Below are 72,089 nucleotides of genomic sequence, written 5' to 3'. Positions count from 1 at the left end.
CTATGATCACGCTTTGAATTCATTATCAATTCTTCTTATACACTAGTAGATAGTTTTGATGGAACTTGGGAGGAGGGCGTGGGGGGATTGTTCCAAACATCTTGGAGAAATAACACAGATCTTCTATGTATATAGGCTTGCTCAAATCCTTCTGTGTCTTCATGTCATCAGACTGGATAACTGTCACTATTCTGCTTGTGGAGTCACTGTGTACATACACTCACCTAAAGAATTATTAGGAACACCTGTTCTATTTCTCATTAATGCGATTATCTAGTCAACCAATCACATGGCAGTTGCTTCGATGCATGTAGGGTTGTGGTCCTGGTCAAGACAATCTCCTGAACTCCAAACTGAATGTCAGAATGGGAAAGAAAGGTGGGCTACAACAGCAGAAGACCCCACCGGGTACCACTCATCTCCACTACAAATAGTAAAAGAGGCTACAATTTGCACGAGCTCACCAAAATTGGACTGTTGAAGACTGGAAAAATGTTGCCTGGTCTGATGAGTCTCGATTTCTGTTGAGACATTCAAATGGTAGAGTCCGAATTTGGCGTAAACAGAATGAGAACATGTATCCATCATGCCTTGTTACCACTGTGCAGGCTGGTGGTGGTGGTGTAATGGTGTGGGGGATGTTTTCTGGGCACACTTTAGGCCCCTTAGTGCCAATTGGCCATCGTTTAAATGCCACGGGCTACCTGAGCATTGTTTCTGACCATGTCCATCCCTTCATGACCACCATGTACCCATCCTCTGATGGCTACTTCCAGCAGGATAATGCACCATGTCACAAAGCTCAAATCATTTCAAATTGGTTTCTTGAACATGACAATGAGTTCACTGTACTAAAATGGCCCCACAGTCACCAGATCTCAACCCAATAGAGCATCTTTGGGATGTGGAGGAACGGAAGCTTCGTGCCCTGGATGTGCATCCCTCAAATCTCCATCAACTGCAAGATGCTATCCTATCAATATGGGCCAACATTTCTAAAGAATGCTACCAGCACCTTGTTGAATCAATGCCACGTAGAATTAAGGCAGTTCTGAAGGCAAAAGGGGGTCCAACACCGTATTAGTATGGTGTTCCTAATAATTCTTTAGGTGAGTGTACATTGAATAGTGAGTGCAGCTCTGAAGTATAATACAGGATGTAACTCGGGATCAGTACAGGATAATAATTGTAATGTATGTACACAGTGACTGCACCAGCAGAATAATGAGTGCAGCTCTGGAGTATAATACAGGATGTAACTCAGGATCAGTACAGGATAAGTAATTTAATGTATGTACACAGTGACTGCACCAGCAGAATAGTGATTGCAGCTCTGGAGTACAATACAGGATGTAACTCAGGATCAGTACAGGATAAGTAGAGTATGTACACAGTGACTCCACCAGCAGAATAGTGAGTGCAGCTCTGGAGCATAATACTGGATGTAACTCAGGATCAGTACAGGATAAGTAATGTATGTACACAGTGACTGCACCAGCAGAATAGTGAGTGCAGCTCTGGAGTATAATACAGGATGTAACTCAGGATCAGTACAGGATAAGTAATGTAATGTATGTACACAGTGACTGCACCAGCAGAATAGTGAGTGCAGCTCTGGAGTATAATACAGGATGTAACTTCGGATCAGTACAGGATAAGTAATGTATGTACACAGTGACTGCACCAGCAGAATAGTGAGTGCAGCTCTGGAGTATAATACAGGATGTAACTCCGGATCAATACAGGATAAGTAATGTATGTACACAGTGACTGCACCAGCAGAATAGTAAGTGCAGCTCTGGAGTATAATACAGGATGTAACTCAGGATCAGTACAGGATAAGTAATGTATGTACACAGTGACTGCACCAGCAGAATAGTGAGTGCAGCTCTGGAGTATAATACAGGATGTAACTCAGGATCGGTTCAGGATAAGTAATGTAATGTATGTACACAGTGACTGCACCAGCAGAATAGTAAGTGCAGCTCTGGAGCATAATTTAAACTGTACCGTGGTTATGTGTTGCTGTTGGTAGTGAAGGGGCTCTATTTTATTTTATCATATTCCTGGGCCCAATGGTTTTTGTTCTCAGAGCAGAGTAACTTTATAAAAGATCCCAACCATCGGCCGGTCCACACCCTCAGTGCTTGAGCATAACATACTGTAGGTAAAATAGGATAAGACTGGAGATGTGAAACAAGTTGTTTGGCCCTGAATTCTGGCATGTAGAGGGGTTCATATCTTTTTACACCAAAGGACATTTTTATAACAGTTTCCACCCATCCCAGAGAGATAGAAATTAATGCCTGAAACATTATGGGGAATTGTCATTCAACACCTCTAAAGGTCAAAAATGATGTTTGTGCATTTGATCCTAAAATAGGAGTGAAGTCACACAGTGTGATGATTTGCTCAATTGCTCTACAACATGGGGCCTTCAAATTGTGTTAATGGATTTGGCACAAGTAGATAATTGACATATCTCTCATAAATGTAATAATCACAGTCCAAAGAGTTATTAAATCATAGTGTAAAAAGAGGTATAGTTATATGATCTATATAATGCACTCTATAAAAGCATAATATGAAAGTAGATCAAAGGGGATTCTAAGAATGAATAATTTATAAGAAAATATGGGCGTGGGGGGGGGGTGGAAGCTGAAAAGAAAAGATGGCATTGACTGAGCTCTGCTAAGGATTATCTAATCCGACTCAATCCAAATGCCTAGAGGGCTCAACGTCAACGGACCCCAAAACTACCAATTAACAACGGGGGATACCCTAAGACACATTTAGAGCCAAATTTGGGGCTCCTCGGTGACCCAAGAGGGAAGTTACTGTTCGAGCCTGGTCGCCGTGGAAGACCACATGTTAAATTTACGACGCGACGTGGCAGATCCTGAGGTGGGTGAGGTATCTACCACATCCGACCGTCCCTTAAAGTCCTCCAGAGCAGAAACCCGCTCAACAGGCAAGTCTAGAACTGTTACAATTGCCATCTTGCCAGCTCCCGCGAGACATCCCTGGCAGTAGAGACCCGCTGAGACCCATCAAGACTTCACGCAAGATCTTGCCAAAAGACCCGGTGAGAACTTAGGTCGGAACTGGACTGACACTGGGTACCAGAGCTACAAAAGTCTCAGTGTTCTCTGAGTCCGCGGGCCACCGCGCATTTTCCGCCACCCCCTCCCCCACATGTATCTCGCTCCCATGCCACTTAACCTGGAGACTCTCCTTCCCAATATGCAGATTTGAACATCCACCGAGTCAAATAGGCAGTGCCTAAATTTTTCTTTGGATGTCTTTACAGAGATCTGCCTAAATTACCTTTTTAAAGGTCACTGACCCAATTTTCCCAGACTGTAAACTCCATCTCTTGGTTCTCATCAGTCTGTCTCAGGTCCTTCTCCCTTTCCCATTTGGCTGCAATTGGTACACCTTCTATACCTCAAAAGGTGAGGCAGTTGATTCCTCCTGAGCCCCCTAATTCCAGCACCCTCTGTGAAGAAGAAAACATGTTCTAACCTCTCCCTTCACTATCAATGATACGGGTGGTTTAAAGCTATATAGGGGCACCGATCATAAACACATATGGTTAAAGTGGGCAGATTAAGGGGCACCAGCCAAGAAACCCAGAGACCCACTAAGACTCCCACTTTGTCCCAATCGGACCTAGACAAATTTATAATGAAAAACACACAAGCATCAACAGGAGCCCACTCCAAAAAGCTCCTCCGCACGGCTACCACTTACTCAACAAGATGGAGACAGCGAAGAAGAAAATACAGAAAGTTCATTAGATCTACCCATATACAGATCCTTTATCTCTCAAGCTCTCTCAAAACCTCTCAGTCCAGAACTGGAGGAACTGTCTGAAATTAAAAGAGAGATGAAAAAGATTGGCAATAGAGTTGAGGCCCTAGTGTCTACCCAGACCGCCATTACCAACTATACAAAACAAGCCACAGACACTCTATCCATATATCAACAGCATATCAACCACTTATATGACTACATCAAGGACCAGGACAATAGAGGCAGAAGAAACAACATTCGCTTCAGAGGAATCCCTGAGTCTGTTGCTCCTGATGCAGTAGACAAAGCAGTGTCAGAAATTTGCCAATCTCTATTGGGTGAAGAATATACAGATCCCATCACAATTGAAAGAGCTCACAAGAGCTTTACGTCCCAAACCAAAAACTGGAGACCCTCCAAGTATATAAAATGCAAGCTTCTTAATTTTTGCACAGAAGGAACAAGTATTAAGGCTGAGGTCAGCCTGTATTTGTGGGCAGGGCGTCGGCACCCTATATATACCTGCCTCCCCTGTTCTCTAGTGGTGTGACTCACTTACCCCTCCCTCCCATCCCCTTTTCTCATACACTCCAACAGGGTATGCCCTATCCAGGCCTACCCACGCCCGTGGCTCCAGGCACAACCCAGCCATATAGTTCAGGTTCGGCATGCCTCACCCACGACCAAGACGCGTTCAGCCCTACCCATAAGTAATGAAGAAAGCCAGAGAAACAGCCCATATAGAGAATGAAGGTTCCTCCATACTACTATTTCAAGATCTGACCCCAGCCACTCTAAATGAAAGACGCATAGTCAAACCATTGACAGACTATCTGAGACACAAAAGAATCGCCTTCAGATGGCTAATCCTATTTGGAATGATGATTACATGGAAGGAGAAGAAATACATCATAAGATCTCCAAAGGACTTCCCAGAAATATTTGCAGCACTAGAAATTGAGGACATTGATATCCCAGACTGGTCAGCCACCAATGACGTCTGCATTCCTCCAGAGATCTTTTCCTCTACCTCCTGGGAAACAGTCACCTCCAGCAAAGCACAAAGAACAAAGAAGAAACAGGGAACAATGACACCAAGGCCATTTTTATGGAAGAAGACTGAAAGTCCTCTCGTGTTATGTTTCATTCCTGTTGGAAATCTGGCCCTAGTGTGACATCACTGAGCCAGAACCAATCTCGGTCATTTGACTGAGACGAGGCCCTCGCCACGCTTTAACCATCTTTCCTTTTTTTTTCTCGTTACACACTGATGGACTTAGCCGTATGGGCGTGGAGAGGCCTCACACACCTTAATTACTAAATTTTGTTCTACTTACCTTTGGTTTTTCATCCACTGAAAAACCTCTCTTGCTCGAATAGTCTTAATTGTTAGTTTAACAGTTGAACCACCCACTTCATACTTATTATGAACAGGCGGCTCTCTCACCTCTATACGAGCTGTCAACCTAAAGTTAGATCCAAAGGTTCTGACCTTAACAGTTCTTATGTAAGGTCCAGAAACCACCCCAAGATTTCTGAATTTATTACAATGTTGTCACTAATGTTCATCTTTGTTTTCTATTATACTTACCTTAGCTATCTCCTCCCCATATCTTCCACCTTTACCTTCACTGACCCGGGTATAAATCCCCATCTCTCATCTGAGCCTCTGCCTCTCCATGACTCCTCAACAGTGAGTATGATTGTTACACGACACTTACCACCAACACTTTACTTACGCTGAACATATAATGTCAGAGGCTTCAAATCCCCAATTAAGAGAAGTCAAATTACACACCAGCTTCACAAAGACAAAGCTGACATTATAGTTATACAAGAAACACAATTCAGGGACAATAAAATTCCCGATCTCTCACATACCAGATATAATCTCTGGTTCCACAGTTCTTCAGTCCATTCCAATAAAGTTGGAGCAAGCATAGGGATACATAATCACACTGACTTTGCTTTGGTAGATAGTTGGTCCGATAACAAAGGAAGATTCATAATGGTGAAAGGGAAAATTAATAGGCAGCTCTACACCCTCGTTAATATATATGCCCAATATATAGCACACAGACAATGGTTTGGGGAGTTCTGGTTGGAGTTGGAGGGATTCAGAGAAGGATTTGTCATAGTGGCAGGAGATTTTAACGTCACCCTTAACCCCCGAATAGATACCTCAACTGGAAAGTCAGCCATTCCCAAAAGAACTCTAAACAACATAAAAAGGTTGATTCACAAAAGCGCCCTAGATACATGCCGAATACTCAATCCCAAAATGAAGGAATACACTCATTATTCCTCACCTCATACTTTTTTATCAAAGATTAGATTACATACTATTCCCAGCAACTCAAGTTCACCTATGTACAGAAATTATAATTGGTCCAATGATCCACTCAGACCATGCACCAGTGATAGCCTCATTCAACCCTCCTACTCCCTACCCCAAGACCTTTACCTGGTGACTGAATGAAACTCTCTTAGACAGGCCAAAGTCTGTAATAAGAGGAGAATTCATCTCCATCGCCTCTAACCTAAACAAAGAAAAACTTAAAGATATAAAAGATCTACAAGATAAACTTTCTCAACAAGAATGCACACATAAATACTCCCAAAAAACGAAGATGCCTAGAAAAATTGTCAGCCTCAAGAGATGAACTGAAAAAGTTATTAAATGCGCAATCTGCTAAGCTTTACTTATCCCTAAAGCAGAAGTTCTTTGCACATGGAAACAAACCTACAAAATTCATGCTAGCACTTCTAAGGCAACGCAAATCAAGAATTCCTGCCATTAAAGTTGAAGGGACTCAAATAAAAAGAAAGGATGGTAGGATTGCTATGGCATTTCACGGTTTCTGTTCAGAGCTATATAACATTAATGACGCAGACACAGAAACTTGCAGAACCTTGGAGGCCAAGCTTACAACGGACTTTCTTCAAAAGTTACACCTACCATCCATCACCACCGACCAGGTAATAAATTTATGCACCCCCATTTCCACACGAAAAATAACCGAGACCATAAAATCCATAGCAAAAGGGAAATCCCCAGGCCCTGATGGCCTCCCGGTCTTGTATTACACAACCTTCATCGATACCCTCTCTCCATATATGATCCAAACCTTCAATTCAGCACTATCCGGTAATTCCTTTATACCCCAAACCCTAAATGCGCATATCACATTGATTCACAAGCCACGAAAAGATCCTACTTTATGCTCAAGCTATAGGCCGATATCCTTGCTAAATCTAGATCTCAAAATTTACTCAAGAATACTATGAGCCAGGATAAAACCTCTACTTGCAGACTTAATTCACCCTGACCAAACAGGTTTCATCCCTGGCCAAGAAGTCAAAGACAATACATATAAAATTATAAACGCTATTACTTTGGTGAAAAGGCGAAATAACTCTATAGTCCTGCTAGGGACTGACGCTGAAAAAGCCTTTGATAGAATGGCGTGTCCCTTTATTAAAACCACACTGACAAAGTTCAGATTTCCTAGCCCTTTCGTTAAAGCAATATTTGCAATGTACGAATCCCCTAGTGCTTACATTAGAGTAAATGACGCTCTGTCTCAGGCAGTCAATATAAGTAACGGTACCAGACAGGTGCCCACTATCCCCGATTCTATTTATTTTGACAGTGGAACCTTTACTGCAGCACATTAGACAATCCACAGAGATTAAAGGCCTAGCCTGCGGAGACTTCGAAATCAAACAAGCAGCCTACGCTGATGATCTCCTATTACTTGTTTCAAACCCCACACAAGCCTTCCCAACAATCATCGAAAGCTTCAACGCATTCGGTACTATCTCCAACTTCAAAATCAACATAACTAAATCCCAAGCCATGGGCATAAATATCCTACCCAAAGAACTGAAGAAACTACAGACAGACTCTCCCTTTGATTGGACAGACAAATTATTAAAATTCTTAGGAATCAATATTCCCCAGAACCTTAATAAACTATATGACCTAAACTATCTCCCTTTACTAAAATCCATCCCAGAGCTTCTGAGTCCTTGGTCACAAGGACACAAGAATATGTTTAATACTCTTATATTCCCCAAAATATTGTATCTATTACAAGTTCTCCCCATAACACTACCGCGCCTCTTTTATGTAACAATTTGCAAACTCTGCTCTAGATACATCTGGGACAAAGTGAGACCAAGAATGTCCAATAAAATATTACAGCTCCCATTTACTAAAGGTGGAATAGGCCTACCATCTGTGTCTCGATATTATAGAGCAGTTCACCCAAGTCGTGTGGTTGACTGGATCAGACAACCGATTCATAAACATTGGATCCAAATGGAAGAGAAGTTAGCAAACTACCCACTCAGATGTTTGATCTTCTCTAACCCACAAAACATCCCCACCATTCCAAGAGATACCATCCTTCTAAAAGCTACTCTATCCATGTGGAAAACACAAGAAATAAGGGAACTATGCTCCAAATATCCCTCACAGCTGATAACTGTAGGAGATAGTCTCATATCTGCCGGAGATGGCTACAATTCCATACAGACTAAATTGCGAAATTCAAAAGTTTCTCTAGGAGAACTATTGGACCAAGAAGGGGCATTCCTTGATATAAATGCTATTAAAATCAAGTTCCAGGTACTAAACAATTTACAATATGCTATTATACAGACTGCTCTGAAGGAAGGCCTGCCTTAAGTCAACCAACAGTCTGAGCTAACCTGGTTTGAAAAATTATTATCAAATTCACATCCCCCCAGAAAACACATACACACCATGAGCTAGAACTTACTTAAAATTTAAATCCCAACCTCACTTTACTTCCAGAAGGCCTGCCCCAACTCTCGGAAGAGAGTATCTGTTCATCAGAGGCTATTCACAATGTTCTACACCCTTCAATAATGTACCAAACCCCCGCTCTCCCACCTTTCTTTTTTTTCCTCTCATTTCCCCCTTTGTTAGTACTCGCACCTATGTGGAGTTGAGTTCTCACGCTCATCAACACGTGTAGTTACTGTAATTAAGCTGATGTTGAACACGGTCTAAGTTGCAGTGGGGTCTCCTTTCTGTCTAAGGCTCCTTTCACACGGGCAAGTTTTCCGCGCGGCTGCAATGCGTGAGGTGAACGCGTTGCAGCCGCACTGAATCCAGACCCATTGATTTCTATGGGGCTGTGAACATGAGCGGTGATTTTCAGGCATCACATGCTCTATATTGTGCGTTTATCACGTTGATAGAAGTGAATGGGGCTGCGTGAAAATCGCAATCATACGCAAGCAAGTGCGGATTCGGTGCGATTTTCACGCATGGTTGCTAAGATGACAGTCTATTCACTGTATTATTTTCCCTTATAACGTGGTTATAAGGGAAAATAATAGCATTCTTGAATACAGAATGCTTAGTAGAAAGTCAATTGAGGGTTAAAAAATAAAAAAAATTAACTCACCTCCTACTTTTGATCGCGTAGTTGCCGATCACTTCTTAACTTCTTTAGCTGTCAGCTAAAGGACTTGTGGTGACGTCACATCACATGGTCCAATCACATGGTCCATCACTGTGGTGATGGACCATGTGATTGGACCATGTGATGAGCTCAGTGACGTCACCACAGGTCCTTTGACAGGTCTTGAAGAAAGAACAGGAGACCGGCAGCTACACGATCAATTGGAGGAGGTGTTAATTTTTTTTTTTTTTTAACCCTCAATTGACCTTCTACTAAGCATTATGTATTAAAGAATGCTATTATTTTCCCTTATAACCATGTTTTAAGGGAAAATGATTACATCTACACAACACCGAACCCAAACCCGAACTTCAGTGAAGAAGTTCTGGTCTGATTATCACATTCAGTTTTTTATCACACGCGTGCAAAATGCATTGCACCCGCGAGATAAAAACTGAACAAAGTAACGCAATCGCAATTAAAACTGACTGAAATTGCTTACCTACTCGCTCGGGTTTGCCGCAATGCACACGGGACTCATCCGGACCTAATCCGGACGCACTCGTCTGCAAGGGGCCTAAGTCCCTCGCTTTCTCGAGTAATCTTGTTTATTGTCATAATACTATAATACTGCCTCCTATGTGCAAGAATATAACTACTATAATACTGCCTCCTGTGTACAAGAATATAACTACTATAATACTGCTCCTATGTACAAGAATATAACTACTATAATACTGCCTCCTGTGTACAAGAATATAACTACTATAATACTGCTCCTATGTACAAGAATATAACTACTATAATACTGCTCCGATATACAAGAATATAACTACTATAATACTGCTCCTATGTACAAGAATATAACTACTATAATACTGCTCCTATGTGCAAGAATATAACTACTATAATACTGCCTCCTATGTACAAGAATATAACTACTCTAATACTGCTCCTATGTACAAGAATATAACTGCTATAATACTGCTCCTATGTACAAGAATATAACTACTATAATACTGCTCCGATATACAAGAATATAACTACTATAATACTGCTCCTATGTACAAGAATATAACTACTATAATACTGCTCCTATGTACAAGACTATAACTACTATAATACTGCTCCTATGTACAAGAATATAACTACTATAATACTGCTCATATGTACAAGAATATAACTACTATAATACTGCTCCTATGTACAAGAATATAACTACTATAATACTGCTCCTATGTACAAGAATATAACTACTATAGTACTGCTCCTATGTACAAGAATATAACTGCTATAATACTGCTCCTATGTACAAGAATATAACTACTATAATACTGCCTCCTATGTACAAGAATATAACTACTATAATACTGCTCCTATGTACAAGAATATAACTACTATAATACTGCTCCTATGTACAAGAATATAACTACTATAATACTGCTCCTATGTGCAAGAATATAACTACTATAATACTGCTCCTATGTACAAGAATATAACTACTTTAATACTGCTCCGATGTACAAGAATATAACTACTATAATACTGCCTCCTATGTACAAGAATATAACTACTATAATACTGCCTCCTATGTACAAGAATATAACTACTATAATACTGCCTCCTATGTACAAGAATATAACTGCTATAATACTGCCTCCTATGTACAAGAATATAACTACTATAATACTGCCTCCTATGTACAAGAATATAACTACTATAATACTGCTCGTATGTACAAGAATATAACTACTATAATACTGCTCCTATGTACAAGAATATAACTACTATAATACTGCCTCCTATGTACAAGAATATAACTACTATAATACTGCTCCTATGTACAAGAATATAACTACTATAATACTGCCTCCTATGCACAAGAATATAACTACTATAATTCTGCTCCTATGTACAAGAATATAACTACTAAAATACTATACATCCCGTTTATAAGAAGGAAGTAAAAGCGTGCATGCTGGGAGTTGTAGTTTCACAGCAGCTGGAGTGCCAAAGGTGGCTGATCCCTGTTCTAGACTTTTTCCTGATATCTCTTGAATATAAATCCATAGCTGTAGTTTACATAGTAACATGAGTGGTATTAGAATTAACAGTTGTATAACTTTGCAGGGTGATTGGGGCTCTGGATCGGTGTATTTCGCTGGGTTCAGACCTGAGCGTTCTGAAAGGAGCGCTCTGTATGCGCGATTGTACCGGCGTTTGCAATCGCGCATACAGAGACAAGCGAACGCCCATTGTCGCGCGTTCCCGAAAGTCTATGTACGGGAACGCGCGACAAGACGCCCCAAAGAAGCTCATGTACTTCTTGGGGCATCGGGCGTTTTACAGCGCGATCGTACGCGCTGTAAAACGCCCAGGTGAGAACCATGCCGATAGGGAAGCATTGGTTTCTCCTTGTTGAGCGTTTTACAGCGCGTAGGAATGCGCTGTAAAACGCTCAGGTGTGAACCCAACCTTTCTGTATCGTCACAATATATTACTATAATAATGTTATTGATTGGTCTTTTGGTTAGATTTTTGGCTTTGGTTACTGGTTGTCATCTACCATGTATGAGATAAATCAGACATCTGCATATCTTGAGTAGATGACTCGGGCTACTGGAGACTTTCAGATTTGACTTATAGGTGACGGCGTCACGGAGCAGCCATGCTGTGGTCAAGAACCGCGCAGCCAATTAGCACGCAGTTTCCTTTCATTTAACCAATGAAGACTGCATTGCATGGGGGGTCTTCATTGTTATTGGCCCCGTGGCACCCTCAATACCACGCGGAAATTAACAATGAAGACTATCCGGCTAAGGCTATGCAGTGCAGTCTTCATTAGTTAAATGGAAGGAAGCTGCGGGCTAATTGGCTGCTCGGTTCTTGACTGCAGCACGGCCGCAACCTGGCTGGATCATGACTGCTCCGCGTGGCCCTATCCTTAGATGTGCATGTTTGACTGCTTGCCTTCCCCGTCCAGGGTGCAATGTCCTTCTATCCTTTGTAGTGGATTTCTCCGCAGGTCACTTAATGTAGTCACACTATACCCAGCGATCTCTGTGGTCGGGGTCATCTCTGTAATGAGTGCTCTGCACAGGATGATTTCTGGATGATGTCACTCACTAGACCGAAGCATTGTTAAAACGGAGAGTAATAATTGATGAGTCATTTTTGCCTAATGTTTTAATTTCACCCCTCAGTGTGAGGGTGATAATGAACGGTTTATTTTCTGGCTGCCGCTACAAGGTTGCTATGCGGAATTAATTACCTTTCTAGGAATTTCAAACAACCTGCTCAAGGCGGTTTTCCACAATATAAAAGTCTATGGGTGCAAAATAAAAAAATAATAAAATAAAAATTCGGCCTTGGCTTTCTATTCTGCATTGCTCGTCAGTTGCTCACTGTCACTGGTCATTGGTTTGCGTGACCATGTGATGATGACAAGTTACCTGAGTACTATGACCTCAGCGCTGATGTCATCATGTCACTGAGGTCTAATAGGAAGACTGGTAAATTGGAGGAACGTGAAGGAGCTGAAATTAGCACACTGGGGCAGATTTATTATGAATGTCTAATAGATTTGGCGCAGTTTTCGAGCAGTTTGTGCACCAGAAATGGAAGTTTATGACAGCTTTCGGCTGGGGTAGTCTTGATGAATGTGTTGGGCTTTGGTGACTCCGTCTTCTTCCCCCTATCCATGGTGAAGTCAGCAAATGGGGGGCAAAAAATCTTGACAGGGTTTGGTAAATGACCCCCCCCCCCCCCCATTGCACAATAAATTTAACATTTCTCGAAATGCTGCTAGAATTCTCAAGAGGATAGGTCATATACGGTACATCTGGTCCATGGAGGTCCAACTTCTGGCACCCCAACCAACCAGCTATTTGAAAAGGTTGTGACACTTGGGTGAGCGCTGTGGCCTCTGCCTGTGACTGGATGTCCAGCGGTCATATGGCCTTTGTGCAGCGCAGCCACATTCAGGATTAAGCTGTAATACCAAGCACGACCACTATACACTAGATGGCGCTGTCCTTGATACAGTGTGAAGAGGCAATAGGGCTCTTTTGAATGATCTTGCCTCTTTAAACGGCTGATCAGCGGGTGTGTCGGGAGTAAAACCCACACCCATCTGATACTGATGACCGATCCTGAGGATAGTTCACCATCAATATATAATCTCTGATAATCTCTTTAATAAAAGATTATTCTAAGTGAATGTTGTTAAATTTTTCAAAATGTACAATCGGGCGTACATAAAAATCATTGGGCCCCATAGCAAGAATCAGAATTGGGCCCCGATGTCCAGATGCGCCAGATCCGACACTATAGTGATTTTCGTTGTTGTGTTCTATGACAGAGCAGAACAGCGAACGTCACTAGTGAACAAAGCCTAATAAGCTGCAGAACATCATAATATTGAAAAGAGAACTACAAGTCTCATCATGACCAGTTTAGTCCTGTTTCACACTGCCGACAACAGTTCCAGCAAGCTGTTCTGGCAAAGTACAGCCTGCCGGAGCTCTATAGGTACAATGGGGCCGGCGGGCTATTCGATAACCTCCAGCAATCCTAGAACCAGAGAGCTGACATTACATCACAGGTCCTTCAGCTGTAAAACTACTTACTCTGCATGGCTTCCCTGATCACATGCTGATGACATCTTCGCAGGTCCTTCTGCACACCTAGCTAGGTTTTCACAGCTGCATGGTCTTAGAGGTACACCACAGTGTACAGTACTAGTAAGTACCCTGTGCACCCGTGCCTACCGCTGCATGATGCATATAGTGTATACAGCACTGATGTCAATGAGGTGAGAGCCGGACTGACCGCTGTGCACAATGTAAAGCATCGTCACTGTATAGGACAATATCTAAGTATGAAGAAGAGCGTAGACATAAAGGTGATTTTATCTGTACAGTCGCAACGTTGCCCTGCCGGGTGAATAAAATCACCTTTATTCCTTTATTTCACAAAGACATGGGGTGAGATAGTTGTGAAACCAACCAATCCGACTCCACCTTTTATTTTTCAGAGCTCCTTTGGAAAATGAAAGGCTAAATCTGACTTGTTGCTATGGTTAACCATTCCGGTTTTCCTTTACACCAGTTTTGGTAAATCCATCCCCAGAGTGCTGCGCTCTTCTTCACAGATCTCCATCCTGGGGGTGAGGAAATTGAGCCTGACACCGCGAGCGCCGCCTGTAAGGGGTTTTAATTCTTGCACGGCTATGGACGGCTGGAGAACTGCTGACCTGTCTTCCTTCTACAATAATCACATAGCGCAACATAATGCAACACTGTATACACCACTGGACGTTCTGTATATACCACCGGACGTTCCATATATACCACCGGACATTCCTTATATACCACCGGACATTCCTTATATACCACCGGACGTTCCATATATACCACCGGACGTTCCATATATACCACCAGACATTCTGTATACACCACGACATTCTGTATATACCACCAGACGTTCAATATATGTCACCAGACATTGCTTATATACCACCGGACGTTCCGTATATACCACTGGACATTCCGTATATACCACTGGACATTCCGTATATACCACTGGACATTCCGTTCATACCACTGGATGTTCCATATATACCACCGTACGTTCCGTATATTTACCACCGGACGTTCGATATATACCACCGGACGTTCCGTATATACCACCGGACGTTCCGTATATACCACCGGACATTCCTTATATACCACCGGACATTCCTTATATACCACCGGATGTTCGATATATACCACCGGACTTTCCGTATATACCACTGGATGTTCCATATATACCACCGGACATTCCTTATATACCACCGGACGTTCAATATATGTCACCAGACATTCCTTATATCCCACCGGACATTCCGTATATACCATCCAACATTCTGTATATACCACCAGACATTTGTTATACACCACCAGACATTCCTTATACAGTATACCACCGGACATTCAGTATATACCCCCGGACATTCCATATATACCACCGGACATTCAGTATATACCACCGGACATTCCTTATATATCACTGGACATTCAGTATATACCCCCGGACATTCCATATATACCACCGGACATTCAGTATATACCACCGGACATTCCGTATATACCATCCAACATTCTGTATATACCACCAGACATTTGTTATACACCACCAGACATTCCTTATACAGTATACCACCGGACATTCAGTATATACCCCCGGACATTCCATATATACCACCGGACATTCAGTATATACCACCGGACATTCCTTATATACCACTGGACATTCAGTATATACCCCCGGACATTCCATATATACCACCGGACATTCAGTATATACCACCGGACATTCCTTATATACCACCGGACATTCAGTATATACCACTTGACATTCCGTATATACGACTGGACATTCCATATATTCCACTGGACATTACTGGATATTCTGTATATACTACTGGACATTCAGCTCAATGTCCATCCGGTATAACATGACATTTTACATTTTTTTCTTTATTTAATAACAGAATAGTGACAGTGACTGCATTTATTATTTTGTGTCCTGTCCTTATCAGATGTAACCTGCTGAATATTATGATCGATTCTCTGCCTGGAGAATTATCATCCATAGGTTACCGTATAATGAGAATAGCAGATATCAGACAAATCCAGAATTGGCCTTGAATCAAGTGATTTTTTTTTTCTTTGGTAATTTTTCAGCTTAATAGCCTGTTGTCATCCATTGATGTTTTTCTGAGGTTCACATACTTGTAAAAATTGGACAGAGCTGACTTCTCCTGCCTTCCTGGTCATCCATCCTGGCTTAGCTCCTGACCTGTGTCACAGTCCTAGTCCAAGGACTGTGACCTGAGAATTCCCTGAAGCTAAGACCAGATGCCTGCACAGGGGTTAAAGGATGAATACCAGAAACGCCCAGACTCCATGGCTCAGTGTTAATCAGATTGTAAGTTTGAGGGTCCTCTGACACTACTCTGCAGTACGGGAGCTACACCATGAGCTAGGCGCCACATCTCCCACCAAACTTTGCTGCAGTGCAGAAGATAGCATCACTCAGTGCCACTCCAGTACAGATTATAGGCTTACTAGGCTGGAAGAATCTAGTGGAACTGGGCAGAGTCTACTTTATGCCATGCCATCCTTGCAATCAGTTGATCGTGGTCCGCCCTAAGGATCATACAATACATGGTGAGGAGTCCACCAGAGAGACAAGTGTTCATTGCAGTGACTAATACAGGGGGCTCCTAACTTTCCTAATGTGGTATATGGACAGAGGGACAACCCCCTTAAAGCCCTAAAAACTGTGTGACAACCCTGGTGGAAACTGATATTGGTTGTCACACAGCTTGCTCTGTGCTGGGGCCTTAGACCCAAGGATGTAAAATTTGCATTTGCGTCAAAAACGGAAAAAGAATTAGTAAACCATCACAACAGCAATTTTCTAAATTTGTTTCCACATCAAAAGCTGATCTTCATCAAGCTGCAGTAACAACAATAGGCGTTCTGTCCGTGTAACTCGAGCTGTCCCTGAGAGCATGGCAGTCCTCCCGACTCTGCCCGGCCCTCCTATCTCCAGAGAATATTACTGGGCTGCAATTATCATCATAGTCATGGAAATCGACTGCTGCAGAAATCCTCCCGCCTCTATAAGCGTCTCCATCGCTGAAGATTTTACCTTCCGTGTTAAAATGACAGAAAACTTCTCTTTTCAGCTGTCAGGGTTCAATTCTCAGACATTCCTGAAGCATATGAATGATGTTACTTTTCAAAGAGCGACTCGCAGATGTTTCTCATATTGCCTTACTGTTTCCTTGTGTGCCGCGGCGCTGAGAGGGATCGGGGTGATTAGCCCTAAGAGCCCGACAATGCTGCAATTTGCTTTTCGGTGTCACCCTGTTTGTCTAGTCACTGACATTGCAGTGTAGAGAAGTGATCCATAACCTAAGACTTCCCAGCTGTTGTAAGACTACAACTCCCAGCATCCTCTGTCAGCCTATAGAATGACTTTTTGAGATGCTTATTTATGACTCCCGTCTAACAGGTTATCGCTGAATGATATTAAATGCAAAGCAAACCTTAGAGATTGCAAGGTCAATTCCAAGTGGGGTTATCTTCTACTGGATTTGTGGTTCCATTATCGCACCATTGGTGTCACGGCTGTTTAAGGGTAACAAGAGCATACACAGTAAAAAGAGCTACTGACCGGACCCAAACTAGGGAAGAGAAAGGGTGACCCCTGTCAGACCCTCAACACTCTCCCTATGCTGCTAAAGCACATGCCTGGATCCATGTGGTGGAACGAGGCATGCCCGCGTGCCTAAGACTGATGAGCCCTGTAACCCCTACAATAGTGGAAGGGGCACGGCCACCGATGCCCTGCTCAGAATATGGAGGGAACCGTGGCCACCTCAGATCCAGTCAGAAAATCACCAGGTACACAACAATGTCTGCACACTTAGCTGATGGAGCTGCAGCCGCAGAGAAGACGGATCCAAGGGCCGCTGGCAATATCCGGAGTGCTTGCAGCAACAGAACACAGGTCCAGAGAACTAATAGCTTAACAAGTGAAGATACTCAAGGCAGAGCTACAACTGAAAAGAGAAATATAATCCACGCCCTGCAATAGGAGGAGGGGTGATTTAAAGGCAGGGAAATCAAACGCAGGAGGAACAGCTGGGAGTAAAGACCTCATCACAGGGGCGGAGAAACAGAACAGTGAGAACACCTCCAAACTCTAAGTGACATCATCACAGGGGTGGAGACACAGAGCTGTGAGAACGTCTCAAAGCTCTGGTAGTGACAGTACCCCCCCCCTCTACGGGTGGACTCCGGACACCCAGGACCCACCTTCCCAGGATGAGCCCTATGAAATGCCCTGATAAGGCGAGTGGCTTTAATGTCCGACATCGGAACCCACATCCTCTCCTCAGGACCATAACCCTTCCAATGAACGAGGTACTGAAGAGAACCGCGGACAATGCGAGAGTCCACAATTCTGGAAACCTCAAACTCCAGATTGCCATCAACCAAAATCGGAGGAGGAGGCAAAGAGGAGGGTACCGTGGGCTGGACATATGGTTTTAAGAGAGATCTGTGAAATACATTATGTATCTTCCAAACCCGTGGAAGATCAAGGCGGAAGGCAACAGGATTGATGACTGACAAAATTTTATAAGGCCCAATAAACTTGGGACCCAATTTCCAGGAGGGAACCTTCAGTTTAATATTTCTTGTAGACAACCACACCAGATCACCCACATTCAGGTCCGGACCAGGCACACGTCTCTTATCAGCCACACGCTTATACTTCTCACTCATCTTTCTGAGATTACTCTGAATCTTTTGCCAAATGGTAGACAAAGACGAGGAAAATCTCTCCTCCTCAGGTAAACCAGAAAGAGCCCCTCCCGAGAATGTCCCAAACTGCGGATGGAACCCATATGCACCAAAAAATGGTGACTTATCAGAAGATTCCTGACGACGGTTGTTCAAAGCAAACTCAGCAAGAGGGAGAAATGAACACCAATCCTCCTGGTTCTCTGCCACAAAACAGCGCAAATATGTCTCCAGATTCTGATTGAGGCGCTCAGTCTGACCATTCGACTGCGGGTGAAAAGCAGAAGAGAAGGACAGCCGAACCCCCAGGCGAGAACAGAAAGCCTTCCAGAACCTGGACACAAACTGCGTGCCTCTATCGGAAACAATATCAGAGGGAATGCCGTGCAATTTAACAATATGGTCGACAAAAGCTTGCGCCAACGTTTTAGCATTGGGTAAACCAGGGAAAGGAACGAAATGAGCCATCTTGCTAAAACGGTCCACGACCACCAGGATCACCGACTTCCCCGAGGAACGAGGAAGATCCGTGATAAAGTCCATGGACAGGTGTGTCCAAGGACGGGAAGGTATGGGTAACGGGAGAAGGGAACCTGAAGGTCGTGAACGAGGGACCTTAGCGCGAGCGCACGTCTCACAAGCCGCCACAAAACCCTCCACAGACTTACGAAGAGCCGGCCACCAAAATCTCCGAGCAATGAGATCTACCGTGGCTCTACTCCCGGGGTGACCAGCAAGAACCGTATCATGATGTTCCTTAAAGAGTTTGTGACGTAGCTCAGGAGGCACGAACAACTTCCCGGAGGGACAACGGGCAGGTGCCTCAGTCTGGGCAGCCTGGACCTCGGCCTCCAAATCGGAATATAGAGCAGAAACAACTACCCCCTCCGCCAAAATGGGACCCGGGTCCTCGGAGTTTCCTCCTCCCGGAAAACAGCGAGAGAGAGCATCAGCCTTCACATTCTTGATCCCAGGGCGGAAAGTAACAACAAAATTGAATCTGGAGAAGAACAGAGACCATCTGGCCTGTCTCGGATTCATACGCCTGGCCGACTCCAAGTACGCCAGATTCTTATGGTCGGTAAAAACGGTGATAGGGTGCCTGGCCCCCTCCAACCAATGGCGCCATTCCTCGAAAGCCAACTTGATGGCCAACAACTCCCTATCTCCCACATCATAGTTTCTCTCTGCCGGGGAGAGTTTTCTAGAGAAAAAGGCACAAGGTCGCCATTTGGCAGGAGAGGGGCCCTGGGACAAAACTGCACCCACACCCACCTCGGAAGCATCCACCTCAACAATAAAAGGTAAGGAAACATCGGGATGCACCAAGATGGGAGCAGACGCAAAACTCTCTTTAATCTTAGAAAAGGCTGCAAGCGCCTCCTCCGACCAAGAGGAAAAATCCGTCCCCTTTTTTGTCATGTCAGTAAGGGGTTTGACAATAGAGGAATAATTCAAAATGAACTTTCTGTAGTAGTTAGCAAAACCCAGAAAGCGCATCAATGCCTTCTGATTTTCAGGAAGCTCCCACTCCAGCACAGCACGGACCTTCTCCGGATCCATGCGAAAACCAGAAGCAGAGAGGAGAAAACCCAGAAATTGAATCTCCGATACCATAAAAAGACATTTCTCCAGCTTGGCATACAGTTTATTTTCCCGCAGTATCTGCAGGACCTGAAAAAGATGATCCTGATGGGTCTGAACATCAGGGGAAAAAATCAAAATATCATCAAGATACACCAATACAAATTTCCCCATTAAATGATAGAAAATACTATTAACAAAATGCTGAAAGACGGCCGGAGCATTCATCAGGCCGAAAGGCATAACGAGATTCTCGAAATGCCCGTTAGGGGTATTAAAGGCCGTTTTCCATTCATCCCCCTCTCTGACCCTGACCAGGTTGTACGCGCCTCTCAGATCCAATTTGGAAAACACCTTGGCCCCAACAATTTGGTTGAAGAGGTCCGGGATCAGAGGAAGGGGATAGGGATCGCGAATCGTGATACGGTTCAGCTCCCTAAAATCTAAGCAAGGTCTCAGAGAGCCATCTTTTTTTTTAACAAAAAAAAAACCCGCGGCAACAGGTGACTTTGAGGGACGAATATGCCCCTTCTCGAGACTCTCGGAGATATAGGTTCGCATTGCGAGTCTTTCCGGTTGTGAGAGATTGTAGAGGCGTGCTTTTGGCAGCTTGGCGCCGGGAATGAGGTTAATGGGACAGTCAAACTCCCGGTGAGGAGGTAGCTCCTGAACACCGCTCTCGGAAAACACATCCGAGAAATCAGAGAGAAATGATGGCACAGTTTTAGTAGACACCTCTGCAAAAGTCGCTGTGAGACAATTCTCTCTACAAAAGTCACTCCACTCATTTATTTGCCTTCCTTGCCAATCAATAGTGGGGTTATGTCTAGTGAGCCAGGGTAGCCCCAAAACTAGAGGAGAAGGCAATCCGTTAAGGACAAAACAAGATATCTCCTCCACATGAGTGTCACCTACAGCTAGCCGGATATTGTGAACAATGCCTTTCAGAGATCTCTGCGAGAGTGGGGCAGAGTCAATAGCAAAAACAGGTATATCCTTTTCTAATGTACAAACCTGAAAACCATGCAAGGCTACAAATTGAGTGTCAATAAGATTGACGGCCGCTCCACTATCGACAAAAATCTCACAAGGAATGACTTTGCTCTCTAGCGCCACCCTGGCAGACAGGAGAAAACGGGAACTGCAGGTCAGAGGAATAGCATCAATTCCCACATCAACTTTGCCCAAAGTAGCAGATGAAGCAGAACTTGATGATCTACCTCTTGAGGTTTTTCTCTTATTATCGCTCTTAGTACAGTTCAGGAATCTCCTAGACGGACAAACATTTGCCAAATGACCTATGCCCCCACAACAAAAACACACCATATTCTGAGGACTAAATCCTCTTTTATCAGGGGCAAGTCGGCCTAGCTGCATGGGCTCCTCCTCAGAGGGGAGCGAGACAGGATGAGACCCCTGCATACTGAATGAGTCCGCACCATTGCCCCTAGACTGACAATGGCTGGACGGAGAGGTCTTGTTTCTTTCCCTTAGACGCCTGTCAAGGCGTACCGCCAATGACATGGCAGACTCTAAGGACGTTGGTCTCTCATGGAAAGCAAAGGCATCTTTCAAACCCTCTGAGAGACCATGACAGAACTGACTTCGGAGTGCAGCATCATTCCAGCCTGAATCAGCTGCCCATCTCCGAAATTCAGAACAATAAAGCTCCGCAGACAGTTTGTTCTGGCATAAAACACGTAAGTTCGATTCTGCCAGAGCAACACGATCCGGGTCATCATATATCTGCCCCAGGGCCACAAAAAATCTTTCCACGGATCGAAGGGAAGGATCCCCTGATGGCAGCGAAAAAGCCCAAGTCTGAGCATTACCCCTGAGCAGGGAGATGACAATCCTCACCCTCTGTTCCTCATTACCAGAGGAGTGGGGACACAAACAAAAATGGAGTTTACATGCCTCTCTGAAGCGAACAAAATTCTCACTGCCCCCGGAGAACGTTTCCGGAAGTGAGACCTTTGGCTCGCAACAGACTCCATGAGCCGGAGCAGAGCCCAATGCTTGTAGCTGAGTCACAGATTGACGGAGATCCGCTACTTCCAAAGAAAGACCCTGCATGCGGTCAACCAAGCCAGAAAGCGGATCCATGTCAACAAGGACGGTTTTGGTGGATTATAATGTCACGGCTGTTTAAGGGTAACAAGAGCATACACAGTAAAAAGAGCTACTGACCGGACCCAAACTAGGGAAGAGAAAGGGTGACCCCTGTCAGACCCTCAACACTCTCCCTATGCTGCTAAAGCACATGCCCGGATCCATGTGGTGGAACGAGGCATGCCCGCGTGCCTAAGACTGATGAGCCCTGTAACCCCTACAATAGTGGAAGGGGCACGGCCACCGATGCCCTGCTCAGAATATGGAGGGAACCGTGGCCACCTCAGATCCAGTCAGAAAATCACCAGGTACACAACAATGTCTGCACACTTAGCTGATGGAGCTGCAGCCGCAGAGAAGACGGATCCAAGGGCCGCTGGCAATATCCGGAGTGCTTGCAGCAACAGAACACAGGTCCAGAGAACTAATAGCTTAACAAGTGAAGATACTCAAGGCAGAGCTACAACTGAAAAGAGAAATATAATCCACACCCTGCAATAGGAGGAGGGGTGATTTAAAGGCAGGGAAATCAAACGCAGGAGGAACAGCTGGGAGTAAAGACCTCATCACAGGGGCGGAGAAACAGAACAGTGAGAACACCTCCAAACTCTAAGTGACATCATCACAGGGGTGGAGACACAGAGCTGTGAGAACGTCTCAAAGCTCTGGTAGTGACAATTGGATGTTATCAATAACTCTCCTGGATCCTTATGGAGGATTCTGGGACCAGTGGTGGTATTATGCAGGGTCCAAGACACCAAGGACTCAACCCCTAACAGTAGACCCATAAATTCACCTTCTCATGGAGCGGACTGGTCTGCTGGGGCCATGTCATCACTATCTGTATAATAAGGATATTATTACTCCAGTGTGTGCCCCATTGAGAGGTTGGGGGTCCTGATCTCTGACAACCAGGTGTTAGTTCTCCTTCTGCTGTGCCTTCCGACATTTCTCATACAATGACATTGCATTGCCAGGCCACCCGTATATACAACAGGTCTGGCTGTCTGTAACACACATGCTTTATGAGACATGTTATCTAAACTAAATGCAAGTAAATGCGTTAAGCAATTGCTTTTCAATGGCTTTTGTTTCAAGATAACACGATGAGTTAAGAAATTTGAGTTTAGAGTGTGTGTGTGTGTGTGTTACGCCTGCTACATCTGGTATTTAAGGTGGAATCATCCTGCAATGTCTTGTCTGATAATTAAGTTTCACATTTCCTGGCTCTGTTCTTGTGCGTCTGAATTGTTATTGACTACTGATCCTGGACTTGATCTTATTTTTGATTAGCCCTTGGAGTACTACTCTGGTACTTGTAGTTTCACTCCTAATCCTACCACTGATCTTGATTTCAGTCTGGTTCATGCCTAGCCCTTTGGGTACTGCCCCTGGTACCTCCTAGTCCCAACTTTGACCATGTTTCTGACTATGCTCCTGAGTATACTGTCTCTGGTACTTTTACTTCTCTCTCTAGTCCTGGCTCTTGGTTATCTCCAGAGTTCACTTCTGTTTCATCACTTGGCTTGTTGCTTCCTCTCTGCTTACCTGGTCACCAACACTGGCTCCATTTTATGATCACGCCACTGCTCTGATAGCCCTATCACAGCCAATCCATGACTGTTCAGGAGAAAGCAACCTGTCAATATTCCTACAACCTCTTTGGAAAAGTTAAGGGTGGAAAACAGGAGATTTCAGACACTCAGGACCAAAGTCTAATCCAAAGTCTAATCCGCATCAAATGGATTGTGGCTTAGTTGCTCCACATTCTAGTATGTGGCCAGGGCCGTCTTTAATATTGATTGGACCCTGGGCAAAAATTTACTTGGGCCCCCTGGATCCCGCCTTCCCACACCTTAGCAGGCAATCACGCCTCCACCACAACACACACACAAAAAATCTGCACATCTGGTAGAGTACAGTGAATGACTGTAAATACTTCCAGTTCTGAAGACTCCAGTGGCTCAGGATCAGTGTTCTGGGCAGCTGGGCTCAGGCTGGAAGTGGGCACCGCTCTGCAGGAAGTAGATCAGGGCTCGGCTCACCCTAGTGTTACAGTGCACCCCAGCACCCCACAGTATGCAGTATAGCACCCTATAGTATACAGCACCACACAGTATGCAGTATAGCACCCCACACTATACAGTACCCCACAGTATATAGTAGAGCAGTATAGCACCCCACAGTATACAGCACCCCACAGTATACAACACCTCACAGTATACAACACCTCACTGTATACAGCACCCCAAACTATACACAATACAGCCCCCCACACTATACAGTACAGCAGTATAGAACTCCACACTATACCGCACCCACAGTATACAGACCCCCACAGTATACAGTACAGCAGTATAGCCCCCCACACTATACAGGCCCCCCCCCCACTATACAGCCCCCCCCCCCACTATACAGGCCCCCTCACACTATACAGGCCCCCCACACTATACAGCCCCCCCACACTATACAGCCCCCCCCCACACACTATACAGGCCCCCCCACACTATACAGGCCCCCCACAGTATACAGCCCCACACAGTATACAGCCCACCACACAGTATACAGCCCCCACACAGTATACAGTCCCACACAGTATACAGCCCCCCACAGTATACAGGCCCCCACACAATATACAGCACCCCACTATACAGTAGTTTACAGTATATTAACATAACAGCCCCTGTCACCTTTTTCTGATGTAATCTTCACACAAAAAAGCTCCACAGTTAACTTCTGCAACACTCCTGGTAGGACCTGTGATGACCTCATAGCCATGTGACCAGTAATTGCTAGGTTACTGGTCACATGGTGATGATGTCATTAAGGTCCTAGATCACAACTTTAACACAGTACGATCATGATGCCTGGACTCAGTGCCAGCTTGAAACCAGGGGCAGTGGCTAGCAGGGCTCAAGAGGCAGCTGCCTTGGGCCCCCCAGGAGCAACTGGGCCCTGGGCAGCTGCCGCTTTTGCCCCTTGGTAAAGACGGCCCTGTATGTGGCCATAAAAACGACATTGCTGTGCAAAAGTTTAAGGCAAAATGCTACAAAGTAAGAATGTTTTAAAAAATTTAAGTGGTGATAGGTTAGTTTTCATCAAATAACAAAATGCAAAGTGAATGAAGAAAAGAGAAATCTAAGTCCAATCAATATTTCCTGTGACTATCATTTGCCTTCAAAACAGCATCTATGTACGCTTGCACACAGCCAGGGATTTTGTAGGATTATAATCAGATGTATACCGTATTTTTCACCCTATAAGACGCACGTAGGTTTTAGAGTGAGACAATAAGAAAAAAATATTTTTCATTACACCTCAGGTCAAACCACCAATCAGACCCCCAATGTTAATCAGACCTCAGCTGATAGTCCCAATTAGACCCCCAATGTTAATAAAACCTCAGATCAGACCCCCATGCCTTATATCAGTCCTCCATGCCTCATATCAGCCCCCAGCCATATATAATCAGCCCCCAGCCATATATATCATCAGCCCCCAGCCATTATTTATCAGCCCCCAGCCATTATTCATCAGCCCCCAGCCTCAGATCACTAAATAAATAAACCACTTACCTCTCCTGCTCCTGGACACTGCTGCTCCTCTCCTCCAGCGCGATCCTTTTCCTCTTGCTGTTGGCTGTGCTGTGAACTGGTGCGCACAGCTGACAGCCGAGGACCAGGAAGCGGTAAGTACAGAGCTCATTAGAATTCGCCCCATACGGTATTTAACCAGTTATACCAAACAATTGATAATTATCTTTATTTTCATATTTAGATTGAAACACAGTAATCAACTGAAATGGAAAAAGCTATGCAGAGGGCTTAACATTGGGCTAGGAACAGCCAAATGCTGCTACAAAGGTGAGGTTGTGGAAGACAGCTTCATGTCACATATCATACACTATGGCAAGACTGAGCACAAGACACTAGATAGATGTGCTGCTCTAGCTCTTTTGAAGAAGTGCAAAGAAACGGCCAATTTTGAGGACCATAAAGGCAGGGGTCGGCCAAGAAAACACACATCACGCTCACTTCCCAATGGAAGATGTCCAGCAGTGCCATCAGCTCAGAACTGGCAGAAACTAGTGGGACCTAGGCACACCCATTTACTGTTCATAGAAGTCTGTCCAGAAGTGGCCTTCATGGACAAAACGCCATACCTTTGACGTGGAGACAAGGTCAAGCAACTATGTACGAAAACATAGGAACTGGGGTGCAGAAAATGGCAGATGGTGCTCTGGACTGGACATTCAAAATAGGAAATTCTTGGCTTTAACAGTGGGCAGCTTGTTCGCTGAAGAGCTGGAGAGCGGTACAATAATGAGTGTCTGCAGGCAGCAAGGAAGATGGCAGATGTTCCTGGCAAGATTGGTGCTGCATTTCAGCAAACGGGGGTGTGGTATTAATGGATTAATAGTGTCCTCAATTCTGACAAATACATGCAGATACTTATCCATCATGTAATACCATCAAGGAGGAGTCTGATTGGCTCCCAATTTATTCTGCAACAGGACAACGACCCCAAACATCCAGCTGATATTAACAGCTATCTTCAGCATGAAGAAGAACAAGGGGCCCGGAAAGTGATGATGTGGTCCCTACAGAGCCCTAGAAGAACTGAGGGGCGGTCACACCAAAAATTGATTGGATTGAGATTTCTCTTTTGTTCATTCACTTAGCATTATGTTAATTGATAAAATAAACTATTAATACTTCTATTATTGAAAGCATTCTTACTGTGCTGCAATTCTTCCACACCTGCCTAAACATCAGTGATGCGATGCCACCATCCACCAGCCTAACAAGTTTTTAACATGGGCAATAAATACCAGTAATATGCTGGTAGTTTGTGCCTGCTGCAGCCTTGTTCTCCCCTGCAGGCACAGACGCCACGCTACTCATCCTGCCACGATCTGGCATCGCTCTCCTGCCAGCGGCGCTCTCAGTTGCCAGCATTCTTGACAATATATGCAGGCTACGGCCTGCGCATCTTCTGCTAGGCCTCCCAGCCTGTTCTTTATGGCATTTTAAAGGGCCAGCAAGCGCTTGTCCAAATGCTTCCCCAGCCAATGGCTAGCTGTCCTTGGGTATTTTAGGCAACCTCCCCAGTAGGAAGGTGACTGAACTTTAGGTTCCTAGTGTGCTAGTTAAGGGATGTGTTTTGTACCATACATCTGTCTGTTCACTGACTCTAATTGTCCACTGCCTGCCTTGACCATAGCCTGTTTAACATATTGAACATTTGCTGCCTGCTCCGACCACAGTTTCACGGATATGCACAAACTCAGCCTGTTCTGCCTCTGACTAAGTATATTGCCTGATCCACTGATACTTTGCCCTGGTGTCTCTGACCCCCATGGGTCAGCTGCCAACTACACCAGGACTTTGTCAAGAGGTAGTAGTCTGGTTGGTTCTCTGCAGCAAAGTCCAGATCCCGGTATAGGGTTTAAAGGGTGAATATCAGGGATCTTCCAAGATAACGCTTTAAGGTTGATCCCTAAGCCAAACCGGTTAGTTGACACAGTGGGCCCAAACCCCAATATCAGTAAAAGCCGGACACTACTTGCATGGTTAATGTAATGTGTGAGTTATTATTAAAGATGATTTGGACTTCATCTACAGGGATCCATTACTATGAAGGGTTTAGAGAGTTTTTAAAAGCCGTTTGTCAATGAACCTGAAAAATCCTTTCATTGGGACAGAATGAATTATGCAAGAAGCAGGAGATACAATGTGTCCTGTTTCAAGCATTCCATTATGTTACATGTTCTAGGACTGATCTCTTTTCGTGTCACACGGATTGTTACATTGTTACATTGAGGCTCACAAATCTGTGTTTTCCGGCTGGGAACTTCTGACATATTTTCTCCCAAACGAAGTGAATTAAGAGGTCTCGATCCAATTTCCTCTAACAGGTGTCCTCATTAAAATGTGGTTGGCAGTCAATGCTACTGAAATTAAGGAGGAGATTCATTTAATGGGGAGAGGGGGGATGGACTGTCTCTGGGGACTGGTACTAACAACATCTGAGAGTTCAAGTCTAGGTCATTCGGTCAAGTCAGTGTTTTATCAAGAAAGGTGATTACCATGTGAAAGCTGTTTAGTCATCCATATCAAATGTAATGAATGGGGGGGACCCCAGAATATATGTGTTCACACAGTCGGATGCTGTGTTGCAACACAATTTCAATGTTTACATAGCTGTCCTATGAGCTCAGCATAGAAATGTGACATATAGAGGATAGCTGTCTCCAGACCCACATCCTGTCTATATGGCCCCAGGCAGCGTAGTATGGGCCGTTCCTAGTCTCTGTCCTACCTGATACAAATTCACATGATTACTACATAGGCCACTGAGTATCATAGAATGGACACTTCTCAAACTTCTTGTCCTATTTGCTACATGTTCATATGATATCTGCATGGACCCTTAGCAGCGTAGTATGGACCCCATAATCTATTTTCCTATTTGCCTCAAAATGATGTCTACATGGGCCCCTAGATAGCATAGAATGGGTCCTTTAATCTCTTACCCTAATGGCTACATCTCCAGACAAATATACATGGGCTCCTGGGCAGCAAAATATGGGTCCTCCAATCTCCTAGCACACTGGCTACAGGTTCTGTTGATATCTATAGTGGACCCTGGACCATGTAGTATGGGTCCTCATCCAATCTCATTCCAATCTGTTCAGATTATATCTATATGGGCCCGGAACAGTGTATTATGGGTCCTTTAATTTCTTACCCTACTTGCTAAATGTCCAGACAATATCTTCATAGAACCCTGGGCAACAAAGTATGGGCCCTCTTCCAATTTCTTATCTCACCAACTACTGTAAATGTCCAGATAAAGAGTACATGGACCCCTGGACAGCATAGGTCTTCCTCCATTCTTTTACCCTATTAACTACCTCTCCAGATGATATTTACATGGTCCCCTGGGTATTGGAGTAATGGCTCTTCTCCAAATTCTTACCCTACTATCTATATCCAGATGACATCTAAATGGGCCCTTAGGTTGTGTAGTATGGGCCCTCCTCCAATCTCTTTCCTTATTGGCTACATGTCAGGAGATATCTATTTTGGCCCTTGGGCAGCCTAGTATGGGCCCTCCAATCTATTACTTACTGGTTACATGTCAGATGAAATCTACATGGGCTCCTGGGCAGCATAGCATGGGCCCTCCTTCAATCTCTTTCAACATACCTGGGGCTTCTTTTATCAAATTACACTACTTTGGGATGAAGAATGTAATAGGACACCGGTGCCTTATGGATCAGCAGAAGTTAGGAGAGTAGTAGGTGCCCGTGTTGTAAAGATGTCCATACATATTAGATGTAAGTCATTCAGACCCATCAATTTCAGTGGGAATGGATGAATATTTAATGTGTATGGAGTTGTCATGAGTTTCCCCCAATGACATTCCATTAAATCACTAAGCATGGACCAACCAATGTGCAGAACCAGTGATAAAATCATGGCTTAGATGGAGTAAAATTAGAATTCTTCCTGAATGAGCTGGTGGAAGAGTCAGATATGTCGGCTTCTTGGCCCACTGGAAAATGGGTGTAAGCAAGGCAGCAAGAATTTTAGCCATCACCTAGAAACTAGAGTTGAGCGAACACCTGGATGTTCGGGTTCGAGAAGTTCGGCCGAACATCCCGGAAATGTTCGGGTTCGGGATCCGAACCCGATCCGAACTTCGTCCCGAACCCGAACCCCATTGAAGTCAATGGGGACCCGAACTTTTCGGCACTAAAAAGGCTGTAAAACAGCCCAGGAAAGAGCTAGAGGGCTGCAAAAGGCAGCAACATGTAGGTAAATCCCCTGCAAACAAATGTGGATAGGGAAATGAATTAAAATAAAAATTAAATAAATAAAAATTAACCAAAATCAATTGGAGAGAGGTTCCATAGCAGAGAATCTGGCTTCCCGTCACCCACCACTGGAACAGTCCATTCTCAGATATTTAGGCCCCGGCACCCAGGCAGAGGAGAGAGGTCCCGTAACAGAGAATCTGTCTTCATGTCAGCAGAGAATTAGTCTGCATGTCATAGCAGAGAATGAGGCTTCACGTCAGCCACCACTGCAACAGTCCATTGGCATATATTTAGGCCCAGCACACACACAGGCAGAGGAGAGAGGTCCCGTAACAGAGAATCTGGCTTCATGTCAGCAGAGAATCAGTCTGCATGTCATAGCAGAGAATCAGGCTTCACGTCAGCCACCACTGCAACAGTCCATTGTCATAAATTTAGGCCCAGCACCCAGGCAGAGGAGAGAGGTCCCGTAACAGAGAATCTGGCTTCATGTCAGCAGAGAATCAGTCTTCATATCATAGCAGAGAATCAGGCTTCACGTCACCCACCACTGTAAGAGTCAATTTTCATAAATTTAGGCCCAGAACCCAGGCAGAGGAGAAAGGTCCCGTAACAGACAATCTGGCTTCATGTCAGCAGAGAATCAGTCTTCATATCATAGCAGAGAATCAGGCTTCACGTCACCCACCACTGTAAGAGTCAATTTTCATAAATTTAGGCCCAGAACCCAGGCAGAGGAGAAAGGTCCCGTAACAGACAATCTGGCTTCATGTCAGCAGAGAATCAGTCTTCATATCATAGCAGAGAATCAGGCTTCACGTCACCCACCACTGTAAGAGTCAATTTTCATAAATTTAGGCCCAGAACCCAGGCAGAGGAGAAAGGTCCCGTAACAGACAATCTGGCTTCATGTCAGCAGAGAATCAGTCTTCATATCATAGCAGAGAATCAGGCTTCACGTCACCCACCACTGTAAGAGTCAATTTTCATAAATTTAGGCCCAGAACCCAGGTAGAGGAGAAAGGTCCCGTAACAGACAATCTGGCTTCATGACAGCAGAGAATCAGTCTGCATGTCATAGCAGAGAATCAGGCTTCACGTCAGCCACCACTGCAACAGTCCATTGTCATAAATTTAGGCCCAGCACCCAGGCAGAGGAGAGAGGTCCCGTAACAGAGGATCTGGCTTCATGTCAGCAGAGAATCAGTCTGCATGTCATAGCAGAGAATGAGGCTTCACGTCAGCCACCACTGCAACAGTCCATTGGCATATATTTAGGCCCAGCACACACACAGGCAGAGGAGAGAGGTCCCGTAACAGACAATCTGGCTTCATGTCAGCAGAGAATTAGTCTGCATGTCATAGCAGAGAATGAGGCTTCACGTCACCCACCACTGCAACAGTCCATTGGCATATATTCAGGCCCAGCACCCAGGCAGAGGAGAGAGGTCCCGTAACAGAGGATCTGGCTTCATGTCAGCAGAGAATCAGTCTGCATGTCATAGCAGAGAATGAGGCTTCACGTCAGCCACCACTGCAACAGTCCATTGTCATAAATTTAGGCCCAGCACCCAGGCAGAGGAGAGAGGTCCCGTAAAAGAGGATCTGGCTTCATGTCAGCAGAGAATCAGTCTGCATGTCATAGCAGAGAATCAGGCTTCACGTCAGCCACCACTGCAACAGTCCATTGTCATAAATTTAGGCCCAGCACCCAGGCAGAGGAGAGAGGTCCCGTAACAGAGGATCTGGCTTCATGTCAGCAGAGAATCAGTCTGCATGTCATAGCAGAGAATCAGGCTTCACGTCAGCCACCACTGCAACAGTCCATTGTCATAAATTTAGGCCCAGCACCCAGGCAGAGGAGAGAGGTCCCGTAACAGACAATCTGGCTTCATGTCAGCAGAGAATTAGTCTGCATGTCATAGCAGAGAATCAGGCTTCATGTCAGCCACCACTGCAACAGTCCATTGGCATATATTTAGGCCTAGCACACAGGCAGAGGAGAGGTTCATTCAACTTTGGGTAGCATCGCAATATAATGGTAAAATGAAAATAAAAATAGGATTGAATGAGGAAGTGCCCTGGAGTCCAATAATATATGGTTATGGGGAGGTAGTTAATGTCTAATCTGGACAAGGGACGGACAGGTCCTGTGGGATCCATGCCTGGTTCATTTTTATGAACGTCAGCTTGTCCACATTGGCTGTAGACAGGCGGCTGCGTTTGTCTGTAATGACGCCCCCTGCCGTGCTGAATACACGTTCAGACAAAACGCTGGCTGCCGGGCAGGCCAGCACCTCCAAGGCATAAAAGGCTAGCTCTGGCCACGTGGACAATTTAGAGACCCAGAAGTTGAATGGGGCCGAACCATCAGTCAGTACGTGGAGGGGTGTGCACACGTACTGTTCCACCATGTTAGTGAAATGTTGCCTCCTGCTAACACGTTGCGTATCAGGTGGTGGTGCAGTTAGCTGTGGCGTGTTGACAAAAGTTTTCCACATCTCTGCCATGCTAACCCTGCCCTCAGAGGAGCTGGCCGTGACACAGCTGCCTTGGCGACCTCTTGCTCCTCCTCTGCCTTGGCCTTGGGCTTCCACTTGTTCCCCTGTGACATTTGGGAATGCTCTCAGTAGCGCGTCTACCAACGTGCGCTTGTACTCGCGCATCTTCCTATCACGCTCCAGTGCAGGAAGTAAGGTGGGCACATTGTCTTTGTAGCGTGGATCCAGCAGGGTGGCAACCCAGTAGTCCGCACAGGTTAAAATGTGGGCAACTCTGCTGTCGTTGCGCAGGCACTGCAGCATGTAGTCGCTCATGTGTGCCAGGCTGCCCAGGGGTAAGGACAAGCTGTCCTCTGTGGGAGGCGTATCGTCATCGTCCTGCCTTTCCCCCCAGCCACGCACCAGTGATGGACCCGAGCTGCGTTGGGTGCCACCCCGCTGTGACCATGCTTCATCCTCATCCTCCTCCACCTCCTCCTCATCCTCGTCCTCCTCGTCCTCCAGTAGTGGGCCCTGGCTGGCCACATTTGTACCTGGCCTCTGCTGTTGCAAAAAACCTCCCTCTGAGTCACTTCGAAGAGACTGGCCTGAAAGTGCTAAAAATGACCCCTCTTCCTCATCCTCCTCCTCCTCCTCCTGGGCCACCTCCTGTTCCATCATCGCCCTAAGTGTTTTCTCAAGGAGACATAGAAGTGGTATTGTAACGCTGATAACGGTGTCATCGCCACTGGCCATGTTGGTGGAGTACTCGAAACAGCGCAACAGGGCACACAGGTCTCGCATGGAGGCCCAGTCATTGGTGGTGAAGTGGTGCTGTTCTGTAGTGCGACTGACCCGTGCGTGCTGCAGCTGAAACTCCACTATGGCCTGCTGCTGCTCGCACAGTCTGTCCAGCATGTGCAAGGTGGAGTTCCACCTGGTGGGCACGTCGCATATGAGGCGGTGAGCGGGAAGGCCGAAGTTACGCTGTAGCGCAGACAGGCGAGCAGCGGCAGGATGTGAACGCCGGAAGCGCGAACAGACGGCCCGCACTTTATGCAGCAGCTCTGACATGTCGGGGTAGTTGTGAATGAACTTCTGCACCACCAAATTCAGCACATGCGCCAAGCAAGGGATGTGCGTCAAATTGGCTAGTCCCAGAGCTGCAACGAGATTTCGCCCATTATCACACACCACCAGGCCGGGCTTGAGGCTCACCGGCAGCAACCACTCGTCGGTCTGTTGTTCAATACCCCGCCACAACTCCTGTGCGGTGTGGGGCCTGTCCCCCAAACATATGAGTTTCAGAATGGCCTGCTGACGTTTACCCCGGGCTGTGCTGAAGTTGGTGGTGAAGGTGTGTGGCTGACTGGATGAGCAGGTGGAAGAAGAGGAGGAGGAAGCCGAGAAGGAGGAGGTGGCAACAGGAGGCAAAGAATGTTGCCCTGCGATCCTTGGCGGCGGCAGGACGTGCGCCAAACAGCTCTCCGCCTGGGGCCCAGCTGCCACTACATTTACCCAGTGTGCAGTTAGGGAGATATAGCGTCCCTGGCCGTGCTTACTGGTCCACGTATCTGTGGTTAGGTGGACCTTGCTACAGATGGCGTTGCGCAGTGCACACTTGATTTTATCGGATACTTGGTTGTGCAGGGAAGGCACGGCTCTCTTGGAGAAGTAGTGCCGGCTGGGAACAACATACTGTGGGACAGCAAGCGACATGAGCTGTTTGAAGCTGTCTGTGTCCACCAGCCTAAATGACAGCATTTCATAGGCCAGTAGTTTAGAAATGCTGGCATTCAGGGCCAGGGATCGAGGGTGGCTAGGTGGGAATTTACGCTTTCTATCAAATGTTTGTGAGATGGAGAGCTGAACGCTGGCGTGTGACATGGTTGAGACGCTTGGTGACGGAGGTGGTGGTGGTGGTGTTGGTGGTACATCCCCTGTTTGCTGGGCGGCAGGTGCCAACGTTCCTCCAGAGGCGGAGGAAGAGGCCGAGGCGGCAGCAGCAGAATAGGCCGAGGCGGCAGCAGCAGAAGAGGTAGCAGGGGGAGCCTGAGTGACTTCCTTGGTTTTAAGGTGTTTACTCCACTGCAGTTCATGCTTTGCATGCAGGTGCCTGGTCATGCAGGTTGTGCTCAGGTTCAGAACGTTAATGCCTCGCTTCAGGCTCTGATGGCACAGCGTGCAAACCACTCGGGTCTTGTCGTCAGCACATTGTTTGAAGAAGTGCCATGCCAGGGAACTCCTTGAAGCTGCCTTTGGGGTGCTCGGTCCCAGATGGCGGCGGTCAGTAGCAGGCGGAGTCTCTTGGCGGCGGGTGTTCTGCTTTTGCCCACTGCTCCCTCTTTTGCTACGCTGTTGGCTCGGTCTCACCACTGCCTCTTCCTCCGAACTGTGAAAGTCAGTGGCACGACCTTCATTCCATGTGGGGTCTAGGACCTCATCGTCCCCTGCATCGTCTTCCACCCAGTCTTGATCCCTGACCTCCTGTTCAGTCTGCACACTGCAGAAAGACGCAGCAGTTGGCACCTGTGTTTCGTCATCATCAGAGACATGCTGAGGTGGTATTCCCATGTCCTCATCATCAGGAAACATAAGTGGTTGTGCGTCAGTGCATTCTATGTCTTTCACCGCTGGGGAAGGGCTAGGTGGATGCCCTTGGGAAACCCTGCCAGCGGAGTCTTCAAACAGCATAAGAGACTGCTGCATAACTTGAGGCTGAGACAGTTTCCCTGGTATGCATGGGGGTGATGTGACAGACTGATGGGGTTGGTTTTCAGGCGCCATCTGTGCGCTTTCTGCAGAAGACTGGGTGGGAGATAATGTGAACGTGCTGGATCCACTGTCGGCCACCCAATTGACTAATGCCTGTACCTGCTCAGGCCTTACCATCCTTAGAACGGCATTGGGCCCCACCATATATCGCTGTAAATTCTGGCGGCTACTGGGACCTGAGGTAGTTGGTACACTAGGACGTGTGGATGTGGCAGAACGGCCACGTCCTCTCCCAGCACCAGAGGGTCCACTAACACCACCACGACCATGTCCACGTCCGCGTCCCTTACTAGATGTTTTTCTCATTGTTATGGTTCACCACAACAACAAATATATTATTTGGCCCAATGTATTGTATTCAAATTCAGCGGGATATAAATTTGAGGCCTAGTATTTAGGCGCTGGGTGACCGGTATGGATTTAGTGACAGAATTAGACTTGGAAATGCACAGAAGCGTGTGTGTGAAGTTATTCTGAATGACCCAATGTGCACCTTGAATATTATATACCCTTTTTGGGATAGATTTCAAATAGCTCTGATATAGCAGGAACCACTAAATTATGAAATTGCTAAATTGGGAATTGTACTTCAACCCAGAACAAAAAATGTGCTTTGACGGGCACTAAATAACTTTCCCAGCTACAACAGGACAGCGGTAACGAGAGATTTAGAGGGATTTAAATTTGAGGCCTAGTATTTAGGCGCTGGGTGACAGGTATGGGTTTAGTGACAGAATTAGACTTGGAAATACACAGTAGCGGGTGTGTGTGAAGTTATTCTGAATGACCCAATGTGCACCTTCAATATTATATACCCTTTTTGGGATAGATTTCAAATAGCTCTGATATAGCAGGAACCACTAAATTATGAAATTGCTAAATTGGGAATTGTACTTCAACCCAGAACAAAAAATGTGCTTTGACGGACACTAAATATCTTGCCCAGCAACAACAGTACAGCGGTAACGAGAGATTTAGCGGGATATAAATTTGAGGCCTAGTATTTAGGCGCTGGGTCACCGGTATGGATTTAGTGACAGAATTAGACTTGGAAATGCACAGAAGCGTGTGTGTGAAGTTATTCTGAATGACCCTATGTGCACCTTCAATATTATATACCCTTTTAGGGATAGATTTCAAATAGCTCTGATATAGCAGAAACCACTAAATTATGAAATTGCTAAATTGGGAATTGTACTTCAACCCAGAACAAAAAATGTGCTTTGACGGACACTAAATATCTTGCCCAGCAACAACAGTACAGCGGTGGGTAACGAGAGATTTAGAGGGATTTAAATTTGAGGCCTAGTATTTAGGCGCTGGGTCACCGGTATGGATTTAGTGACAGAATTAGACTTGGAAATGCACAGAAGCGTGTGTGTGAAGTTATTCTGAATGACCCTATGTGCACCTTCAATATTATATACCCTTTTAGGGATAGATTTCAAATAGCTCTGATATAGCAGAAACCACTAAATTATGAAATTGCTAAATTGGGAATTGTACTTCAACCCAGAACAAAAAATGTGCTTTGACGGACACTAAATATCTTGCCCAGCAACAACAGTACAGCGGTAACGAGAGATTTAGAGGGATTTAAATTTGAGGCCTAGTATTTAGGCGCTGGGTGACAGGTATGGGTTTAGTGACAGAATTAGACTTGGAAATACACAGTAGCGGGTGTGTGTGAAGTTATTCTGAATGACCCAATGTGCACCTTCAATATTATATACCCTTTTAGGGATAGATTCCAAATAGCTCTGATATAGCAGGAACCACTAAATTATGAAATTGCTAAATTGGGAATTGTACTTCAACCCAGAACAAAAAATGTGCTTTGACGGACACTAAATATCTTGCCCAGCAACAACAGTACAGCGGTAACGAGAGATTTAGAGGGATTTAAATTTGAGGCCTAGTATTTAGGCGCTGGGTGACAGGTATGGGTTTAGTGACAGAATTAGACTTGGAAATACACAGTAGCGGGTGTGTGTGAAGTTATTCTGAATGACCCAATGTGCACCTTCAATATTATATACCCTTTTAGGGATAGATTCCAAATAGCTCTGATATAGCAGGAACCACTAAATTATGAAATTGCTAAATTGGGAATTGTACTTCAACCCAGAACAAAAAATGTGCTTTGACGGACACTAAATATCTTGCCCAGCAACAACAGTACAGCGGTAACGAGAGATTTAGAGGGATTTAAATTTGAGGCCTAGTATTTAGGCGCTGGGTGACAGGTATGGGTTTAGTGACAGAATTAGACTGGGATATGGCCAAAAAATAAACAGACTATTGCTGGTTAAATGCACTTGGTGTGACAGCTTCACCCTGATGTAGGCTTTAGCCAAAAAACAACCACACCATTGAGGGTTAAATGCACTTGGTGACAGGCGCAGCTTGCCCCTGATTTTGTATATGGCCAAAAAATGAACAGACTATTGCTGGTTAAATGCACTTGGTGTGACAGCTTCACCCTGATGTAGGCTTTAGCCAAAAAACAACCACACCATTGAGGGTTAAATGCACTTGGTGACAGGCGCAGCTTGCCCCTGATTTTGTATATGGCCAAAAAATGAACAGACTATTGCTGGTTAAATGCACTTGGTGTCACAGCTTCACCCTGATGTAGGCTTTAGCCAAAAAACAACCACACCATTGAGGGTTAAATGCACTTGGTGACAGGCGCAGCTTGCCCCTGATTTTGTATATGGCCAAAAAATGAACAGACTATTGCTGGTTAAATGCACTTGGTGTGACAGCTTCACCCTGATGTAGGCTTTAGCCAAAAAACAACCACACCATTGAGGGTTAAATGCACTTGGTCGCAGCTTGTGCTGGCGCACCACAAGACACAAAATGGCCGCCGATCACCCCAGAAAAATGAGACTGACAAACGGTCTGTGCAGCCTAAAAACAGTGAGCAATTGAGGATCAGCAGCTCAATGATCCACAGCTGCAGATCGATCAGTTAATCAAGTCCTTTGGAGGAGTTAATCTGCCTAATCTCGCCCTACTGTCGCAGCCGCAACCTCTCCCTACGCTAATCAGAGCAGAGTGACGGGCGGCGCTATGTGACTCCAGCTTAAATAGAGGCTGGGTCACATGGTGCTCTGGCCAATCACAGCCATGCCAATAGTAGGCATGGCTGTGATGGCCTCTTGGGGCAAGTAGTATGACGCTTGTTGATTGGCTGCTTTGCAGCCTTTCAAAAAGCGCCAAGAAAGCGTCACAAAAGCGCCAAGAAAGCGACGAACACCGAACCCGAACCCGGACTTTTACGAAAATGTCCGGGTTCGGGTCCGTGTCACGGACACCCCAAAATTCGGTACGAACCCGAACTATACAGTTCGAGTTCGCTCATCCCTACTAGAAACCATCTATATCAGTAACACCTACAGTCGTGTCCATAAATATTGGGACATGGACACCATTCTAACATGTTTGGGTGTATACACCACCACAATGGATTTGAAATGAAACAAACAAGATGTACTTTAACTGCAGACTGTCAGCTGTAATTTGAGGGGATTTACATCCAAATCAGATGAACAGTGTAGGAATTACAACAGTTTGCATATGTGCCTTTCGCCACAAAGTAATGGGACAGAATAATAATCATAAATCAAACTGTCACTTTTTAATACTTAGTTGCAAATCCTTTGCAGTCAATTACAGCCTGAAGTCTGGAACGCATAGACATCACCAGACGCTGGTCTCATCCCTGGTGACGCTCTGCCCGGCCTCTACTGCAACTGTCTTCAGTTCCTGCTTGTTCTTGGGGAATTTTTCTTCAGTTTTGTCTTCAGAAAGTGAAATGCAGCTCAATCGGATTCAGGTCCGGTGATTGACTTGGCCATTGCAGAACATTCCACTTCTTTCCCTTACTCTTTGGTTGCTTCTGCAGTATGCTTTGGGTCATTGCCCATCTGCACTGTGAAGCGCCGTCCAATGAGTTCTGAAGCATTTGGCTGAATAGGAGCAGATAATATTGCCCGAAACACTTCAGAATTCATCCGGCTGCTTTTGTCATCAATCACATCATCAATAAATACAAGAGAACCAGTTCCATTGGCAGCCATACATGCCCACGCCATGACACTACCACCACCATGCTTCACTGATGAGGTGGTATGCTTAGGACCATGAGCAGCTCCTTTCCTTCTCCATACTCTTCTCTTCCCATCACTCTGGTACAAGTTGATCTTGGTCTCATCTGTCCATAGGATGTTGTCCCAGAACTGTGAAGGCTTTTTTAGATGTCGTTTGGCAAACTCTAATCTGGCCTTCCTGTTTTTGAGGCTCACCAATGGTTTACATCTTGTGGTGAACCCTCTGTATTCACTCTGGTGAAGTCTTCTCCTGATTGTTGACTTTGACACACATACACCTACCTCCTGGAGAGTGTTCTTCATCTGGCCAACTGTTGTGAAGGGTGTTTTCTTCACCAGGGAAAGAATTCTTCGGTCATCCACCACAGTTGTTTTCCGTGGTCTTCCGGGTCTTTTGGTGTTGCTGAGCTCCCCGGTGCGTTCCTTCTTTTTAACAATGTTCCAAACAGTTGTTTTGCTAGGCCTAATGTTTCTCTGATGGGTTTGTTGTGTTTTTTCAGCCTAATGATGGCTTCACTGATAGTGACGGCTCTTTGGATCTCATCTTGAGATTTGACAGCAACAGATTCCAAATACAAATAGCAGACTGGAAATGACCTCTGGACCTTTTATCTGCTCATTGTGATTGGGATAATGAGGGAATAACACACACCGGCCATGGAACAGCTGAGAAGCCAATTGTCCCATTACTTTTGGTCCCTTAACAAGTGGGAGGCACAGATGCAAACTGCTGTAATTCCTGCACCGTTCACCTGATTTGGATGTAAATCCCCTCAGATTACAGCTGACAGTCTGCAGGTAAAGCTGACAGTCTGCAGGTAAAGCTGACAGTCTGCAGGTAAAGCACATCTTGTTCGTTTCATTTCAAATCCATTGTGGTGGTGTATAGAGCCAAAAATGTTAGGATTGTGTCCATGTCCCAACATTTATGGACCTGACTGTATGTTTTCTATAGGTCCTGGAATTATTGCCTCTATTGTGTAAGAGGCAAATTTGAGAACGTTCCTGGCTACTTTTAAAGCAGAATTTTACTTGACTTAAGTTATCAAAGAAGAAAAAAAAAAACTGAATCTACTGCATTTTGCAATCTTGGACGGACTGCGCCCTTAATTCCATCCATCATAATAGACAGTTTGAAAGGAAACGGATAAGACAAACCCCAAGAAGATGGAAAGAATGTAAAACGAGGGCTATTCTGCAGCTATTAATGCCTCTGTGGTTTCTTCATTGTGACAATTACAGTCTGTTCTCATGCTTGCCTGCAGGCCACCGAAAATCAAATGCAGCTCTTGTTCCTGGTTAACCAGTCCTCGAAACCAGAGTCATGGTTTAATCTACAGCTGAGAGGAGCCAAAAATAGAAGCAGGGACCTGATGTCTCGCACAAGTAGAATTTAGACGAGGGGGAAAAGGTTCCTGTTTCCCAAATTCACTGCTATTTTTATATGTTTTTTTTTAAATCTCCCAGTCATCAGCAGGAAAGCACAAGATGTGAGCGAGGCTTTCCATGTACTTCTCCGTGCAGTGATGTCGTATATCCCGCTGTTATTTGCTCCTGTAGATATCTATAACATCATGTATGACACTGTTATATGGGGGTCACTCATACTGTCGCGTTATAGAGTGTCAGCTTTGCTTACGCCAAATTTTGTGCAACATTTTATGCGTTTTTTTCTCTTTGCTCGTGCAAATTTTATTCCTGCAAGGGGATATAATGTTTGGATACAGGAGGAAGGAGGTCTCAGCATGTTAGGGCAGAAACCATATAAATATGATACAAATGCAAGTGTCTTAATGGTTTAAAATAAACTTACAAGCACTGCCCCCTTTTTATTTAAACCCCTCCTCCTGATTGAGACTCCTCCCCTGTCTATCTGCAGCAGTTCCTCTAAATGTTCTCACTGGAGGATATGTGTAGATTATTATACGTCTGCCCTTCTTGTACTAGAAATGGGTTCTCAGTGCACTGACTGTCTGCTGAGCTTGTGCATATACACAGAAGCCAATCTGTACAAGCAGAGCTGCAGTCTAAAGCAAGGAAGCAGATGGAGCCTCGGTCTGGCAATTTTCGATTACTTTAGCAGTCTAAGCCTTTCGAAGAGATGAAGAGAGGTACATTTCAGACTGCTTCAGAATCCAATAGACAGAGTAGTTAAGCTGGAGTCACTGAATATGGCTGTATCCTAATGGAGCAGAGCTGCAGTGTAAATCATAGGGGAAGGGCACAGCAATGGCCTGATAATTTGAAACAAGAGGAAGTGGATTTTAGACCAAAATGTTGCATCTTAAGTCATGCCTCCTTTCCTAAAAAGCCATTTTCCTTTTGGGCTAGGTGCATACAATTTCTCGAAGTCTAGATATTCCATATTTTACTAAATTGCGCCACATTGGCACAATTTACTCCAAAATCTACGACATTACTGAATCCAATGTGCCCTAATGGAGCAGAGTTGCAGCGTAAATTATGAGAGAAGGGCACAGCAGTACAATGAGCCTTTGAAGGGATAGCAAATGGATTTTGTAATACCTTAGAACTCCAATAGGCAATGCAGCTAAGCTGGAGTCATTGACCATTGCTATCATGGACCAACGCTAAATAGATGCCTAAACTGAAGACAAGAAATAGCAGAAATACATCAAAGATAGGGATACATTGGAGACACGTAACCAGAACACATAAACCATATTCTTTGCTCCATAAGACACACCTAGGTTATAGGTCAGATCAGACCCCGAAGCTTCATCAGACCTCAGATCAGACCCTCATTCTTCCTCAGACCTCAACTCAGACCCCCGTTCCTCCTCAGGCACCCATCAAAGCCCCAAGCTCCATTAGACCTCTGTATCAGACCCTTCAACTCCATCAGACCTCAGATCATAACCCTTCGCTCCATCAGACAAGCTCCAGCAGACAAAAAAAAAGTTAAAATGAACTTACCTCTCCTTCTCCAAATGCCGCTGACACTCACCGCTCCCTGGTCTTCTGCCAGCCTAGCTCTGCACTGTGACCTGACGTCGCACAGCATCAGGTCATAGTGTGTGCCTACGTGCACTACGTCCTGAGGCTGTACGCAGTCAGAACACGTGCCATGAGGAGCCAGGAAGAAGACCAGGGAGCTGTGAGTACAGCCAGCGCAGCGCTTCAATAACCAATCCATGGGCCCCCGGCATACTGATGACTGTTTCTATAATAGAAACTCTCATTAGTATTCACTGCAATTTCCCCCCTAGCTAAGGGGCCAAAAATACAGGTATACTGTACTTTTGGGCAGGTCTTCAAAGAAGCTTCTAGATTATCAAAATTCTTAAAACTGCTGCATTACAGCAATTTCTCAAAGACAGATGAGATGTGATGTAACTTGGAGCCTTGCAGATAAAGGATTGTGTGTATTGATCAGTTTATCTTACCGTAGAGTTGACTTGAGGTGAACATATTCCGCAACAGCGTCCAAGTCAAGAGCCTCATCTGATGTGTTCATGCTCACTTAACCTCATCTTCATGGGTATTTGGCTTCAGTTATCTCCTTGAAGTTGATTTCATAATCTGAATGGTTCACGTCTGACCTTGGCTCAGTCTCTTGCAGACAATTATAAGATGTAATGGAAGACATTTCTCATGCGAGGTGATAAAGATATGGTATGGGTGATTTTTGATGACCCTGATGGACTTCAGTGGGATCTGAGATATAGCCTATTTTGCTTGCTTACTGGTCTTTACAACTCATATTTCCAGATTCTGGTGACTTGAAGTGCAGTATACAGTACTACATCACAGTCTCGCTCAGGGTCTTATACAGATCTTATATGACCTCATAGCAAAACTTCGAATGGCCCCCACCCCACCTAGTTTGGCAGTACATGCGCGTCAAACATTCTAAGGCAACAAGGAGACCATAGCTCAACGCTCCAGATTTTTGAATCATTAATAATGGAAGAAATTAAAAAAGGAAATAAATAAAAGTCACCCTTGGCCACTGCCACTTTATCTGATTTCCATGTTGGGAATAGTGGGACAGATGTTTCACAAATATGACGCTCATTCTGAACACCATGAATCTCAAATGCATTTACATCACACAACTGCCATAAACACTTTAATGTTATGCCACATTCTTCTTGTCACAAACCAGCAGGTGTGAACCCACTGTGCCACGTGTCCTACCTCCTCTAAGGGTGTTGTCTAAGTGAACTCCTGGCTCTTCACAGTACCCCTGATGGTGGAGATAGACTTTCCCGAGTGGAACACCAGGTTGTTACCTCTTGAGGAGGATAGGCACACGAGGCAGCTGGTCCTGAGAAAGGTACCAGAGGTGCAAGACCGAAGGATGAGACAGAGGCGTAGTCAGACAGGCAAAAGGTCAGGGCAGGCGGCACAGGTACAGGTCAGGCAATCCGGGTCAACAACAAAAGAGTAAGGGCAAGCAGATAGGGATCTAACAGGTAGCAGAGTCCAGGAATACAGATACGAGTCAGGAACACAAGCTGAAAACAGGAACCTTAGCAGGACACAAGGACACTGAGGCATCTGGGAAGGTGGATGAGCCACTTATATATGCGCAGGAGGCTAGGATAGGTCAGTGAGGTCACATGACCTAACCCATAAAGCCCAGGAAGTAAAGCGTGCCGGCCCTTAAGGAAGTGCTGCAGGAAACAAGCAGCAAGCATGCTGTGGCCAGGGCTGAAAACGGATCCCAGAACAACAGCACCCACACAGACAGAGCCCAGGACTGCAGCGGTGAATGGGAAGCACCGTCCGCAGATCACTGCTGAACACGGCGCACGGGACCGCAGCCAGGGGCGGATTAAGTGCATGATAGGCCCGGGGCTGTCTAACCAACTTGGGCCCCCCCCCCCCCCCATTTTAGTTTAGTTTTTTTTTGTATGAAGAGGCTGCGGTGCTTCATGGGCGCCACAGTCTCTTCTTAGGCCATATGACATCTTCAGACTAAAAATAAATACCCCTAAACTGAAAAATTTGGTCTCCAAATTTAAAATACATATAATTGTAATAAAAAATACATGGAGGAGAATACAGCACCACATGCCTCTTACATCCAGTGACATCTCCTGTCATGTAGACCTTCTCTTTCCTCTTCTCCTCCATTTGACCCAGACCACCATGGCAAATTCTTTCAGCTGCATCTCGTCTCTACAGTTTGTAACACAGACACGTTAGATTTCTCAATTTTTCCATCAATCTCCTCATCCTGGTGTCCCCACAGTGTCATCCTGCCACCCCCAATACTGTGCCCGTTGTGCCCCCCAATGCCCCAGGAACTATACTGCTGAAAAAATAGTAACCCTGATAGATATAATTGGGGTAATTTATCAAACTGGTGTAAAGTAGAACTGGATTTCCAAAAGAGCTGTCAAATATGAAAGGTGGAATCTGATTGGCTGCTATGGGCAACTAAGCCAGTTCTGCTTTACACCAGTTTGATAAATGACCCCAAATGTCCCTATAATGTCTACAGCAGCTATAATGTCCCCTAGAGACCCCCGGTAATAACACCACCCTCTATTGTGCTCCAGGCAATAATCCCTGTATAGTGTCCCCAGAAATAATAGAATTGCCCCTACAGTGCCTCCCCAATAGCAACACCCCCATATAGTAATTTCCACCACACTGCCCCCACATAGTAATCCCCCACAGTAATTTGCCCCCACACAGTAATTTCCCCCAAACTGCCCCCATATAGTAGTTTGCCCCCACACAGTAATTTCCCCCAAACTGCCCCCATATAGTAGTTTGCCCCCACACAGTAATTTGCCCCACACTGCCCCCACATAGTAATTTCCACCACACTGCCCCCACATAGTAATTTGCCCCCACACTGCCCCCACATAGTAATTTGCCCCCACATAGCAATTTCCCCACACTGTTCCCACATAGCAATTTCCCCCACACTGCCCCCACACAATAGTTTTCCCCCACATAGTAATTTTCCCCCACATAGCAGTTTTCCCACATAGCAATTACCCCACACTGTCCCCACATAGAAATTACCCCACACTGTCCCCACATAGAAATTACCCCACACTGTCCCCACATAGAAATTACCCCACACTGTCCCCACATAGAAATTACCCCACACGGTCCCCACATGACAATTTCCCCCACACTGCCCCCACACAATAGTTTCCCCCACACTGCCCCCACATAGTAATTTGCCCCCACACTGCCCCATATAGTAATTTGTCCCCACATAGCAATTTCCCCCCCACAATAGTTTCCCCCACACTGCCCCCATATAGAAATTTGCCCCTATATAGTAGTCCCTCCCATAATAATTTGCCCCCACACTGCCCCCACATAGCAATTTGCCCCACCTTGCCCCACATAGCAATTTGCCCCCACACTGCCTCATCTAGTAATTTGCCCCCACATAGTCCCTCTCATAATAATTTGCCCCCACATAGTAATTTGTCCCCACATAGTATTCCCTCTCATAATAATTTGCCCCCACACAATAGTTTTCCCCACTCTTCCCCCACACAATAGTTTTCCCCACACTGCCCCCACATAGTAATTTGCCCCCACATAGCAATTACCCCACACTGTCCCCACATAGCAATTACCCCACACTGTCCCCACATAGCAATTACCCCACACTGTCCCCACATAGAAATTACCCCACACTGTTCCCACATGGCAATTTCCCCCACACTGCCCCCACACAGCAATTTCCCCCACACTGCCCCCACATAGTAATTTGCCCCCACACTGCCCCATATAGTAATTTGTCCCCACATAGCAATTTCCCCCACACAATAGTTTCCCCCACACTGCCCCATATAGAAATTTGCCCCACATAGTATTCCCTCCCATAATAATTTGCCCCTACATAGCAATTTGCCCCCACACTGCCCCATCTAGTAATTTGCCCCCACATAGTAGTCCCTCTCATAATAATTTGCCCCACATAGTAATTTGCCCCCACATAGTATTCCCACTCATAATAATTTGCCCCCACACTGCCCCCACATAGCAATTTGCCCCCACACTGCCCCATCTAGTAATTTGCCCCCACATAGTATTCCTTCCCATAAAAATTTGGCCCCATACAGCCCCCACATTCCCCCCCATATAATCGATTTATCTTCCCTAATATGTCCTCCTGTGTGTCCCCCCCCCCCCCCCCCCCCAAGTAGGCACATGAAATAAAAAAATAAAAAATGAACAAAAAATGAAAAGATAAATACTCACCTATGTCCAGGGCCAGGCGCTTGCTCGCAGGGGAAGGCGGGATGAGTCAGGCGCGTCACAGTGCTGCATCCCGGCACAGGCGCGCGATGACGTCATCACGCACGCCTGCGCCGGGATTTCACTACCGCATAGGCCTCAGGCCTACAAGGCCTGAAGCCTATGGCGGTGATCGGCGACGGGACAGGGAGCTATGCGCTCCCGTGCCTCGCCGCAGTATGTGGGCGTTCGGGTCAGCGTTGGGCCCCCCAGCGGTGCTGGGCCAGGGGCTGCTGACCCGAACGTCCCTATTGTAATCCGCCACTGACCGCGGCGGTAAGCAGGGGAACAGTATCCCTCCCTTACGCCCCCTTTTCTTGAGTCCACGACTCGGAGCATGAATGTTTTCCTCTGGTTCACAAGAATTCTCCTCAGGACCAAAGCTCTTCCAGTCCATCAGATAGTAGGTCTTCTTACCATGCTTCTTGATGTCCAGGATGTCATTGACCTCAAATGTCTCGTCAGAATCTTCAGATACCGGAGTTGGAGTAGAAGGAGCCGTTGAGAAGCGATTAAGGACAACTGGTTTTAGCAAGGACACGTGGAAGGCATTAGGAATATGCAGAGAGAAAGGCAGACGTAACTTATATGTCATTTCGTTGATACTCCTCAATACTTTAAAGGGTCCAAGGAACCTAGGAGCAAGCGTGAAACTGGGAACCCCTAAGCGAATGTTTTTAGAAGAGAGCCATACCTTATCTCTAGACGAGAACTGAGGAGGTTTTCTTCTTCTCTTGTCTGTATTCGCTTTCATGCGGGTCACTGCTTTGTTGATGCAGTACTTGGTGTTACACCAAATCTTCAAAAAATCCCTACAAGAGGAATCCGCAGCTGGTACCCCAGAAGATGTAGGAAGAGGGAGACGAGTACGAGGGTGTTGTGCATAAACGACAAAGAATGGAAATGATACAGTAGACTCACTAGAGTGGTTGTTATAGAAGAATTCAGCCCAAGGTAGTAATAGTACCCAGTTGTCTTGTTGGGCTTAAACAAAATGCCAGAGGTAGTTCTCTAATATTTGATTGACCCACTCTACTTGCCCGTTGGTCTGGGGATGATAGAAGTCCAGCTCAATTTTGAGCAGCCAGCAAAGAGCTCTCCAGAGCTTTGAGGTAAACTGGACTCCGCAAACAGAAACAATATGGCAAGGTAGACCATGCAAGCGGAATATGTGTCTCACGAACAGTTTAGAAAGTTCAGTAGCCGAGGGCAGTCCAGCCAACGGAATGGAGTGCGCCATCTTGGAGAAGCGGTTCATGACCACCCAGATAGCTGTACATCCAGCAGAAGAGGGCAGATCTGTAACAAAGTCCATGGCGATGTATTGCATTGGGCATCAGGAACAGGAAGAAGTAACAACAGCCCAGGTGGTTTGGTCCTGGAGACTTTATTCTCAGCACAGACGGTGCAGGCAGACACCTAATCATGCACATCATTTGACAGTGTGGGCCACCAGAAGTGGCGAGATAAAAGTTCTGTGGTCTTGCGGATCCCTGGGTGACCAGCCAGTTTGGAGTTGTGCCCCCAAGCTAGAATACATTTTCTCTTGGCAGATAGCACGAATGTCTTCCCGTCAGACGAATGTGTTACCAGAACAGGAACCATCGTGATCAAGCGAGCAGGATTTAGGATGTACTGAGGCTCCTTCTGCTGGTCGGAGAAATCAAATGACCGAGACAGAGCATCCACCTTGATGTTCTTCTCGGCCGGGCGAAAGTGAAGCTCAAAATCAAAACGGGAGACGAAGAGTGCCCATCTGACTTGGCGAGGGTTCAGATGTTGGGCTGTCTGCAGATATGTAAGGTTCTTGTGGTCGGTGAAGATTATCAGTGGATGCTGGGCCACTAAAAGATAACGCCACTCCTCCAAAGCAAGTTTTATGGCCAGAAGCTCTCTGTCCCCTATACAGTATTTCTTCTCAGCAGGGGAGAAGAGCTTGGAGAAAAATCCACATGTAAACATCTTGCCCTTGGAACCTTTCTGTAGTAAAACAGCGCCGGCTCCTATGGAGGAGGCGTCCACTTCTAAAAAGAATTGGCAGGAGACATTGGGATGACGCAGAACAGGTGCAGAAGCAAAGGACCTTTTTAATTGGATGAAAGCAGCCTCCGCCTCAGGAATCCAGTCTCTGGCATTCACCCCTTTCTTAGTAAGAGCGGAGATCGGAGATGTAAGAGATGAAAAGTTCAGGATGAACTGACGATAGAAATTAGCAAATCCAAGGAAGCGCTGTATAGCACTGTGGGCAGGGCCAGTCCATTAATACATTCAATTTTTCAAGATTCATCTGCAACCCGGCATCCGAGATTATGTATCCGAGGAAAAGTACAGAAGATTTTTTAAAGATGCATTTCTCGAGTTTGTCATACAGTCGATTCTCTCTCAACCGCCGTAAAACCAAACACACATGCTTCTGATGAGTGGTCAAATCTGGAGAATAGATCAGTATATCATTCAGATACACTATCACGCAGACATAGAGGAGGTCCCGGAAGATATCGTTTACCAACTCCTGGAATACCGTGGGTGCATTACACAGATCGAAGGGCATGACAAGATACTCGTAGTGTCCATCACGAGTGTTGAAAGCAGTCTTCCACTCATTGCCCTTTCGAATGCGGATAAGGTTGTATGTGCCGCTCAGGTTGAATTTTGTGAAGACCATAGCTCCCCGGATCCTGTCAAAGAGTTCCGAGATTAGAGGAAGAGGGTATTGATTCTGGACTGTGACCTTATTCAGTCCTCGATAGTCGATACAGGGCCGCAAGGATCCATCTTTTTTCTTCACAAAGAAGAACCTGGCACCGGAGAGAACCTGAAGTAGATTTTCAGATAAACCCCCTCTTGAGATTCTCCTTTATGTAATCAGACATCGCTTGGGTCTCAGGAAGTGAGAGTGGGTAGACTCAACCACGAGGAGGAGTGGCACCAGGCAGAAGGTCAATCGGACAATCATAAGGACAAAGGGGGGCAGCGTCTCGGCCTCTTTCTTACTGAAGACATCTACAAAACTGGCATACTGTTGTGGAAGTCCAGGCAGGTCTGCAGGTACAGTAGGCGAGGAAGCAGGTCGGACCTCTGATAAGCAGGTGGACTGGCAGGATGATCTACAACGCAGAATCTGACCGGACTGCCAGTCCAGAACTGGAGTGTGCTGACGCAACCAAGGAAGACCAAGGATAACTGGATTCACGGACGCTGGCAGCACACCCAGTGGAATTTCGTCTAGTCTCTCATGATCAAGTAAAGTTGTGTGATGTCTAGATGACTAAGTGAGATATTTAAAGTAAGCCACTGGTTCAAGGGAAAAAATCATATTAACTTGGGAACAAACAGTGCATCTACCTAGTGATCACCTTTTAATCTTTTCAGCTCCTGATCTAATGATTCCCAGGCTCTTCTGCTGCTATCCAAGATGGCTGCACTGCTCCTCAGACTATTTGATGCACATTGTGCATTCAGTAGTCTAGGACACTTACATCTGTCCTTAGATTGGCCAGCACTGCTCAGATGAGTTGTTCTGGCTGATCCGTGAGAAGGAAGGACAAGCAGGAAGCGTCCTGGACTATCAGGTGGGCATCAGGTAGTCTGAGAAGCGGTGTAGACATCTCGGATGACAGAAGAGGAGCCTAGGAATCTGGAGCTGAAAAGATGAAAAGCAGATCACTGTGTAAGTGTTCTCCAGTAAATGTGAATTTTGTTTTATTGAACTGGAGATTTGCTATAGGTGCTGATGACCCAGTGAGATGGATGATGGTCGTGGACCTACTATGACGGTAATTCATTCATATAACGCGTTGAGATAGATCATTATGGTAGACCTACTAAGTGTAACTGGCAGTGGGTATAGACTCACTGTGGCAACTAACAGGTTTGGCTTTGGGCTATCCCTAAGTGCGTTGTCCTGGTAGTTCCCTAATATTCACCCTTTAACCACTGTACAGGGATCTGGACTTCACTGCAGAAAACCACCCTGGTTGCTACATCCAGGAGTATTCCCACTGTAGTTGGCAGCTTACCCATGGGGGTCAGACACACCAATGAAAGCACTGAAGGGACAGCTAATTCATGCAGTCAGAAAAGAGACAAAGGTCAGGGCAGGTGGAGTTCATGCATATATATATAAAACTGGTCTAAGACCTCTAGGCAGCTGAGGATCAACACAGTTAAAAGGCAAAGGTCTGGTACATAGGTAGACAGCCTGAATAACTGGATAACTTCACTGGATAAACTAGCTAGATAGGAATGTAAAGCTCAGGCACCGTCTCACTAAGGAAGGTGCCTTAAATACCCAGGGACCCTGAGCAACTGCGTGCCCAAAGGACAAGCTAGGAAGGGGAGCACAGGCTGTGGTCTGCAACAGAGGAGCAGGGCACATGGAATGCCAGTGGCCGGACTCACTGTAAGTGGCAGATGAAGGCATGTGGGTACAGACCGCCGGTAAGGCAGGATGCCGGACAGGATAAGAGACATAGTATCCATGTTCACTGAGGGGAGTGGGGCAGAGGAAGGCATGGGCCACCATCATAACACTAAATAACAATCTTATTATTCCTGGTGACATCATGCCCATCTATGTCCCAATTATCATGGATTTTGTAACAATCAATAAAATGACAATGTTTCTTATCCCTAATGACTTAATGTAATTGTTTCAATTGCTGATCACTCAATAAGATAGATTTGTAGTGTTTACCATTAGAGTTGAGCGAACACCTGGATGTTCGGGTTCGAGAAGTTCGGCCGAACATCCCGGAAATGTTCGGGTTCGGGATCCGAACCCGATCCGAACTTCGTCCCGAACCCGAACCCCATTGAAGTCAATGGGGACCCGAACTTTTCGGCACTAAAAAGGCTGTAAAACAGCCCAGGAAAGAGCTAGAGGGCTGCAAAAGGCAGCAACATGTAGGTAAATCCCCTGCAAACAAATGTGGATAGGGAAATGAATTAAAATAAAAATTAAATAAATAAAAATTAACCAAAATCAATTGGAGAGAGGTTCCATAGCAGAGAATCTGGCTTCCCGTCACCCACCACTGGAACAGTCCATTCTCAGATATTTAGGCCCCGGCACCCAGGCAGAGGAGAGAGGTCCCGTAACAGAGAATCTGTCTTCATGTCAGCAGAGAATTAGTCTGCATGTCATAGCAGAGAATGAGGCTTCACGTCAGCCACCACTGCAACAGTCCATTGGCATATATTTAGGCCCAGCACCCAGGCAGAGGAGGGAGGTCCCGTAACAGAGAATCTGTCTTCATGTCAGCAGAGAATTAGTCTGCATGTCATAGCAGAGAATGAGGCTTCACGTCAGCCACCACTGCAACAGTCCATTGGCATATATTTAGGCCCAGCACACACACAGGCAGAGGAGAGAGGTCCCGTAACAGAGAATCTGGCTTCATGTCAGCAGAGAATCAGTCTGCATGTCATAGCAGAGAATGAGGCTTCACGTCAGCCACCACTGCAACAGTCCATTGGCATATATTTAGGCCCAGCACACACACAGGCAGAGGAGAGAGGTCCCGTAACAGAGAATCTGGCTTCATGTCAGCAGAGAATCAGTCTGCATGTCATAGCAGAGAATGAGGCTTCACGTCAGCCACCACTGCAACAGTCCATTGGCATATATTTAGGCCCAGCACCCAGGCAGAGGAGGGAGGTCCCGTAACAGAGAATCTGTCTTCATGTCAGCAGAGAATTAGTCTGCATGTCATAGCAGAGAATGAGGCTTCACGTCAGCCACCACTGCAACAGTCCATTGGCATATATTTAGGCCCAGCACACACACAGGCAGAGGAGAGAGGTCCCGTAACAGAGAATCTGGCTTCATGTCAGCAGAGAATCAGTCTGCATGTCATAGCAGAGAATGAGGCTTCACGTCAGCCACCACTGCAACAGTCCATTGGCATATATTTAGGCCCAGCACACACACAGGCAGAGGAGAGAGGTCCCGTAACAGAGAATCTGGCTTCATGTCAGCAGAGAATCAGTCTGCATGTCATAGCAGAGAATGAGGCTTCACGTCAGCCACCACTGCAACAGTCCATTGGCATATATTTAGGCCCAGCACCCAGGCAGAGGAGGGAGGTCCCGTAACAGAGAATCTGTCTTCATGTCAGCAGAGAATTAGTCTGCATGTCATAGCAGAGAATGAGGCTTCACGTCAGCCACCACTGCAACAGTCCATTGGCATATATTTAGGCCCAGCACCCAGGCAGAGGAGGGAGGTCCCGTAACAGAGAATCTGTCTTCATGTCAGCAGAGAATTAGTCTGCATGTCATAGCAGAGAATGAGGCTTCACGTCAGCCACCACTGGAACAGTCCATTCTCAGATATTTAGGCCCCGGCACCCAGGCAGAGGAGAGAGGTCCCGTAACAGAGAATCTGTCTTCATGTCAGCAGAGAATTAGTCTGCATGTCATAGCAGAGAATGAGGCTTCACGTCAGCCACCACTGCAACAGTCCATTGGCATATATTTAGGCCCAGCACCCAGGCAGAGGAGAGAGGTCCCGTAACAGACAATCTGGCTTCATGTCAGCAGAGAATCAGTCTTCATATCATAGCAGAGAATCAGGCTTCACGTCACCCACCACTGTAAGAGTCAATTTTCATAAATTTAGGCCCAGAACCCAGGCAGAGGAGAAAGGTCCCGTAACAGACAATCTGGCTTCATGTCAGCAGAGAATCAGTCTTCATATCATAGCAGAGAATCAGGCTTCACGTCACCCACCACTGTAAGAGTCAATTTTCATAAATTTAGGCCCAGAACCCAGGCAGAGGAGAAAGGTCCCGTAACAGACAATCTGGCTTCATGTCAGCAGAGAATCAGTCTTCATATCATAGCAGAGAATCAGGCTTCACGTCACCCACCACTGTAAGAGTCAATTTTCATAAATTTAGGCCCAGAACCCAGGCAGAGGAGAAAGGTCCCGTAACAGACAATCTGGCTTCATGTCAGCAGAGAATCAGTCTTCATATCATAGCAGAGAATCAGGCTTCACGTCACCCACCACTGTAAGAGTCAATTTTCATAAATTTAGGCCCAGAACCCAGGCAGAGGAGAAAGGTCCCGTAACAGACAATCTGGCTTCATGTCAGCAGAGAATCAGTCTTCATATCATAGCAGAGAATCAGGCTTCACGTCACCCACCACTGTAAGAGTCAATTTTCATAAATTTAGGCCCAGAACCCAGGCAGAGGAGAAAGGTCCCGTAACAGACAATCTGGCTTCATGTCAGCAGAGAATCAGTCTTCATATCATAGCAGAGAATCAGGCTTCACGTCACCCACCACTGTAAGAGTCAATTTTCATAAATTTAGGCCCAGAACCCAGGCAGAGGAGAAAGGTCCCGTAACAGACAATCTGGCTTCATGTCAGCAGAGAATCAGTCTTCATATCATAGCAGAGAATCAGGCTTCACGTCACCCACCACTGTAAGAGTCAATTTTCATAAATTTAGGCCCAGAACCCAGGCAGAGGAGAAAGGTCCCGTAACAGACAATCTGGCTTCATGTCAGCAGAGAATCAGTCTTCATATCATAGCAGAGAATCAGGCTTCACGTCACCCACCACTGTAAGAGTCAATTTTCATAAATTTAGGCCCAGAACCCAGGCAGAGGAGAAAGGTCCCGTAACAGACAATCTGGCTTCATGTCAGCAGAGAATCAGTCTTCATATCATAGCAGAGAATCAGGCTTCACGTCACCCACCACTGTAAGAGTCAATTTTCATAAATTTAGGCCCAGAACCCAGGTAGAGGAGAAAGGTCCCGTAACAGACAATCTGGCTTCATGACAGCAGAGAATCAGTCTGCATGTCATAGCAGAGAATCAGGCTTCACGTCAGCCACCACTGCAACAGTCCATTGTCATAAATTTAGGCCCAGCACCCAGGCAGAGGAGAGAGGTCCCGTAACAGACAATCTGGCTTCATGTCAGCAGAGAATTAGTCTGCATGTCATAGCAGAGAATCAGGCTTCATGTCAGCCACCACTGCAACAGTCCATTGGCATATATTTAGGCCTAGCACACAGGCAGAGGAGAGGTTCATTCAACTTTGGGTAGCATCGCAATATAATGGTAAAATGAAAATAAAAATAGGATTGAATGAGGAAGTGCCCTGGAGTCCAATAATATATGGTTATGGGGAGGTAGTTAATGTCTAATCTGGACAAGGGACGGACAGGTCCTGTGGGATCCATGCCTGGTTCATTTTTATGAACGTCAGCTTGTCCACATTGGCTGTAGACAGGCGGCTGCGTTTGTCTGTAATGACGCCCCCTGCCGTGCTGAATACACGTTCAGACAAAACGCTGGCTGCCGGGCAGGCCAGCACCTCCAAGGCATAAAAGGCTAGCTCTGGCCACGTGGACAATTTAGAGACCCAGAAGTTGAATGGGGCCGAACCATCAGTCAGTACGTGGAGGGGTGTGCACACGTACTGTTCCACCATGTTAGTAAAATGTTGCCTCCTGCTAACACGTTGCGTATCAGGTGGTGGTGCAGTTAGCTGTGGCGTGTTGACAAAAGTTTTCCACATCTCTGCCATGCTAACCCTGCCCTCAGAGGAGCTGGCCGTGACACAGCTGCCTTGGCGACCTCTTGCTCCTCCTCTGCCTTGGCCTTGGGCTTCCACTTGTTCCCCTGTGACATTTGGGAATGCTCTCAGTAGCGCGTCTACCAACGTGCGCTTGTACTCGCGCATCTTCCTATCACGCTCCAGTGCAGGAAGTAAGGTGGGCACATTGTCTTTGTAGCGTGGATCCAGCAGGGTGGCAACCCAGTAGTCCGCACAGGTTAAAATGTGGGCAACTCTGCTGTCGTTGCGCAGGCACTGCAGCATGTAGTCGCTCATGTGTGCCAGGCTGCCCAGGGGTAAGGACAAGCTGTCCTCTGTGGGAGGCGTATCGTCATCGTCCTGCCTTTCCCCCCAGCCACGCACCAGTGATGGACCCGAGCTGCGTTGGGTGCCACCCCGCTGTGACCATGCTTCATCCTCATCCTCCTCCACCTCCTCCTCATCCTCGTCCTCCTCGTCCTCCAGTAGTGGGCCCTGGCTGGCCACATTTGTACCTGGCCTCTGCTGTTGCAAAAAACCTCCCTCTGAGTCACTTCGAAGAGACTGGCCTGAAAGTGCTAAAAATGACCCCTCTTCCTCATCCTCCTCCTCCTCCTCCTGGGCCACCTCCTGTTCCATCATCGCCCTAAGTGTTTTCTCAAGGAGACATAGAAGTGGTATTGTAACGCTGATAACGGTGTCATCGCCACTGGCCATGTTGGTGGAGTACTCGAAACAGCGCAACAGGGCACACAGGTCTCGCATGGAGGCCCAGTCATTGGTGGTGAAGTGGTGCTGTTCTGTAGTGCGACTGACCCGTGCGTGCTGCAGCTGAAACTCCACTATGGCCTGCTGCTGCTCGCACAGTCTGTCCAGCATGTGCAAGGTGGAGTTCCACCTGGTGGGCACGTCGCATATGAGGCGGTGAGCGGGAAGGCCGAAGTTACGCTGTAGCGCAGACAGGCGAGCAGCAGCAGGATGTGAACGCCGGAAGCGCGAACAGACGGCCCGCACTTTATGCAGCAGCTCTGACATGTCGGGGTAGTTGTGAATGAACTTCTGCACCACCAAATTCAGCACATGCGCCAAGCAAGGGATGTGCGTCAAATTGGCTAGTCCCAGAGCTGCAACGAGATTTCGCCCATTATCACACACCACCAGGCCGGGCTTGAGGCTCACCGGCAGCAACCACTCGTCGGTCTGTTGTTCTATACCCCGCCACAACTCCTGTGCGGTGTGGGGCCTGTCCCCCAAACATATGAGTTTCAGAATGGCCTGCTGACGTTTACCCCGGGCTGTGCTGAAGTTGGTGGTGAAGGTGTGTGGCTGACTGGATGAGCAGGTGGAAGAAGAGGAGGAGGAAGCCGAGAAGGAGGAGGTGGCAACAGGAGGCAAAGAATGTTGCCCTGCGATCCTTGGCGGCGGAAGGACGTGCGCCAAACAGCTCTCCGCCTGGGGCCCAGCTGCCACTACATTTACCCAGTGTGCAGTTAGGGAGATATAGCGTCCCTGGCCGTGCTTACTGGTCCACGTATCTGTGGTTAGGTGGACCTTGCTACAGATGGCGTTGCGCAGTGCACACTTGATTTTATCGGATACTTGGTTGTGCAGGGAAGGCACGGCTCTCTTGGAGAAGTAGTGCCGGCTGGGAACAACATACTGTGGGACAGCAAGCGACATGAGCTGTTTGAAGCTGTCTGTGTCCACCAGCCTAAATGACAGCATTTCATAGGCCAGTAGTTTAGAAATGCTGGCATTCAGGGCCAGGGATCGAGGGTGGCTAGGTGGGAATTTACGCTTTCTATCAAATGTTTGTGAGATGGAGAGCTGAACGCTGGCGTGTGACATGGTTGAGACGCTTGGTGACGGAGGTGGTGGTGGTGGTGTTGGTGGTACATCCCCTGTTTGCTGGGCGGCAGGTGCCAACGTTCCTCCAGAGGCGGAGGAAGAGGCCGAGGCGGCAGCAGCAGAATAGGCCGAGGCGGCAGCAGCAGAAGAGGTAGCAGGGGGAGCCTGAGTGACTTCCTTGGTTTTAAGGTGTTTACTCCACTGCAGTTCATGCTTTGCATGCAGGTGCCTGGTCATGCAGGTTGTGCTCAGGTTCAGAACGTTAATGCCTCGCTTCAGGCTCTGATGGCACAGCGTGCAAACCACTCGGGTCTTGTCGTCAGCACATTGTTTGAAGAAGTGCCATGCCAGGGAACTCCTTGAAGCTGCCTTTGGGGTGCTCGGTCCCAGATGGCGGCGGTCAGTAGCAGGCGGAGTCTCTTGGCGGCGGGTGTTCTGCTTTTGCCCACTGCTCCCTCTTTTGCTACGCTGTTGGCTCGGTCTCACCACTGCCTCTTCCTCCGAACTGTGAAAGTCAGTGGCACGACCTTCATTCCATGTGGGGTCTAGGACCTCATCGTCCCCTGCATCGTCTTCCACCCAGTCTTGATCCCTGACCTCCTGTTCAGTCTGCACACTGCAGAAAGACGCAGCAGTTGGCACCTGTGTTTCGTCATCATCAGAGACATGCTGAGGTGGTATTCCCATGTCCTCATCATCAGGAAACATAAGTGGTTGTGCGTCAGTGCATTCTATGTCTTTCACCGCTGGGGAAGGGCTAGGTGGATGCCCTTGGGAAACCCTGCCAGCGGAGTCTTCAAACAGCATAAGAGACTGCTGCATAACTTGAGGCTGAGACAGTTTCCCTGGTATGCATGGGGGTGATGTGACAGACTGATGGGGTTGGTTTTCAGGCGCCATCTGTGCGCTTTCTGCAGAAGACTGGGTGGGAGATAATGTGAACGTGCTGGATCCACTGTCGGCCACCCAATTGACTAATGCCTGTACCTGCTCAGGCCTTACCATCCTTAGAACGGCATTGGGCCCCACCATATATCGCTGTAAATTCTGGCGGCTACTGGGACCTGAGGTAGTTGGTACACTAGGACGTGTGGATGTGGCAGAACGGCCACGTCCTCTCCCAGCACCAGAGGGTCCACTAACACCACCACGACCATGTCCACGTCCGCGTCCCTTACTAGATGTTTTTCTCATTGTTATGGTTCACCACAACAACAAATATATTATTTGGCCCAATGTATTGTATTCAAATTCAGCGGGATATAAATTTGAGGCCTAGTATTTAGGCGCTGGGTGACCGGTATGGATTTAGTGACAGAATTAGACTTGGAAATGCACAGAAGCGTGTGTGTGAAGTTATTCTGAATGACCCAATGTGCACCTTCAATATTATATACCCTTTTGGGATAGATTTCAAATAGCTCTGATATAGCAGGAACCACTAAATTATGAAATTGCTAAATTGGGAATTGTACTTCAACCCAGAACAAAAAATGTGCTTTGACGGGCACTAAATAACTTTCCCAGCTACAACAGGACAACGGTAACGAGAGATTTAGAGGGATTTAAATTTGAGGCCTAGTATTTAGGCGCTGGGTGACAGGTATGGGTTTAGTGACAGAATTAGACTTGGAAATACACAGTAGCGGGTGTGTGTGAAGTTATTCTGAATGACCCTATGTGCACCTTCAATATTATATACCCTTTTAGGGATAGATTTCAAATAGCTCTGATATAGCAGAAACCACTAAATTATGAAATTGCTAAATTGGGAATTGTACTTCAACCCAGAACAAAAAATGTGCTTTGACGGACACTAAATATCTTGCCCAGCAACAACAGTACACCGGTGGGTAACGAGAGATTTAGAGGGAATTAAATTTGAGGCCTAGTATTTAGGCGCTGGGTCACCGGTATGGATTTAGTGACAGAATTAGACTTGGAAATACACAGTAGCGGGTGTGTGTGAAGTTATTCTGAATGACCCTATGTGCACCTTCAATATTATATACCCTTTTTGGGATAGATTTCAAATAGCTCTGATATAGCAGGAACCACTAAATTATGAAATTGCTAAATTGGGAATTGTACTTCAACCCAGAACAAAAAATGTGCTTTGACGGGCACTAAATAACTTTCCCAGCTACAACAGGACAACGGTAACGAGAGATTTAGAGGGATTTAAATTTGAGGCCTAGTATTTAGGCGCTGGGTGACAGGTATGGGTTTAGTGACAGAATTAGACTTGGAAATACACAGTAGCGGGTGTGTGTGAAGTTATTCTGAATGACCCTATGTGCACCTTCAATATTATATACCCTTTTTGGGATAGATTTCAAATAGCTCTGATATAGCAGAAACCACTAAATTATGAAATTGCTAAATTGGGAATTGTACTTCAACCCAGAACAAAAATGTGCTTTGACGGACACTAAATATCTTGCCCAGCAACAACAGTACAGCGGTGGGTAACGAGAGATTTAGAGGGAATTAAATTTGAGGCCTAGTATTTAGGCGCTGGGTCACCGGTATGGATTTAGTGACAGAATTAGACTTGGAAATACACAGTAGCGGGTGTGTGTGAAGTTACTCTGAATGACCCTATGTGCACCTTCAATATTATATACCCTTTTTGGGATAGATTTCAAAGAGCTCTGATATAGCAGGAACCACTAAATTATGAAATTGCTAAATTGGGAATTGTATTTCAACCCAGAACAAGAAATGTGCTTGAACGGACACTAAATAACTCGCCCAGCTACAGCACTAGGGACAGATTTAGCTGGATATAAATTTGAGGCCTAGTATTTAGGCGCTGGGTGACAGGTATGGGTTTAGTGACAGAATTAGACTTGGAAATACACAGTAGCGGGTGTGTGTGAAGTTATTCTGAATGACCCTATGTGCACCTTCAATATTATATACCCTTTTAGGGATAGATTTCAAATAGCTCTGATATAGCAGAAACCACTAAATTATGAAATTGCTAAATTGGGAATTGTACTTCAACCCAGAACAAAAAATGTGCTTTGACGGACACTAAATATCTTGCCCAGCAACAACAGTACAGCGGTGGGTAACGAGAGATTTAGAGGGAATTAAATTTGAGGCCTAGTATTTAGGCGCTGGGTCACCGGTATGGATTTAGTGACAGAATTAGACTTGGAAATACACAGTAGCGGGTGTGTGTGAAGTTATTCTGAATGACCCTATGTGCACCTTCAATATTATATACCCTTTTTGGGATAGATTTCAAATAGCTCTGATATAGCAGGAACCACTAAATTATGAAATTGCTAAATTGGGAATTGTACTTCAACCCAGAACAAAAAATGTGCTTTGACGGGCACTAAATAACTTTCCCAGCTACAACAGGACAACGGTAACGAGAGATTTAGAGGGATTTAAATTTGAGGCCTAGTATTTAGGCGCTGGGTGACAGGTATGGGTTTAGTGACAGAATTAGACTTGGAAATACACAGTAGCGGGTGTGTGTGAAGTTATTCTGAATGACCCTATGTGCACCTTCAATATTATATACCCTTTTTGGGATAGATTTCAAATAGCTCTGATATAGCAGAAACCACTAAATTATGAAATTGCTAAATTGGGAATTGTACTTCAACCCAGAACAAAAAATGTGCTTTGACGGACACTAAATATCTTGCCCAGCAACAACAGTACACCGGTGGGTAACGAGAGATTTAGAGGGAATTAAATTTGAGGCCTAGTATTTAGGCGCTGGGTCACCGGTATGGATTTAGTGACAGAATTAGACTTGGAAATACACAGTAGCGGGTGTGTGTGAAGTTATTCTGAATGACCCTATGTGCACCTTCAATATTATATACCCTTTTTGGGATAGATTTCAAATAGCTCTGATATAGCAGGAACCACTAAATTATGAAATTGCTAAATTGGGAATTGTACTTCAACCCAGAACAAAAAATGTGCTTTGACGGGCACTAAATAACTTTCCCAGCTACAACAGGACAACGGTAACGAGAGATTTAGAGGGATTTAAATTTGAGGCCTAGTATTTAGGCGCTGGGTGACAGGTATGGGTTTAGTGACAGAATTAGACTTGGAAATACACAGTAGCGGGTGTGTGTGAAGTTATTCTGAATGACCCTATGTGCACCTTCAATATTATATACCCTTTTTGGGATAGATTTCAAATAGCTCTGATATAGCAGAAACCACTAAATTATGAAATTGCTAAATTGGGAATTGTACTTCAACCCAGAACAAAAAATGTGCTTTGACGGACACTAAATATCTTGCCCAGCAACAACAGTACAGCGGTGGGTAACGAGAGATTTAGAGGGAATTAAATTTGAGGCCTAGTATTTAGGCGCTGGGTCACCGGTATGGATTTAGTGACAGAATTAGACTTGGAAATACACAGTAGCGGGTGTGTGTGAAGTTACTCTGAATGACCCTATGTGCACCTTCAATATTATATACCCTTTTTGGGATAGATTTCAAAGAGCTCTGATATAGCAGGAACCACTAAATTATGAAATTGCTAAATTGGGAATTGTATTTCAACCCAGAACAAGAAATGTGCTTGAACGGACACTAAATAACTCGCCCAGCTACAGCACTAGGGACAGATTTAGCTGGATATAAATTTGAGGCCTAGTATTTAGGCGCTGGGTGACCGGTATGGATTTAGTGACAGAATTAGACTGGGATATGGCCAAAAAATGAACAGACTATTGCTGGTTAAATGCACTTGGTGTGACAGCTTCACCCTGATGTAGGCTTTAGCCAAAAAACAACCACACCATTGAGGGTTAAATGCACTTGGTGACAGGCGCAGCTTGCCCCTGATTTTGTATATGGCCAAAAAATGAACAGACTATTGCTGGTTAAATGCACTTGGTGTGACAGCTTCACCCTGATGTAGGCTTTAGCCAAAAAACAACCACACCATTGAGGGTTAAATGCACTTGGTGACAGGCGCAGCTTGCCCCTGATTTTGTATATGGCCAAAAAATGAACAGACTATTGCTGGTTAAATGCACTTGGTGTGACAGCTTCACCCTGATGTAGGCTTTAGCCAAAAAACAACCACACCATTGAGGGTTAAATGCACTTGGTGACAGGCGCAGCTTGCCCCTGATTTTGTATATGGCCAAAAAATGAACAGACTATTGCTGGTTAAATGCACTTGGTGTCACAGCTTCACCCTGATGTAGGCTTTAGCCAAAAACAACCACACCATTGAGGGTTAAATGCACTTGGTCGCAGCTTGTGCTGGCGCACCACAAGACACAAAATGGCCGCCGATCACCCCAGAAAAATGAGACTGACAAACGGTCTGTGCAGCCTAAAAACAGTGAGCAATTGAGGATCAGCAGCTCAATGATCCACAGCTGCAGATCGATCAGTTAATCAAGTCCTTTGGAGGAGTTAATCTGCCTAATCTCGCCCTACTGTCGCAGCCGCAACCTCTCCCTACGCTAATCAGAGCAGAGTGACGGGCGGCGCTATGTGACTCCAGCTTAAATAGAGGCTGGGTCACATGGTGCTCTGGCCAATCACAGCCATGCCAATAGTAGGCATGGCTGTGATGGCCTCTTGGGGCAAGTAGTATGACGCTTGTTGATTGGCTGCTTTGCAGCCTTTCAAAAAGCGCCAAGAAAGCGTCACAAAAGCGCGAAGAAAGCGACGAACACCGAACCCGAACCCGGACTTTTACGAAAATGTCCGGGTTCGGGTCCGTGTCACGGACACCCCAAAATTCGGTACGAACCCGAACTATACAGTTCGAGTTCGCTCATCCCTATTTACCATCCATGGTGACCCAGTGAGATGACATTCCGTCCAGCAATGGCCCAGTAAAAATTGATCTGGTCACTAAACTTATCCTTGGTGGGCTGGTTGACAGGGGTTGTGTCTCTGACTACCTTCTGGGCAAACCTTTTATTCTGAATAACACAATAGGCAAGGTTTCAGTTCCTGAAGACTAGAGGCGCCGAGCCATCTGTGGTGGAAATCCGTGTGTCAGTCTAAGATTTATGGCATGGAAATACAAGTTTGATTTAATGTTGATGTAAACATAACCGTAGGCAACAAGTGAACAGTCAGTTCTTGAAATTATTGTGTTGGAAGTAGAGAAAATGGGCAAGAACCACATTCTGATATCTAGATGGCTGGGTCAGAGCATCTTCAAAATGGCAGATCTTGGGGAGTGTTCCAGGTATGCAGTGGTTGGTACCTACAAAACGTGTCCAAGGAAGGGTGAACCAGTGACAGGGTGATGGGAAGCCAAAGCTCATCCATGTGTGTGGGGTGAAGGCTAGCCTGTCTGGCCCAATCCCACTGAAGAGCTATTGCACAGCAAATTGTTGACAATGTTAATGCTAGAAAGGTGTCAGGTCAAATAGGACATTGCAGCTTGCTATATATGAGGCAAGAGTGCTCATGCTGACCCCTGTATACCCTGTCCAAATTGTGGTTTCTGGTGCCAAACTTCCTCCTGAAGCCCACATCAGCTAAGACAACTCCATTGCTCCTTACTGTTCCTTACTGGATACTGTAACATTTTAAAGACAACCACGGAAATAGGATGAAATCATTCCCTACTTGCAGTATTAACCCTTTTGTGGTATTAACACCACTAAGTGATTTCATTGCTCCTGAAACTTCCCCTTACATACAGTGATAGAACCCATGATGGTATAACGCGGGTACCTTAAAATAGCCATTTACAGGCATGTTCCATTTCAGTGTTGGCTCCAATGCATTATCCGATCCATGCTGCAGACCTGATGACATGGGACGTGTTCTTGGAGGAAGTAGTTTTGTTGACAACTAACAGTCCTGACAACCAACAGTTCATTTCTCTCTTTCAGAGCTCTATGGCCATATCCAGCACGGGCAGGAAAAGCTGTTGAGGAGATGAAGTCTGCTCCACATTCCGAGGATTTTATAACTTTATTTTAATATTACCATCAGGAAAAACCTTGTTTGAGAAACCTTTAGAACAGATTCTCTTTCAGCCAATGAAATCAAACACAAATCAGCAAGAATCAAGTTTTAGTCTGAGAATGTGCAAATGATATGTAACAGAGAGCCGGGGCCTTTCTGTAAGTCCAGAGATATTTTAGGATTTTTTACTGGTTTGCTTTCTCAAAAAATATCTGCTGACTTTAAGCACCAGTATAAGGGTCTTATTCCTGTTTGAGCAGGTTTGTTATTAGTGTCTGCCGTCCAGAGAAAATAAATGTAGCCGCTATTTCAGATACGTATCTGGGGAATCACAGTGACCTTGTTCTGCAACTTATTAAAAGTCGACTTGATCAGACAAAAAGCAAAAGCCATGTATATCGCATTCCAGCGAGACTGGTACCAAGAACTGGTGTTTAATCAGCCTCAGTGTTAGGGAACTGGCTTCATGTAGAATTAGGTGAGAAAATAAGTTCACAGCTCAACAGTTTTGGTTGGAGTTGTCAGAAAAATACACAGGTGGCTTCTTAGGAGCTTTAAATTCACAAAGACATGGCCGCCGGCACTGAGCTGCTCCTCTGTCATTACAGTTACAATGTATCAATGCATAACTATTATTTATTTACTAATAAGAGTAGCAGTGTTTGATTTATGAAATCAAATATGGATGAACTGAAACTGGGGATGAGTGAATGTATTCATCAGCAAGAGTTCTTCATCTGTGAGGAGCTGTCCCTGCCTGTGACGAAGCACCCACCTGCCTCTTGATTGGAAGGACCTGACAATCTTGCACCTGCACGCTGCTCTGAGTAGCGGTGCAAGCACAGAGGCTTTGTTTCTAGTGGCTGTTCATGCGCTGCTACCTTGAACTCTAGCTGTACATGTGTAATTGCTGCAGTATCCAGTAGCAGAGTCTCTGCGCATGTGCCGATACACAGAGCAGCACTGATGGTGCAAGATTTTCAAATCGCCGGGTGAGATATCAGGCCCTATGAATCAAGAGGCAGGTGGGCGCTTCATCACCTGCGGGGACCTCCCCTGACAGGTGGAAAGTTGTTGCTGATCAGACAAATCGATTCGTTAGACTACATTTGCTCATCTCTAGTTTCAGTTTATCCATATTCATTGGATGCCTAACGAAAGAACACAAAAATCAAACACTGCTACTATTATTAGTAAATACAGTTCTGATCAAAAGTTTAAGACTAGGGATGAGCGAACTCGAACTGTATAGTTCGGGTTCGTACCGAATTTTGGGGTGTCCGTGACTCGTAAAAGTCCGGGTTCGGGTTCGGTGTTCGTCGCTTTCTTGGCGCTTTTGTGACGCTTTCTTGGCGCTTTTTGAAAGGCTGCAAAGCAGCCAATCAACAAGCGTCATACTACTTGCCCCAAGAGGCCATCACAGCCATGCCTACTATTGGCATGGCTGTGATTGGCCAGAGCACCATGTGACCCAGCCTCTATTTAAGCTGGAGTCACATAGCGCCGCCCGTCACTCTGCTCTGATTAGTGTAGGGAGAGGTTGCAGCTGCGACAGTAGGGCGAGATTAGGCAGATTAACTCCTCCAAAGGACTTGATTATTGATCGATCTGCAGCTGTGCATCATTGAGCTGCTGAAATTCAATTGCTCACTGTTTTTAGGCTGCCCAGACCGTTTGTCAGTCACATTTTTCTGGGGTGATCGGCGGCCATTTTGTGTCTTGTGGTGCGCCAGCACAAGCTGCGACCAAGTGCATTTAACCCTCAATGGTGTGGTTGTTTTTTGGCTAAAGCCTACATCAGGGTGAAGCTGTCACACCAAGTGCATTTAACCAGCAATAGTCTGTTTATTTTTTGGCCATATACTACATCAGGGGCAAGCTGCGCCCGTCACCAAGTGCATTTAACCCTCAGTAGTGTGGTTGGTCAAGCTGTGACACCAAGTGCATTTAACCAGCAATAGTCTGTTCATTTTTTGGCCATATACTACATCAGGGGCAAGCTGCGCCCGTCACCAAGTGCATTTAACCCTCAGTAGTGTGGTTGGTCAAGCTATCACACCAAGTGCATTTAACCAGCAATAGTCTGTTCATTTTTTGGCCATATACTAAATCAGGGGCAAGCTGCGCCCGTCACCAAGTGCATTTAACCAGCAATAGTATGTTCATTTTTTGGCCATATACTACATCAGGGGCAAGCTGCGCCCGTCACCAAGTGCATTTAACCCTCAGTAGTGTGGTTGGTCAAGCTGTGACACCAAGTGCATTTAACCAGCAATAGTCTGTTCATTTTTTGGCCATATACTACATCAGGGGCAAGCTGCGCCCGTCACCAAGTGCATTTAACCAGCAATAGTGTGGTTATTTTTTGGCCATATCCCAGTCTAATTCTGTCACTAAATCCATACCGGTCACCCAGCGCCTAAATACTAGGCCTCAAATTCATATCCCGCTAAATCTGTCGTTACCGCTGTACTGTTGTGGCTGGGCAAGTTATTTAGTGTCCGTCAAAGCACATTTTTTGTTCTGGGTTGAAATACAATTCCCAATTTAGCAATTTCATAATTTAGTGGTTCCTGCTATATCAGAGCTATTTGAAATCTATCCCTAAAAGGGTATATAATATTCAAGGTGCACATAGGGTCATTCAGAATAACTTCACACACACGCTACTGTGCATTTCCAAGTCTAATTCTGTCACTAAATCCATACCGGTCACCCAGCGCCTAAATACTAGGCCTCAAATTTATATCCCGCTAAATCTCTCGTTACCGCTGTCCTGTTGTGGCTGGGAAAGTTATTTAGTGTCCGTCAAAGCACATTTTTTGTTCTGGGTTGAAATACAATTCCCAATTTAGCAATTTCATAATTTAGTGGTTTCTGCTATATCAGAGCTATTTGAAATCTATCCCTAAAAGGGTATATAATATTCAAGGTGCACATAGGGTCATTCAGAATAACTTCACACACACGCTACTGTGCATTTCCAAGTCTAATTCTGTCACTAAATCCATACCGGTCACCCAGCGCCTAAATACTAGGCCTCAAATTTATATCCCGCTAAATCTGTCGTTACCGCTGTACTGTTGTGGCTGGGAAAGTTATTTAGTGTCCGTCAAAGCACATTTTTTGTTCTGGGTTGAAATACAATTCCCAATTTAGCAATTTCATAATTTAGTGGTTCCTGCTATATCAGAGCTATTTGAAATCTATCCCTAAAAGGGTATATAATATTCAAGGTGCACATTGGGTCATTCAGAATAACTTCACACACACGCTACTGTGCATTTCCAAGTCTAATTCTGTCACTAAATCCATACCGGTCACCCAGCGCCTAAATACTAGGCCTCAAATTTATATCCCGCTGAATTTGAATACAATACATTGGGCCAAATAATATTTTTGTTGTTGTGGTGAACCATAACAATGAGGAAAACATCTAGTAAGGGACGCGGACGTGGACATGGTCGTGGTGGTGTTAGTGGACCCTCTGGTGCTGGGAGAGGACGTGGCCGTTCTGCCACATCCACACGTCCTAGTGTACCAACTACCTCAGGTCCCAGTAGCCGCCAGAATTTACAGCGATATATGGTGGGGCCCAATGCCGTTCTAAGGATGGTAAGGCCTGAGCAGGTACAGGCATTAGTCAATTGGGTGGCCGACAGTGGATCCAGCACGTTCACATTATCTCCCACCCAGTCTTCTGCAGAAAGCGCACAGATGGCGCCTGAAAACCAACCCCATCAGTCTGTCACATCACCCCCATGCATACCAGGGAAACTGTCTCAGCCTCAAGTTATGCAGCAGTCTCTTATGCTGTTTGAAGACTCCGCTGGCAGGGTTTCCCAAGGGCATCCACCTAGCCCTTCCCCAGCGGTGAAAGACATAGAATGCACTGATGCACAACCACTTATGTTTCCTGATGATGAGGACATGGGAATACCACCTCAGCATGTCTCTGATGATGACGAAACACAGGTGCCAACTGCTGCGTCTTTCTGCAGTGTGCAGACTGAACAGGAGGTCAGGGATCAAGACTGGGTGGAAGACGATGCAGGGGACGATGAGGTCCTAGACCCCACATGGAATGAAGGTCGTGCCACTGACTTTCACAGTTCGGAGGAAGAGGCAGTGGTGAGACCGAGCCAACAGCGTAGCAAAAGAGGGAGCAGTGGGCAAAAGCAGAACACCCGCCGCCAAGAGACTCCGCCTGCTACTGACCGCCGCCATCTGGGACCGAGCACCCCAAAGGCAGCTTCAAGGAGTTCCCTGGCATGGCACTTCTTCAAACAATGTGCTGACGACAAGACCCGAGTGGTTTGCACGCTGTGCCATCAGAGCCTGAAGCGAGGCATTAACGTTCTGAACCTGAGCACAACCTGCATGACCAGGCACCTGCATGCAAAGCATGAACTGCAGTGGAGTAAACACCTTAAAACCAAGGAAGTCACTCAGGCTCCCCCTGCTACCTCTTCTGCTGCTGCCGCCTCGGCCTCTTCTGCTGCTGCCGCCTCGGCCTCTTCCTCCGCCTCTGGAGGAACGTTGGCACCTGCCGCCCAGCAAACGGGGATGTACCACCAACACCACCACCACCACCTCCGTCACCAAGCGTCTCAACCATGTCACACGCCAGCGTTCAGCTCTCCATCTCACAAACATTTGAGAGAAAGCGTAAATTCCCATCTAGCCACCCTCGATCCCTGGCCCTGAATGCCAGCATTTCTAAACTACTGGCCTATGAAATGCTGTCATTTAGGCTGGTGGACACAGACAGCTTCAAACAGTTCATGTCGCTTGCTGTCCCACAGTATGTTGTTCCCAGCCGCCACTACTTCTCCAAGAGAGCCGTGCCTTCCCTGCACAACCAAGTATCCGATAAAATCAAGTGTGCACTGCGCAACGCCATCTGTAGCAAGGTCCACCTAACCACAGATACGTGGACCAGTAAGCACGGCCAGGGACGCTATATCTCCCTAACTGCACACTGGGTAAATGTTGTGGCAGCTGGGCCCCAGGCGGAGAGCTGTTTGGCGCACGTCCTTCCGCCGCCAAGGATCGCAGGGCAACATTCTTTGCCTCCTGTTGCCACCTCCTCCTTCTCGGCTTCCTCCTCCTCTTCTTCCACCTGCTCATCCAGTCAGCCACACACCTTCACCACCAACTTCAGCACAGCCCGGGGTAAACGTCAGCAGGCCATTCTGAAACTCATATGTTTGGGGGACAGGCCCCACACCGCAGAGGAGTTGTGGCGGGGTATAGAACAACAGACCGACGAGTGGTTGCTGCCGGTGAGCCTCAAGCCCGGCCTGGTGGTGTGCGATAATGGGCGAAATCTCGTTGCAGCTCTGGGACTAGCCAATTTGACGCACATCCCTTGCTTGGCGCATGTGCTGAATTTGGTGGTGCAGAAGTTCATACACAACTACCCCAACATGTCAGAGCTGCTGCATAAAGTGCGGGCCGTCTGTTCGCGCTTCCGGCGTTCACATCCTGCTGCTGCTCGCCTGTCTGCGCTACAGTGTAACTTCGGCCTTCCCGCTCACCGCCTCATATGCGACGTGCCCACCAGGTGGAACTCCACCTTGCACATTCTGGACAGACTGTGCGAGCAGCAGCAGGCCATAGTGGAGTTTCAGCTGCAGCACGCACGGGTCAGTCGCACTACAGAACAGCACCACTTCACCACCAATGACTGGGCCTCCATGCGAGACCTGTGTGCCCTGTTGCGCTGTTTCGAGTACTCCACCAACATGGCCAGTGGCGATGACGCCGTTATCAGCGTTACAATACCACTTCTATGTCTCCTTGAGAAAACACTTAGGGCGATGATGGAAGAGGAGGTGGCCCAGGAGGAGGAGGAGGAAGAGGGGTCATTTTTAGCACTTTCAGGCCAGTCTCTTCGAAGTGACTCAGAGGGAGGTTTTTGGCAACAGCAGAGGCCTGTCATGGTCTTACCTTCTTGCTGTTCTCCTTCGTTTGACATGTGCTGGCGGCCATCTTGGTTTCTGGGTTTCTTGTAGCCTCCCACCCTGCGGCTTCTCCTTCCCACTGGGAGGAGCTGGATGCCTAGCTCATATATATAGGAGGTCTGTGGCTTCAGTTCCTTGCTTGGTCCTCCTGTGTTCACATGCTTCTAAGACTGCTGCTGCTTCTGGTTCCTGATCCTGGCTTCGTCTGACTACCCTGCTGGTTCCTGATCCAGGCTTCGTCTGACTACCCTGCTGGTTCCTGATCCAGGCTTCGTCTGACTACCCTTCTGGTTCCTGACCTCTGGCTTCGCAAGACCCTGCTTCGGTTTAGCCATCCGTTTGGACTTTTGCCTACAGCTTGATTTTCAATAAAGCCTTCTTATTTCCACTTATCTCTTGTTGTACGTCTGGTTCATGGTTCCTTGACATTAGGACCAAGCCATGAATTCTGACGGTACAGGGCCATCCTCGCTACCTACGCTGGTTGCCAGACTTGATCAGCAGGATCACCTGTTGGGTCGGTTCGCTGTGGCGTTGCAAACCCTGCTTGAACGCACGGCTCATTTAGCTTCCGTTGCCGATGGGTCGGTTGTCGCTCCTGGGCCCGCTCCTACTGCCGCTCCGGTTGTTGCGCCAGAGTCTACCCCGACACCTGTTGCTGCGCCTGCGGTGTTTCGGGGTATGACCGGTTCTGCCCCCCTTCCACAGCGCTTTGGGGGAGAGCCAACTCAGTGCCGAGGTTTCCTTAACCAGGTGGGCATTTATTTCGAGTTGCTGCCACATGCCTTTCCTACTGAGAGATCAAAGGTGGGCTTCTTGATCTCGCTGCTCTCGGACAAGGCCTTGGCCTGGGCCAGCCCTTTATGGGAGAACAACAATCCGGTGGTTGCCGAGTTTTCCGGTTTTGTTGCTTCTCTTCGGAAGGTATTCGATGTGCCGGCTCGTGCTGCCTCTGCTGCGAAGCTCCTTATGTCCATCAGACAGGGTTCACGATCCGTAGCTGAATACGCCATTGAGTTTCGTACCCTGGCAGCAGAGGTGGGCTGGAATAATGAGGCTCTGGTCGCTGCTTTCTCTCATGGTCTCTCGGATGCCTTGAAGGATGAGGTTGCAGCTAAGGACCTACCAGTGGAGCTCGAGTCTCTTATTTCTTTCCTGATTTTGATTGACACCAGACTCAGGGAGAGACCTTCCTTTAAGGAGAGCCTGCGGAGGTCTTCTAACAGATTGGCGCCTACGTTTGCTGTCCCACCCGTGCCTCCCTCTCCTCCCACGCCTCCTGGGGATGACTTGTCTGGGGGTGAACCCATGCAGCTGGGGTTTGCTCGCCTGTCCGAGGGGGAGAGGGTACTCCGGAGACGCGAGGGCCGATGCATGTACTGTGGTCTCGGTGGGCATTTTCGGTTGGCATGCCCGAACCGTCCGGGAAACGCTCGCACCTGAGATCCTGTCGGGGGCAGATCTTGGGTGGAGTCTCCTCGTCCCCGGTTTCCCGTGTTGACAAACCACTGATTACTGTTGTCCTCTCCTGGGTCGGGGGCTCGGTGACGACCCAGGCGTTGGTGGACTCTGGTGCTGGTGGTTTGTTCATTGATAGTGTGTTCGCTGCCGCCAATTCCATTCCTCTGCAGCCTCGAGGTTCCCCACTGGCTCTTGAGGCGATAGACGGCAGACCCCTTCTGCCGCCACACGTGACTCAGGAGACCCTTCCAGTGGGGATGGCCATTGGTGCCGTTCACAGAGAGTCGGTCTGTCTCCAGGTTATTTCGTCTCCACACTACTCGGTGGTCTTGGGGTACCCCTGGCTCCAGAAGCATAATCCGACTTTCGATTGGAGATCGGCCGAGATCCTCTCGTGGTCACCGCAGTGTGGGGCTAGTTGCATCCATGGGCCTGTCAAGTTGCTGTGTACTTCCTCGGACTCTCTGTTGCCTCCTGAATACGAGGAGTACCGGGATGTATTCGATAAGGTGCGTGCGGTTGCCCTACCTCCGCACCGCCCATACGATTGTGCCATAGAGTTACAATCTGGTGCCGTTCCTCCTC

Source organism: Bufo gargarizans, chromosome 8, assembly GCF_014858855.1.
Source record: "Bufo gargarizans isolate SCDJY-AF-19 chromosome 8, ASM1485885v1, whole genome shotgun sequence".
Lineage (NCBI taxonomy): Eukaryota > Metazoa > Chordata > Amphibia > Anura > Bufonidae > Bufo > Bufo gargarizans.
Note: the sequence above shows the minus strand (reverse complement) of the source record.